Genomic DNA, 71500 nt, shown 5'->3' with positions numbered 1-71500 from the left:
GTCTTCATAGTCTAAGTCTTTATCAATAATTATCAACGGCTCGCATTTGCATTCTTCGGATATTAGAACAAAAGACAAGTCTGCACACTGCAAGATGCTCCCAAGGTGTATGAATTTATTAACACCTATGATGTTTTGACGCTCTTCATCAGAGTGATGAAGAGCACTGGGGGCAGGTGGGTGTCTGATGAAGAACTCAGAACGCTGCATGTGTACAGTAGGTGTTAATAAATTCAAACACGTTGGGAGCAACTTGTAGTGTGCAGACTCTACTTTTGGTCTAAGGTTTGTATGGTTAAAATTGGGACGTCTGCTGCATTCTTAGGGTATTTCCCATCTAACTGAAAGCAAAAAATGATGTAGATGGTCCCCATATTAAGGCATCTGGGGACAATCAAGGACAATAAGGGGCACAGGCCAACCAGCTTCATTCATATACAATGTGCATTTGCAATTTCCTGTTTATGTTCCTGTCGTTGGTCCTATTGTATTCTCATTTGAAATGAAGCACACCATGCTTCACCTGGAGGCAGCCTGAGACCGTACTGTGGATCTGATTTAAATTGGGGTGTTTTCACTTCCTCAAACAAACAAAACCTAGGCGGTAAACACACCAGGGTTCGATTCCACTGTCCCAAACAAGCCAAGGTGAACGAGCTCTCAGATATCCCTGTGGTTGAGGAGTCGTGAATTCGGGGCCCAGCAGTGTTCAGCCAATGTGTAAACAGCATTTACACAGGGAGCTCTCAGTGGCCCCTATTGCCACACACACAAACAGATGGATCCATGCACACACGCAGCTACAGAGACTGTTTTCTCTATACAGTACACTACTCTAATATGTATGTGTCCCAACCTATGTCTATATCCAGTTGTTAACATAGTTAGCCCTTTCCCAGACAAGAAAAACCTTCACAGGGACTCAAAAATGAGTTGTAATGGAATGGTTCCAGCTTTGAGTGATAATATTTTACACCAGCAGTCTACCATGATTTAAATGTGCAACTGCCAATTTGTTTAGAAACATGGGAAGACCTATGTGTGAAATGTTAAGTGTAAAATGTAAATTAATTTGTGTGTGCATGTATGATATGACAATAAAATATTTGTGTTTATGTATTTTCTATAAGTGGTGTGAGTGTGAGTGTGTGAGAGAGAGAGAGAGAGAGAGAGAGAGAGAGAGAGAGAGAGAGAGAGAGAGAGAGAGAGAGAGAGAGAGAGAGATAACAGAGTGTGTGTGACTGCTTCGGTGAAAAAGAAAACCTCCTTACCTCACCCTCCCACATCCCCAGTTCTGATTACTGCATTTTTGGCAGAATTTCCAACTAAGTAATGGATGCCTGGGCTATCAGGGAAATTTGTAGCTGTCTCCTTTACAAGGGCTTCTCATTCCAATCAGCAAGTGTCAGCTCAGCTTGCCTCGTAATTAATGACTACTGACTGGCCGCGAACGGTCCGGTAAGTCCGCCTTATAGGTCAGGGCGGCTGAAACCAGCAGAAAAAGGGAAGGCTTGAAATGTTGGCTAGGCCAACAACTAATTGCCAACAATAACTTTTGCTGCTATTTAGTCTTTTTATTAGTTTGGCTTTTAGAGGAGATCATTAAATAGCCTACTGCAAAGGGGCGAGAGGGAGAGAGAGAGAGAGAGAGAGAGAGAGAGAGAATATTTTGGCTCAGACATGGTGCCGCAGCTGCCCTATAAATCACTCTCCTCTGTGCATCAGGAAGAGCCAAAATGTCTGTCATGATATGCTGAGGCCCGCTGCACCTGCCACTCCATAACAAGCAGCCTCCTTGTCAATTTTCAACAAGTGTCATTCACTTGAAGCATTCATACAAATTACAAATTCAAACAATTAAGCACAATCAATAATACATGATTTGGCATTACTCCATTTTCTAACCATGATACCAGTTTGGTAGACTGGGCAATCAGAGCTTTGAGGTTCATATAAAGAGGGTTTTACTGTAATTCTATTGTGGGTTCACTGTTAAATGTTATCTAAATGTTTGACACGCAACGTGAAGAGTCATAACAACAATATAATAAAACAAGCCGGGATTCTTTCAACAGGGTTATCAGAGAGGACACTCCAGTTATACACCAGCAGCCAAAGTTCATACTACAAAAATGTACAGTGTGTAAGTTGTACCTATTTAAACACACGCCTGCAGCGGTGATGTAACATGAAGATAGAGAGGGTGGTATACATTCCCTCCGCAGCTTGTGGCAGATCATTATCCATCTCAGTGTTATTTTGAGTGATTATCTTCAAGGTATTGGAGATAACATACCTCTGAACTTTGCATTAACCCCGGTGACATTTGCCCATAGCGAGCTGTCAGTCATCCTTAGCGTTCATTTACTCTGGAAGCTCAGCCAGATTTAGCAGCAATAACTTCTTGCTTGTTCTTGTTGTTGTTTAGCCATGAAATGAGACTTACAGGTGTATATTTCTTGTTTTGCTCATTTATAAGGTATTAAGTTGCAGATACAGGGTTTTGTCTGTTTGGTAGAAGTACTTGCATGTTGTATGTATGTTCCCATAGCACAATATGACCATAATATATCTGCAAGGGCTTGAACTATTACTTTGCCAGGTGCTGAGGTTTCTGACTTTCTGGCCTGTACTCTTATTTTATAACAAAAACATTTAGATAATGTTAACATTTTCACAGCATCTTCTTATCATTTCAAAATTCCATTCTAGCTTCCTTGTGTTTTGTTTTGTTTCCCTGACCTCATGTTTTCTACAGATTTTCAGTAGATTGTTGTCTGAGTGCGCCCACATCACTGCATGCCCTCAAAACATCAATAAGGGTGCTCTTATCTATGAAGGGTTAGGGACACTGCACACAAACACGCCTGTGCGGGTAGCGTGCTCTCAAGCATGCAGAAAGCAGAGCACAATGAGTGGTTGAGTCTTTGGCACAGATAATAGAAATACATTGGAGACCCACTGAAAAGACAGTGTGAACAATGAGATGAGTGAAATGGATTCAAATCAGGTTAAAGGATCATTCCAGCATTCCAGCATGTTTCCATCTTTCATCTTGTTTGTTTGTCTCTAACCTGCATTATTTAATAGTGACAGTATGTTGTTGTCTATACTGAAGAGCATGATGGCTCTTTTTGTGTTGGGTAAATTTCTCGCCTCAGGAGAGTTAAGTTACCAGAAGTTAAGTTTGGCTAAGCATCACAAAGATGGAAATTGCAAAACAGAGTCCACACCAGTGGGCAATCCAGTGCGGGTCCTGGATGCAAGCCCATATCAGTATTTCAGTGGCATATTTGCCCACCTAGTGGCATGGAAATGGAACAGCATTCCCTTCAAACCCCAATTACAATTTCACACACACCTGTGGGGTGCCCAGTGCGAGGTGTCAAACAAATTACAAACTGAAAAAAAAATTAAAAAACAGACAGACAGCAGAAAAACTAGTCTAAACAGAACTGAAACTTAAAGGTTTGAATAAACTGTCCAAGTATGAATAGCACATGCCATTGAATCTTACAATCTTATTTTACTTAAAACAAGTGAAAAATCTATCATCTGAATGAGATCATTTCAGTTGTTTACAATGCAAATTGACTTGTTTCCTATCTTATTCTGTCTTGTTTCCACATATTGACACTTTTTTGCTGAAACAAGTGAAACTGCTGGCAGTTTTTTGTCCTGTCGAAGTGTCCTTGAGCAAAATATTAACAATGTGTTAAGATGTAAATTTTTTACAGCACACCACGCCTTATTAGAAAGGGAAAGGTTACCTATTGTACTTCTGAAATAAGTACAATAGGTGTGTATATCAATGTCAGTATACCATATTTGTGTGTAAATGTATGTTTACCTGTGGTGGCAATCATGAAGGAGAGTGTGTGGTCTGCTTCTTTCAGGGTCAAGTAATCAGCCATCAGATAAAGGCAGCCGCTATTTTGGCATCATCCGCCTACAAGTGGCAAAACAAACCCTCATTTAATAATAGCAAACAAGGCATAAGGGGAAGGGAGTGACTACTGATCATTATCTGTGTGTGTGAGGCACAAACCCAAAGCCCTCTGCAAGGGCAACAGTTCATTGAGATCTAAGCCTGGCATTAGTCAACAATGAGATGCATTCCAGCAGTCTTTCTCCCATTTCTGTTTAGTACTGGTTTAGGGTGTGTGTGTGTGTGTGTGTGCCTGTGTTTGTGTGAGCAGCAATAGCGTGATGTTTGTGTGTTAGTGTGTGTGTGCGCCAGAGCTGAGCGATGTTCGTCGAGGGCGGTGACCTCGTCTGACTTGAAGTGTGAAGCGGTGTGTGACCATCGCTCATTAGCTGCAAGAGGCCAGGAAGCGTGTGTGTATAGTTTTTTTTTACAGTTTTGATTTTCTGTGCACATATCAAAAATAATAAGACACAGAACAACAGAAAATAACACATTATGCAGATGAGGTTAAGAAAATCCTATGGGCTTAGAAAAAAAAACCCCACAAAAACACAAAATCAAGATTACCAACAAATACAGAGCTGAATTTGGAAAACAGAAACTAAATGACAACTATTGTTCAGCCAATGCTGAACAATTCTCCAAACTGCTGTTAAACCCAAAGACATCAACATCATTTCTAAGTTAAATTGATTTCTTGACCCAACAAACATATTTCAGGATTTGGAATCAAGTCTATGTATTTTAGTTTCACTGCCAAGCTGGAATCAATTGTTTCGAGGCTCAAGGCCGATATGTCCAAACAAATTTAATGGAAATCTGATCATATGTTTTGGAGAAATCCTGCTGACAGACAAACTAACCAACAGGGTGACATAAAACATAATAACAATAACAATACACAACAGAGAGAAAACAGTATAACAACAAGTACAGATTCTGTCCAGCCTCAATGTGGTGATCAGGTCATGTGATCTCAGCTCTTTCTCCCTCAGCTGATCAGCTGCCTTCATCTCTTCTATAGAGTAACATTACTTGGCTTATTAGTTAATGTTGGCAACTGAACCATTAGCAAACATAGCTTTTAACATATTAAATACATACATAGAGGCACTGCTTACAACAATATGCTTTATTACAAATGTGCTGCTTTATGCATGTGTATCTTGGGGGTGCATTTACACCGGGGTTTATGCATTTACGCTCTATTTGATCTGATCACCAAGGACGCATGTTAATGCCAGGTGTACAGGGCGTCTCAGAATACAAAAAGTTCTCATTACTCCAAGGAATCAGGTTGAATGAATGAATGAATGAATGAATGAAGACTTTTTCAGTGAAAATGCTGAGGCTAGATTGTTCTTACATTCAGGGATAGTTTAGTTGGAACAATTTGGAGATTTGTTTTCTAAATCAGTATTTGCTTTTGCAACTTTGAGGTCCTCTGAGATGAATCTGGTTTCCAGTGATACTGTGAGTGCATTTCGTGAGCGCTCTGTAACTGAACACATTTTAGATACCAGAGATGAACCGATCTCATAAACTGCTGCTGAAAATCACATCTTGCCAGTTGTGCGTGTCTTCCTTGTCAGGAGGCAGGCTTGATCAAACTTCAGTTAAGAATATAATCTGAGGAACAGAAAGGCCGGAAGGAAAATTCACAACATGCGTACAAAAAATGTAAGGGTTCATATAAGTTCTACTTTCATCACCAAACTCTGAGGGAAGAGGTGAGGATGATGATGTTTTTATATTCTTAGAGGCTTCACCGAACTTGTTACTGAACTCACTATTTTCAGAAAATATGTGAAATTATTTCTGTAATTCTCATAATTGGCTGCATTATAAAGGGGAGGCATTGTTAATCAATTGTCTGCATCATTTATTCTTTTTATTGTCAGATTTCTGGAGACCTGGGGTGTGTGTGTGTGTATGTGTGTGTGTGTGTGTGTGTGTTTGTATGTAAGTAAGCAAATCTTTATGTAGCACTTTTCAAACAGAAGTTACAAAATGCCTCAGAGAACAATAATAATAATAATGTGTGTGTGTGGCCTAACCTCTCTGGCTTTTGATTCTTTCAAAAAAAAAAAAAAAAAAAAAAAAAAAAATGTTTTCATTTCATTCTTTTCAACCATGCAACCACAATCATAACAATTCAATCGTTCCCCTGCCATGTCAGTTTCTCTCCATGTCAAAAACAGTTTCAACTGTCATTTAAACAAAAGCCTTTCTAGATCCATCCATACACACACACACACACACACACACACACCCTCACCCCAAAACACAAAATCTCCCTTTCAGGCCTTCTGGGCCTCAAAGAGGTCAAGAGGAATATTAGGCAAGAGCATCAGTAGAGTCACAGAAAGACATGAGAGAAAGCTGAAGGATTTCTAGACTGAAACTGGGCTGACAAGTCTAGGCTCGTGTTCCTGAAGGCAAAACTAGCGTGGGTGAGGCAGACAGGAGAGGTGGGAAGAGGAGTTTAAAGACCACAATGGGAGGAGAGTGGAGACCAATTTATTTAAGGACTGTACAATCTGTCTCTCATCAACTTGCTTGCTAATCTTAAAAACATTCTCAAAATGTTGGGCGCAATCCAGGGCAATTATGAAATCATACCAAGTTGTTTAGAAGAAACTATTACTCATATTCACGGCAGGTACATCAGTGCATTACAGTTGTTGGTTTGAAATGTGTTGCTGTGGCATCCTATAATTACTAGTTGTACCGTAAGAGCTTCCACAAGATCTTAAACGCACTAATTTACATCCATGCCTAATCAATCAATGTAAGTCTCAAATGTATGCCAAAGGTACAAGCCAAAGTTCTGACTGATTTGTTTGAGTGAAGTTGCCCACTGCCAACTTTGCTAAATGGAAAAGGAAGAATGACTGACCATCTTAACCATTTTAAGGTGTGTGTTTTCACTGTGTAGGATGATAGTTGCATGACAAACACTGGTTTGTTGTTTGCTGTGACTACAGCAGGTACAATCATTTTTATTCACAACACTACCCATGATACAAGTCTTTAGTGTCTGTTTCAGCGTGCTGTTGTTGCACAACTGAGACAACATTAGTGCCAAACACTGAGAAAGTCCCCAAGGTTGTTTCCTCCTGGGTGGAGAGAGGGAAGATAAAGAAGGCAAGAGGAGGGGGATGAGACAGGGGGGAGTGTGGGGCCTTCCCAGGTTTGTGTAACTTGTGGTTACAGCCGCACTGACATGACAGGACTGAACATACAGCTGGAACAAACCACATAATTAGCTAGGTATGAGCCCTTGCATTTCATCAGACTAACCCTACCTGCTTTATGCTTCTCTCTCTCTCTCTCTCTCTCTCACACACACACACATAAACACACCTGCAGCAAAATGTTATCTGCTAGTAATAAGTACTGCTGCCCAAACTTGTTACCAATCCACCATTCCCACGTAAAAGGATGACTACTACTACTACTATTTCTAATGTTTAGGTTTTCCTGTTTTGTCTGTCTCTGGTTGGAGAGGCTGTGTGGACACATTTTTAACTGTCATGAAGAAATTCAATCAGTCACTCTACGTTACACACACACACACACACACACACACACACACACAGATCAACAGACATTAACTCACAGGCCCAGTTTGTTTAACTGGTTTACAGTTACATCTGACAATGCATCTCCATTGTCAACATTCAATTCAGATTGCTCTTTCCCTTGCGAAACGGAGATTATGGCACACATCACTTCCTCTTGTAATATTTACATCCTTTAGAAACATGGTGAGCAAAAACTGCATTGTCATATGTACTTTTTAAAAAATTGTTTTTCAAATCAGAGGAAAAAGTTCTTTACAACGACTTAGCATGTTTCTGCCAATTTGCATACACTGCTTTTCAGTGGTGATTCTGGATGCTTTGGGTGCACTTCCTTGTTTGACCACGCAAGGATGTTTATTTCCATTTAGGTTTAGTTGTCGTATGTGGATTGGAAATGCAGTTGCATTTATAAATTGGTATTCATTTGGGAAAATACATCTCTGATCATCTCTGTAGTTGTTTTGGATGATTGGATCTTCAAAGAGTCTTTGGTGCATTTACACCTGGATTTATAGGCTGTTCAGCTCTATCCCAATACAATCCTACCACACAAGGTGCATGTTAATGTCAGGTATAAAAGAGACTGTATTCCTTTGATTCACACACAAACAAAAGAAATAACCCTATTTACTCATCACTTTCAAGGGGGTTTCCACTTTTTTTCCCCGACCTATAAGTTACCCACTGATGACTTTAATTGTAAAAAGTATGCGTGGTTGCCTCTGCGTTGGAACAGAAAGACGCTGATAATAAGGTCAATATATATTCACTGTAGCATTACTTTGTGCACTATTTAGCAGAAGAATGCGTCGGCAGCCAGCAGCAGCGATGGTGGTAATCAAGTGGGTTGGAAAAAGAGGATGGGGGGGATCGGGGGAATGAATGGAGGGATGGATGACCCCCTTCATCAGGGATAAGGTGGGTCTAGTCCCTCATCTCTTATGCATGGTCTGGATTCTTCCATGATTTAACTAATCATCATCCGTCTTTCATCCAGCGCTTGTCAAGGGACTTGGCTGCGGCAAACCACTTTCATAGCGTGCCAGCGCTACATAATTAATGGGCCCTGTGTCATCCAACTTGTTTTATCTTTCTCTCTCCATCTTTCTCAACCTCTAACTCCCCTCAATACAGCTGGATGTGATGGTGTGGATTTGGGAACCGCAGTGTTTTTGTTTTGACATGGGTGCAATAAATAGACTGATATGGTTGATTTCATATGCAGTTGAAGTTGTTTGTTTTTGCTGGCTGGTGGAATGTGTGCGGTGGTGGCAGACTGTCATGTGCCCTGTGAATTACCATGCAGTCCCTCCCAACACATACTGGGTGGTGGACCAGATTCTTCTAAAAGTCTGAGTTTCAAGATGTGATAGGTCACATTGGTCTAGGAACCTGGAAAAATCCCATGATATATTCTGTTTTTATTGGTTTGAGATGAGGTTCTGATGCCCTATGCAGCTGAAGTGTGTAACATTTTCTGACTCACGGGTTAAAACAGATAAGTATCATGTGAATAGACCAAACAGAATTAGAACAAAGCCTGTGGAAGCTTTGTGAGGCATTGTATGAGAGAGGAAGATTAGATTTAGACTATAATATATGGATGAAATAATGACTAATAGTCTTAAATGAGCTACCCTACCTTGTATTCTTTTTATGTCACTCGATGTATTAGCATTTAACCCAAAAGTGAGAGCAGTGCCAAACCATTACCGTGTCCAAATCTGTGTCTGATTTACCTGCCAAGAAAACAAGGTTGGTGCAAGTTCAGTGCTCTCTGGATCTTGGGTTGTGGGTGAAACACATGAGGTGGAAAAAAGGGACTTTTATGCAGGTGTTTAATAGTAATTCAATAGCATGTCTAATCTGACAATAAACCAAACATAGTCTCCCTCTTCTTACATTTGTTTTAAGATATCTTTGTCAGGTCTATTATTTTTTTGATGAATGATGACCAAGACCTTCACCTTGACTGAGCTGAATATACTGTAAGTAGTGGGACAGGCACCTGTATGGTTTCACATGTTCCTGAGAGGCCTGCGGGCTTGGTGAGAGGACCATGTCATGTCAAAGCACTCTGTGGGGTGGGACAAAATGAATGACCAATCATGTTCTGGGAGGTTTCATGCAAGGGGGCTGCAGGCAAACCTGAATGCCAGGTTGGATCAAAATACACACATATATACACATGCACACAAACCATACACAACACATATCACATAGACACAGACACAGTCACACACACAGACTAAAATCCATTCTCTCTGCCTCAGTATCCCTCCCTCGCTGCTTTCACACCCTCAAATGAAGGCTTGGATGCACTTTGGCCTCCACATTAACCTAGCCTCTCCACCACTAGCAGCAATACACACTGCTTCACCCAAGGAAGGGATAACTTTACAGTGACAAATCAATTTCTTCCACTCACCATCAGCTCTCTCCTCCAAACAGGCCCTGTCACTGGTTTTATGACAGGGATTACCCATAATCCTCAGTTATCTGGATGCTTGCACTCTCCCCATATACCACTCAGTCCTCCAAGCTCCCTGGGTGCTGAATGGTGACCGAAGGGCACATCCACTTCCTGCTGGCCAATTAACTTGCCTAATCGTGATTAGCAGGACTAACACAGTAATCAGTGCCAAGCTCATTTTGGATTGTATGCATATATTGCTATCTGTATGCCATTGCTGTCCAGATGTAGCTATCTGTACGTGAAAGCTTGTTCAAAAGAGACAGAAGATGGCCTAATGGCTAAGTAAGACATAGTGTACAGCGAGATGATCATTATTGGAAAATAAGGCCTAACAGAGTGAGACTTCATACCATGAAGGGGCTTATTTTGTAATAATGACCGGCTCCCTGTATATTATACTGTGTACTAAATGGCTACTTAAAAAAGTACAATTTGATGCAAAATATTGAAGCTTCCGCAAAAAACAGTTCAGCAGGACTGCAACCACGGAAACCTCTGTAGCTAGCATCCATGGGCTACACTGTAGCAGAACTGTAACCATAGAAACATATGTAGCTAGCATCCATGAGTTACACTGTAGCAGAACTATAACCATAGCAATATAAATAAATCTGGTAAGATTGTCGTTCAGCCATCAATCAAAAGATCTGTGCTCTAAGAATAAATTAAAGTAATACTGTAAAAATCAATGTTTCTAGCCAGCCGAGTGTTTGTCTGCAGTAACCAAGGCGTCTTTTTGGCGCATGGTGTTGCTAATTAATTTGATTAGAAATCAACAAAATAGACTGGATCTCTTGACTGCAGTGATATGATTCCATGTGAAACAGCAGTCTGGTATATATGTATATTTCATATATATGTATATATATATATATATATATGAAACAGAGGTCTTATTCAGAAGTAATGATAATAGAATAACAATAAAAAATCAGAAACAATAGACATCAGAATGCATTCATTAGCCAATGAATATATACATATTCAACAAATCTGTGTAGTGACATAACATAAGGTAGTGCATCTCTACTAACTATATCAGAGTCTGAGGCTAACTTTGTCAAGAGTGTACATAGCAGATTCAGGATAGACAGTACTGTGTACTGCTGACATCAAGCTGCTCTTTGGCTACAGTGTTGTGGTTTTGATGGCAGTGGGTGTTCAGAGTGTGGGCTAAAGCAAGGCTTAGGAGGCCTGTCAGCTCAGGGACAATAGAACTGTAAAACTCCAGCCATTCTCTCGGCAAGAGAACAAATCTTTCCCTGTCAGAGAGGTGCAGGGCAGAAAACTTCATCCACCTGACAGCCAGAGCGCTCCTTAATGGCTCCGTCCTGGCTGAAGAGGGCAGAAGAAAAATACAAGGGCTGTTCCATTGTTCAAGGTTCCTGCTCAGATTGACATGAGTGCTTGCTTTTAAGACACTGAGCCTAGAGTGTGCACCTGGGCCCATAGAGTTAAATTACAAAGCCCCCCCAGAGTAGTGGTCCCAGTGACCTGAGGAACTGTTGAAACTGGAACTGTCATATCCTATTTATTCTGAAATATAAATGCTCCTGGATGGTGCATCTGTAGTATTACTACCTTGAGATAGTGATTCAAAGTCAACTCCTGGTTAAGGTCTAATGTTGAACAAATCTGATGACATTTTGTTATGTATATATGAAAATAATTATTCTCAGTTGGGTTGGTGGTTGGAATATATGAGGAAACATAATGTGACAAGGGAACAAATCTGATAATGTCAAATAACCCTCTGTGAGGGAAAACTAATGCTCACACACACTCAATTTTAAATGGTTATGTCGCAGCACAAGCAAGGGCCAAATGGAATTAAGGGAAGACGGAAACATTTATGGAGAGGTTAGTTTTGGCTGAGAATGTCTATGGACCAAAAGCTATTAGGACCCGACAAGAACTAATTTGCTAACTTCCGCTTCAAATTCGTGCATGATTAATGAGTGGGTAATTTCATGGTCAGAGTCTCAATTTTCGCCCCACATTGTCTTTCTTCCATGATACAGCTGCAGCAGCAGTGAAATATATCCAATTCTGCCAATGTTTTCAAATATTCAACATGATTTCCACCACACCTTGCTTTCACTGACACCTGAGGGAGAGTGAGGCAAAGGGTTGAGAAAAGTTCAGGATTGGATTGAGTCCAGACAAAACTGCAAGTTCATGGTGGATGGAAAACAAAATGTTTTAACAAAAAAGGACAGATGGGGTTAGAGTATGTCAAAACAAGAGGACAGTGTCAGAGTATGTCAAAACAGCCTAAAAGGAAAACAATACACCGTTAATCAAGTGGAACCACTGACATTTTCATGACTTCCCCTAGTTTGCAAGGGGAGGAAACTGTGTTGTTTTACCCTAAATTTCAGACGAACAGTCCAAAGAAAACAAAAAGATAAGTGTCCAGTCCCAGAGAGAGTAACACCATGTATGCAAACCGCCTGTCCGGGGAAGAATAAGTTCATTGAGAGCCAGCTAGACGCACTTAATCACTCTCTTCCTGTTTAAACCGCTAATAAGATCTAAGACACTCACCCCATATGAAATCCACTCCACCCTCCACAAAGAAGGAAGGAAACACTACACCCTAAGTGTAATTGCCTAGCTATTTATGAATCTACTTCAAGCAGAAATACAGTAATACTATTTCCATTAGCACACTTTCATCCTCATGAGAATATGAATACTTACAGTGGATTCTTTATGGAAGCCATAGGAGAGAGGAAAATGATCATGGGATCTCTACAGAAACATCATAGTCCAATCAAACCAAGTAGCACTTTTAGATGTTTTTTCATTATCTACTCCCTTGCCTTCTCAAAGTTAGGATTCCTGCTCCTTCATGACTACCCCAGGTAAGCAAACACTTGTAGCATTGTCACCCCAACATTGACAGCCAAAGAAACAAGTGAAAAGTAGCTAAGCGTTAGTTACATGTCAGCTGTAAGCGTCTTGGCAAATAATGTAACAAGTCTAAGTGCTTTTTCTATCAACAATCATGGACACAGACAACACTTTTAATCTTTAGCAACACCACTTATTGAGAGGATTTGGGTTTGGAGTGGAAATATATTACAAATCATTTGTTTGTCTTGGATAACATTATGACTACTGACGAGATCAGTGACAAGACTGATGGCATCCACCACGCCTATATGGCCCAGATATGCAAATTGGAGAAGGTCCAGGGCAGTGGTTTAACGTAATAGTGAAAGGCCCCGGTACAAACAATTTTGTTGGCTGCCTCTCTTCCCCCACTTAAACACTTGTCCACTACCCAGTTCTTCATCACATAAATGAGCAGGTAAATCTATCAGAGTAGAGAAAAAATGACACACGGAGAGGATGCTGTGCCAACTCACAAACCACAAAAAGTAACGCTTGGTCAGCACCACAGACAGCAGTGGCTTCAAATGATGACAGACTGATCTCTAAATCATACAAACTTACGCACTATACAGTTATGACAGGTAAACCACATCATAACACATGGCAATATGAAGCTTGGTCAAAGACATGGCCCGTTGCTCAACAGACCCTGGCAATTACAAATGAAAAAGAACACATCTCATAAGACCTATAGACCTACAGGCACTATAGACTCTTTAGAAACTTTATTGCACCTGTTCACACAGTCATTTGCATTCATCAAACTTAGCATGGTGACCTAATACATCAGTTATTTAATACTGATATAGCCTAGTGATCATTATATTGCACATGCAAGTCCCAAAACATGGGGAAAACTGTACTTGCTCACTAGAAGTCCACACTACGTTCTTTACGCTGGGCAAAATCTGGACAAATCTCTTTAAGTCCAAACTCCGGGCTTTGTTGATGCTGATGCTCCCTCCACTTCTGTGCACCTAATCCCAATTTGTGTTTTTTATTATACATGGTTAATTAGCTAGCTAGTGATTGACAATGAAGCCTCTAACTTCTACTACTACAATTTCTGTGGACGCCAAAGAGCCCATTGCTGGGCCGCCACCTGCACCGGTTGCACAGGCAATAGTTACATGCCTGGTCCAGGCAGTCTCTGATTTGTATTTTTATTCTTGTTCCAGTGCTTTTCTGCCTGATGAATTAAGTTTACTGTGGTTTTCACTCAACTGCAATCAATTCTACTCCCTCTGACAGCAGTGATTAAAGAACAGTTAAGAGCACATATGTCAAACTCAATGCTTGCAGGATATATCTGGCCTGCCACACATTTTGATTCAGCCCACGGATGAGCCTGGGTTGTCAATTCATTTTTGTGTGCCTAGTTGCAGGCATGGTTAATGAGAATATAAAGAATAGAAGTCCCAGTTGCTAGACACAGCACAGTATTCATGGTGCATTCTAAACGGATGCAGCCCCACCCCCCAGCACACTTTCAATATATGTGGTACTCCACAAATGATGAAGTCCCCTTCTATGGCAGTCAGTATCACTTTGGTTTGACCTGTAATTGTAGCGTATCTTTGTGGCAATCAGGCTACTTTTGAAAATGCAGTGATGCATCTGAGATATTGTTTGTGCAACGGACGGACGAACACACCAATGAATTAACGAACCAGTGACACACACCAATCCATAGTCCTCACCCCGATTTCATAGTGGAAAACAAAAATAAAGGTTGATGCTGAAGGCAGACAATTTCAAGAGAGTACTGAAAAGCCCATGTGCACAGGCCCAAGCCTGTGTACATTCTTCGTTATGGGCAACTGCATTTGTGGGAGAACCAAATACAACGGGACAACTTCGGTCACTTTTGGACTTGGGAGTCAGTGGCAAATACACTCACCACAGCTACTTTCCTGAGAAAGGGATACGTGCACAGACTGAACACACTCAAAGTAGAATTTAGCAGGGGATTTGCTGACCTTGAGGCCCAGAAATTTCGTTTTGAAATTTTTATAAATCCCTTTGCAGTTGATTTAAAGAGCATGCCAGAGTGCAAACAGATAGAACTACATGAATTATAGTGCAACAATGCACCGAGGGCTAGAGTTTGAATCTCTTGAGGTGAAAGAGTTTTCAACTTTCACCCCGGACATGGTGTCACAGCTGTTTTCAGGCCACCAGTTTGCTGAGCATGGTCAGAAGCACCAATTTGTGAGAACAAATACTCTCAGTAAGAAAGATCAACAAATCATCCCACAGGTCCCACGAAACACCTTTGCTCCTTTCTGACAGTGAACACAGCTCAGGGCTTTACTCCTAGGATGAACTTGCACCTGGTGTCCATTGGGAGCAATTAGGTGAGAGAACAATATACAGGCCTATGGCTAAATAACATGTATACAATAATGTGTAATATTTAGGCATGTGAGGCAGGTTATATGTTAGACTAGTGGTCAAGAGTTCATTATTTGCCACCATTATTCATTATTTTGCTTGCCTAAATGCCACATACAACCACTGATGTGTCATATCTAGGCCATTTAGGCAGGACATACTGTATGCATATGGGTGGTCAAGAAACTAATTGATATATTATTTTACTTGACTAAATGCCACATACACCCATTGTGGTGTCATATTTAGGCCTATGAAGGCTGTATATCAGTTGGTTATATGGTACATGTAAGAAATTACACATAACCAAAATCCATTATTTTACTTTGTGAAATGCAATGCAGGCTATACAGCCATTCATTTGCTTTTTTTGTTTAAGGCTTTATGTTAATCAGCATACATGTTAGCATTTAAAAACATGGTTAAAGATCATTAGTTTGCTTTGTTCAGTTAAAAGATAATATATGGATACATTTCAGGCCATCAACTTGATTCTAATTTCTCAATATGGCCCTCAGTGAGGCTGAGTGTGACACCCCTGGTTCTTAAGCATAGACTTAATTGCTATGGAGCAGGGGCAAGCTGACACGTGACAACCCTCCAGTAGCTAAGCCTGCTTTCTCAGTGTAAGAACGGTTACTATATGTCAAGAAATACCATCCATCTATACCAACAGTAAAATGACGTCAAACGGACACACAGCGATTCTGTGTATGTTGCTTTCAGAGAAGTGTCTCACTCCCTGTGACCATGCCCCGCCCTCACACACACACAAACATACACACACACACACACACACAGCCATGTTGGGAGGGTCATAAGTCCCCATGCGAAACAGTCCCTCTAGAGAGTGCCTATATTTATATCCGTTGTCACTGCAGAGCTGGAGAGACTTGCTGGCTCATAAATCTGGCCATGCTTAGCAAGCACAAATTTCCCCCTCATTAGAGCTCCACACCCTGTGGAGGGACCTGAAATACACACCAGTGTCTAAGTCATGCCAATCAGCCAGGGGTAGGAGGACTGTGGAGGAGACACACATCACACATGCCTAGTATCAGGTGGAGATGTCATTAGGATACACATGATTGGCCACAACTATTTCAAAACTGAAGATTTCATGACCTCATGTAAACACAACTGGATAGCTGTGACTACCTTTGATACGATAAAATTCCCAACAGACTAGTAAATTCCAATCATCATTCAACAATGGGCAACCATCTGTGCATCCAACTGCTTCCTAATACTGCGTCTATACAAGTATTTGAACACATTGAGGGATTGTGACAAATTCACAGCAGTGTGATGTCCACTTTCATCACCGTACCCCCTTTTCGGTTTTTATTCTGCACCGATGTTGCCCTGTGGGTGGATACACCCCATCTTTGAAGGCATAACCAGAGCTATAGGGAGGTCTGGTATAAAATAGGCTCAATCTGTCTCCCCCTCTCCACCTCCCACACTAAGCCTTAGCCCTTCACTCAAGCTTCACTCTCTTCTCTCAGGGGGATCATGTCGTATGTCAGAGACAGCAGGTGTGAAGTGAGATTAGAAAGCACAGCAAGAGGGGGAGGGGAAAGAGGACGATAATGGGTAGAGAGGGAAAGAAAAACACTGGGATAGTGTTGACGGTGTGTGTGTGTGTATGTCTGTGTGTCACTTTGCATGCAAGTAAGTTGTGTGTAAGTTAATTGTGTATGCTTGTGCTTCAGCTGTGCACATACACTGCTAATAGCCTTTGTTTCTCCTCAGAGAATGTCAGTAGTCAGTAGTCAGTCCCGTATGATGGACAGCTTGGTGGCTGGCACCGGTAGATGAAGAAAGCTCCCAGGCCATCCACTCCTCAGAGCAGCAATTATCTCCCAGCCTCAGCCCTGCACCGTGGGCCTGCATGAGAATGAGCCCAGGGCCATGCCTCAACGTCTGGCGTTCTCCCTTTTGAAACACAGACCACACACACACACACGTACACACGCACATACAACACACATGCCATGCACAGACTGATGTACGCCCACGCTCACACATACAGAAAGGCAGACAGACGGTTGGGAAGACACACACACACACACACACGCACAAATGGTGAGCAGTGATACTGTTACTGTCCTCCAATACTGCAGTTCCTTGAAACTGACTTCCTGGATAAGCTAACTGTATGGGAAAAGCGGCTTGTCAGCACAGGTTGAAGGCAGGAAGCCCGGGGCTAGAGTTGGAGCTGTCCGACACTCGAGACAATTTGACTGGGTACAGAATGACAGGTGAGGCCCTGAGGCCAAGGACAGGAACAAGTAGGTATTTCTGCAGCAGCCGGAGGGTAATGCAAATGCAAAGTAGCTGGATATGGCAAGCGTCAACGTACAGATTTACAGTAGGATAATAAACATTGTCGGCTTGTTGAACTTGTCTTACGGCTATTGAACTGGCCGACTGATGACTGGATGTGATTAGTATGAAAATCAGTATTAACTGCTGTTCAGTAAGAATGCATAATAACACATCAGAGAAAGAAATACTTGAGAGGAAAAAATTATAGTGTAATGAAATGAGATCATATTGGCCTGTATAAATAATATTATTAACCGATTGTGCCATTTGGTAATTGAATTGCAGACATTTAAAAAATATATAAATATATGCACAAAGAGTGAGATAAATTTTGTTTGACTTGTTTGGCATGAACAGCAGGCACATATGGCACATATAAACAAACAAAAAACTTCAGTCAATATTAGCCTGTTTGTTTGTTTGCTTGCCTAGCCCATCACTTACACTGGTGTTTTGTGTCTGTGCCCAGAACAGTAATTCAACATAATGCTTCTCAACCAGCTGAAGTTGCTTGTATTTCCCACCCATTCCCCCGGAGGTAAAACTGCAAACATTTTCACAGCTGCTCTTTTTAGTTCTTCCATTTGTACGCAACTGACGGTGAATGTCCACTGAATAATGAAGTTCGCAAACGTAGTGATGCTCCCATTTATATGAATGAGAGCAAGCGTGGAAAGGTGCGTGCTGAAAATTTTGTTTGTGCTGAAAGTGTGGCGGCGAGAGGGTGGCGCCAAAAGTAGAGCTCAAGTCTATATGCAAATTTCAGGTGTCTGGAGCAAGTGTTAACAAACAGAATGGCAGGTGTTCATTTGATTGATGTTCCTGAAACATCCTCGTCCAAGTTCCACCTGTTCTACTATAGACAGCATGGAGAAAAAAACGAATTATTGCTGTTGCTAGCCATCCAACATTGTATGATGTGTCTCTTCAATATGATTGGACATTGTTAAAGACAGAATCAATGACAATTCTCTCGACCTTTTTTTTTTTACATTAAAAAACATTCAGAAAAACAACTTTCAATCGAGAATTAGGAATAGGCTCTTTATAACCAGATTTGTCTACACCCATTTCCACACCCACAAAGCGTCCAAAATAAGCGGAAGGGGGCATTGTCACTGATCATTCACGATGACGCTTCCAGCTAAGCCATTTCTTTGAGCACCTGTTATTTGACTCTGCCACTAAACTAACTTCTCCCTACAGGGATGTGCAAACAAAAGTATTTCCACTTTTGTCATGGCACATTACCAGAGGACAGAGGTATGTGGAATCAGAGAGAGGGAGTCCTTGACTTTGTCGACAAACTGATGGTCACTGAACTTGTTGCACAAAAACTTTGACAAATGCATGGAAGCTAGACTGAGAGCTTTTGTTTACAAAGTGGCAGTCCAGGACTTGTTTATTTAGTCTACCTGGTCACTTCTAGGAACAGCCATTTATCAGAATAGATTGACATTTCTAAATAAGACAGACAGGTTACCTCTTTTCTTCTTAAGCCAGTTAGTATGGCATTGCACCTAGCACTGGGAAGACTTAAATGCTCGACAGCTGGGTTGATTTGCCACAACAAGCAGGGCACTATAGAATAACAGACAGATAGTGGCAAGAATTTGTGGCTAACAATAACTGCAACATGAAAAAGAGCTTATAATAGAAAAATGGTATGTCTTTCTTTGTCAAACAAGGAAGCGCCTCAGGCCAGAATGAGACTGAATTCCTTTCTCTTTGTTTTTCCTCCCCTCTCTTTTTGTCCCCACCAACTTTATTGTTGTTGCTGTATGCTGTGTAGACGGAGTTGACAGAGAGAGGACACTTAGCACACAGTTACACACATAGCAACTCCTGCTTCTCTGTGTGCTCTGCTAATATTTACACTGCCAGGCTGAACACTGCCACTATTGAGTTTGGCCATTCAAAATAATGTTTGACTAGTATTAGAACAACAGTGAGGAAACAGTCTGGGCTATAAGGCCAGTACCCCTCAGGTTACGGCCCGAATGGAAAGAGGAAGACTGAGGGTGTGGGGTTGATGGCATCTTTTGACACAAAGTTAAACATTTAGCAGGTATCAGGTGGGTCAGTTTGTTTTTCTTTATTTCTCCCTTTTATGTATATGGCAGTGTGTACATTAACTGGGCAGTTAAACGAGTAATGTTTTCAGTTTTCCCACGTCAGCAGGCGATGTTGTGTATGCCCGTATAGTAGCTGACATTTGCTTTGTTGCCTGCTGCCCCTATGCAAAATAAAGTTATGAAGGCTAAGAAATAATAGGCCCAATAAATAATAACTATCAAAACGACATGTTCTCTTAAGCCGTATTCACAAAGTTGGTCTAAAAATGTTAAGACAGCAACAAGTTTGTGAGGACACCAGCTTTATAATTGAAAACAAAACACCTCAGATCAATCATTTAGTTTAGCGCTCCATCTAACTGGTGAGGCTTTGTGGAACATCCTGATCTACGGGAAACAGCTTTGACTTTGTGAAACATTAGCCCGAATTTGTGTTTGTTCTGATAAGTGTTTACAATCTTTGATAGCCAGCAGGCGGGGTTCACTGTCCATAGGTCTGTCATCATCACGACTGAAGCAGGCCATATAAGCTTACAAACAGGTTAATCAGTGTCTAGTGATAGAGAATTGGCCGAGACAGTATGTACTCTGCAGCTTTCTTTCTCTTAAACAAGCAACCTGTTCATTTGTCAATAGCCTCCATATGCAATGAAAGCTCTGTATGTGTGTGAGAGGGAGAAAGAAACATTGAGTGAGAAATGTGTCTGATAAGATCAAAGTAATAGGGCAATATGTTTGTAATATAGATGTGAGAGCGACTGGTGGGGGTATATAAAGGTGGGGGTGGGGTGGGATGGGTACACAACAGAAGCAGCCCAAGTGAGCATCTTTCATGGTTAGTACTGCCATCTTCTGGTGATAAATATTCTATCCTGATAGCTGTTCATGTCAAGAATGTTTTTTTTTTCCAGCTTTACTGAAATGGAATATTGAAATGGAAATCCAGTGGCTTATAGCGTCCGAATTATCAGCTCTCAATGAGGTCAATATGTTTTTGTTGGATATATATGATGAGTTTCATTCCAAAATGAGATATGCATGAATCAGAAACACTGATGTCTACTCTTACAAAATGATTGCTGGCATGAAAGTAAAGCACATATGTTACTGCTGAAGTTCTGAATCATCATATGACTTCAGCTTACAAAATAGTCATGTTTCTGAAGATACTGTCATGGCTGAAAATATTGGCACTTTTTCCCAATAACTGAAATTGACTGAAGCACATCAGTCAGTAAAACAGAATCTTTGGTTTTGAATCAGACCTTAATATATCCTTTTTAATCAGAAAATCAAAAGAAACAGCTTAATATTTGGTAACACTGCCTCTGCCTATAGCCATGAATGAGCTTCCTGTACCTCTCTACTAGCAGTTTGGCCCATTCGTCTTGTGCAAACTGCTCCAGTTCTCACAGATTTAAAGGATTCCTTTGCCAAACTGCTGCTTTCAGATCTCCCCACAGGTTTTCAATGGAATTTAAGGAGTTGAAACCAACTTACCTTGTGTCGAAAGGTCAGCTTGAATTTGTTTGGCAGGTGATCGAGATGCTTTCTCCACTATTCGAGCAATATGTGGCTACGGTCTTTGATCAAGTTTTCTCTTGCAGCCATGTCCTGAGAGGGTGGCTACAGTGTTATGGGCCTTAAACTTCCTGATGACACTGTGTATTTCAGAAAAAGGAATTCCAAGGTCTTTGGAGATGGACTGGTAGCCGTGAGATTGTCCCTACTTGGGCACAATCTTGTGTGTGACCTCCTTAGACAGTCTTCTGGTATTCTTTCTTTTCTGCATAATCATTGTGTGTCTCATCTTTCTCTAATGCCATGCTGGTTTCATCACCTTTTTCTGTCACAATGACACTAATTAGGGTTTCTCATTATCGAGGTGAGACATCCGTCATTGGGAGACCGCTCCGGTGTCCCCTTGGCCCTGCCAGTGGCACTGACACTGTTGATGCGCAGCAGTATGCTTCTTGGCGTCAATCTGGTTGGTGAATAGTTTCAGCGCTGGGCATGATGTCAGTGGCCAATGCCAGAGATCAACTCATCCTCAATGATGGCATCGATACGGTCATCGGTTTGGGAGAGCGCACTAGCAGTTGTTCCCTGGCCTCCTCCTGTGGCCTTCATGTTCCTTTGGTTGGCTGCAATGCACTTTTAAGTGAGCAGTTTTTAATCAAATGTCTCCTTTTTCATTTTCTTCAATGCCATTTTGGTCCGTAAGATGATGTTTGTGGGTGTTCTCTTTTGTCTAATATGGTATTTCTGAGGCGGTGCCATTATGTTAATTGATGATTGATAACTAAGGTCCTGTGAACACGCTTCCCATTTACGAGTGATTGGAATTCATCAACACGAATACGATTGAAAACAGAGAATCCCAAACACAAAAATACATTTGAAAACAAATTTACGACTGCATTGATAAATGAGACCCTGTTTGGGAATTTGGGATTTGACTCATAAAGCACAGACACTCAGGATGCAAAACAACACTTTCCTTTTCTCACATGAACCAAAGAGAGTAAGGTAGGATAACTCGATACATCTCCATGATTTACACATTTGAACAGTTTATTGAAATGTGCAGACCTTAAAACATTTATTTATGGTAATGAGCAACAGCTAGCTTCCCATCTACGTACTGTATGTCCTTGTTAGTCTTGCGCTCTGACTTTGCCTTTTCCTACACAAAGAGAATGGAATGACAAGCACATTTACACATTTACACGCAACACATTTACATGCATATCAATATTCATGAAGGGCCTTTCATTAACCATTTATGACTAATTGTGGGAGTTAACGGGGTGGGACATGAGGCTCGCTCACGAGTGCAAAATGACAAGTTGATTGGGATTTATAAAAGGTAACTTGCGTGACGGAAAGCATACGCACGTTTTATAAATCAGATTATTTCTTGCCTACGTACCTTTCCACGCTAAGCTTTTAGTGTGGAATCTACAGTTTTATAAATGAGGCCTCCGCTTCAGATTCTCTGCATCAACTAAAAGGTCTTTGTGAATGTTTCTGCTATATAAGACCTTGTAAGTAACAATATCTATATTATTCAATATCAGTCCCCCACATCCGCTGTTGCAAATATCCTATTATTTTGGCACACACTTTGACAGTCAACATTTTATTGTTACCGTTGTCCTTTTTTTTTTTAAGACAATGCCACCTCACCTCCTTACTGTTTCCAACCAGCCACTGCCAATAAAGTGTTAGACAAATATTAGCTTTGGCAGGACACACGAGCCTATCAGATCAGTGAAAGTCATTGGCCACATTAAATGGTTTATAGATTCAACTACTAAAGAGAAAAAAATGGAGAAGTACAAAGGGCACAGCAGGGAAGGAGAGGTACTAGGGAGGGTGGGGGTGGATGGAGGACTGTTCGCTGTTAGAATCTACTAGGTGTTTCAGCAAACAAGGTAATGCGGGGCAAACATGGGTATTGACGAAGATTCCTCAATGGTGTTAGCTTAGCAAACGCTGGTTCTGTAAAAATTTAAATAGTCTGGGGTGACGGGTTTCTTCCACAACATGCAGGTATCTATTGCCACACAGTCATAGCTGGAACTAGTCGAGACTGTGAAGGAGGCATGTGAGGGCAGAGTTGCAGCGAGGATGTTACTGGAAAGAACCACAACTTCTTGTGCCATGGCAGCTGACTGCTTGTATTCAAAGTTGCAGCCTTCTCCTCCCTGCCCATCTGAAAACATGACTGCAGACAAGTGGGTGTGTGCACGTCTACAAGCAAGAACACACACTCACACACCTGCTTGCATGCACACACAGCCTCTGATGTGGCCTACGTTTCTCTGATGTAGCTTCCTGTAGCTGAGGTTAAAATGTCTCTTTTCATTTTGGAACTAATAAGAGCCGTGAAAAAAAGCCCCTTACATTCAGGTCTGACGGAACAGAAAGCCTCCTGCTCAAAAGCCTCCTGTCTTAAGAGCTCACCACTAGAAAACAGTGCTAATGGGAATTTTTTAATATATCAAATACAACGGAGGACATTTATTTCAGTGGACTAAGCACTCTCGTCACTTGTCATCTCTAGTAAAACAATTTTCAAATTCAATAGCAAATGTGTATTAAAAAGAGTAGCATCTGACATGAAGGCCATGCCAGTGTCAATGTCTGAATGTTCTATTGTGTGATTTCTGCTGATCACATCACAAAACAATGTAGGCTTCTCAAAAGACAGGCTTCTCTAAAATATACGGTACATAAAATGGCCCAGTATGCTATTGTCATGTAACAAGTGTGAGCTCAGTTGAGAGAAAACCAATTATGTCTCTTTTGAAAAGCCACTTGGACAGCTCTTATGGTAGCCTGCGAGTAGCCCCACTCATACATGACTCATTTCTACTCTTCATTTTCACCCCTCCACTGAAAAAACGCTACACTCTACTGCTCCTGCCAGCTCTTGGGGCAATTATACACTAGTCCCAGGCTCTTCCACACACTTATCTTCTCGATCTGAAGTCAACCCAGTTCCTAATAACCCCATGTGTTAACAGCCGGGGTCTTGAAATAGTCCATTCCAATGGGAAAACAAAAGAACGTTTTCACAGAAAGATGGCATGAGGTGCGCAAGACAAAGAACACCTCTTGGGAGAAGGTCATTAACTTTCAATCTTGACCTCACAGATGCATGTCATGCCTGCATCCTTGCCTACTGGTGAGAAAGGCAGCCTGGTTTTATGTATCATGCAACAAGCTGCCCTGTCCTCTTGCTTTCATGCATTCACTAATTAAAGAACAAAACAACCAAAATGTATACTGAAATTGAATAGGGTCTAACAGAAAAACTAGAGGATCCTGATCTTGCACTATTGTCTCATGCCTACCCACAGAAGCAAGAAAAATGTTATTAGATTATGTTCCAAAAACCAAAACCATGATTAACATTAATAACCAAACCATAATAACTATGGAGAATAACACAATTGACAAAATCATGAGCCTGTGAGCGTGTGATGCCTGGGAGTGAGAGCGTCGCTAGTCAAGTGATAGATGAAGATGGGTACACAGTTGAGCAGTGGAAGGCTGTTGAATGGGTAATTTTATTTGGAAAATGTATTTGTTGTTGAGTGCAACACATGCATCTGAATCTATATGGGAAAATCTGTAGTTTTAGTAATTAAAAAACCCCATAGTACAAACACTGTGAAAATACAACCTTTATGCTATAAATTTGCTTGTTCGTTTTAGGTCCATTTCGAAACACAAATGAAATGACTGAAATCCACAATCACCATTCTAACTACATAATAAATTAGCTTTTAATGTAACAGCTGTAAATTTGTATGTGTTCTTTTGAATTTATTTGCGCATGGATTACTGAGAACTTGAGAGTCGACTCGGACGTGACCTTGGTGACTCGGATTCGAACATTGAGGACTCGGGACTCGACTTGGACTCGTGGTTTGGTGACTCGACTACAACATTGGTGGGTAGTGACACTAAGCCAGGCCTGCAGCCATCTTTGTGTACCTTGTACATTGGTACACTAATATTGTAAGATTACACCAGGTAAATAACTACTGGAATCTCACCTGTGAAAACCAGGGAGAGTCAGCGAATCCCAGGACTGCAGATTATATGGATTTGCCAGTAGAAGTATTTGCACAGCTGTAGTTTGCTTGGGTGATCAAATATTGACACATATTTTTCAAGGAAATGCACTGTACATGTGCACACACACACACACACACTCTCCTTCACCTTCTCCCACAGTAAATGATATTGACAGTTAATAAGGGCAAAGGTGAAGGCCTTTATTTGCAGCTGCTCCCAAGAGGTGAGTTAAAGATTAATATCAACCATATAAACCTAGCTGTCATTTACTCAGTCCTGATGGCTATGCCAGTGTTATCTTGGCCAACTGACTTATGATCCTGCCCCATGCTGTGAGACAGAGCGGCCTCAAAGACAGATAGGGGGTGAAAGTGACATGGAGGAATTTAATAGAGATGTTAAAGCAATATTGAGGAGAGGAAAGCAAACTAATAACAGTGGTACATAAAATACCAAACCGGCACAGTCTCAGATGACTGCTGTCATATGGCGATGACATTAATTAAATTGTGTGTGTATGTGTATGTGGCAGTTGTGGTTGTGGTGGGGGGTGGTGATGCTGCATCTACCCAAGCAAGCTATAGTCTTATAATCATCTTATTATAATATGAAACCCCTTGGTTATCATCATGGCTGATGGGCCAAATATACTGTTAAAAAAAAGGTTTATTTTTCAACTCTGAATCTGTTTGACTTGCTCAGTTACAAACATGTAATCAGCTGTTATGACATCAAAACATCTGAAAAACATCTGAACAACACTGCTGAGGTTAGCCATCTAGCTTTAGTAGCTTAGGTTTCATTAAGTACAAGTTTAGAAATGGCTTGCAATGCCTCTTGGTTTCAATGAGGAATACTTAAAAATGTTGAAGGTCTTTAAGGTAAAAGCGAGGTGTTTGGCCCAACTTACATTGGGACCTTTGGTTACACAGGCAAAATGTATACCATCTACCATCCTTGGCCTCCAAATCTGATGATGTTTTGACCCGTGAAACAGTGAAAAACTATGAGTGAATTTCATTTGTTCTCAGCTTTCTGGTGACTATTTCAGTTTGGGACAGTTTTGACTCATGGCTGATAAAGAACAAAGCTTTTTCCAATGTAAACAGTAATAAATGATTTAAAAAAAAAGATTATTCATTAAACAAATGACATACATGTCAGATAGCTATGGGGGAAACTTGCCATGAACTATTTGTGTATTATTTCCTAGTAACTGTCTCAATCGGTGACAAACCAAAGTACTGCTGACAGGAGCACTGAAGCAAAGCAATCAAAAAGCCACTGCCAGTGTCACTTCTACTGTCATATTTATGCTGCACCAAGGTTTGCTTAGATAAATCCTGTTTCTCCTAAATGCTGGATTATCTAGCCTTCCCACATTTCTTCTTCCCCCCTCCCTTTATTTTTTCCTCTATCTTCTTTTCTGAACCACAACCAAAATAGTCATGAAGTAGTTTACCTCTGACCTTGCATATATCACCTAAGCTTTTATCAGCTACACTAAAACTAATAACAGGGAACATGATGATTTTCCTTTTTGAAGTGATAAATAAGTGACTTATTCCATGATTAAACTAATGTTGGCTCCCTGGCACATTTTATTAGTTTCTTTTTTGGCACAGACATGAATCCACATCAAAGGCTCCAGAAGCCAAACATGGAGTACATTAGGGTGAGTTTTTTTTTTCGGTCTGTTTTTTCCAGTTGCTACAGCTATGCTTTTTGCAGATAAGAAAATGGTTGAAAGGTCAGTCTGGCTTGATGAAGGTAAACTGCTTACCACAACCTAGTACTGGTTTCACCTTTTAGGACAGTTTGCAAGATGCCAGTCAAATCCGGTTATTAGGCAAGTTCTCTACTTGTCTGAACATTTAGCACAAGGCCTTTGAAACCACATTTGGCCTTTTTCTCACAGGATTCCTTTTGCCTGGACATGTCTCTCAGTTCTATTTCAAAACAGAAGACTGCAATGGTGAAGGGCAGCAGAGTTTTGCATAGTTTAGGGCCCCAAGTAGTCCCATTGTTAGTGCTGAATGATATTACAGTAGCATTGGAAGAAGCACTAGCATAAGGAGTGAGTGTAGTGATGCAGAAAGGCTCCTCTGCATGAATAATGGCAGTAGATGCAAAAGCAATTCGCCAAAACGATATTCTTGACAGGACCCCTAAAATATTTTCTAGTGGTATAAGAGCTCTACAACAGCTTAGTTAAAACCATGCACTCTTTTCAAGTAAAGGCAGACAGGGAGTTTAAAACCAAGATGATAAAGAGAGCGAGAGAGAGAGAGAAATACATGCATGCGAGACCTTAATGAGTGTGGGTGGATGGAGATCAGTCTCAACACACTGTCATCACAAAGACAACCACAGCCAGTAAAAAGTCAGCCTGGGATTCACAGCGCCTTAGCAAAACCACACCACTGACAGCTGCAGATACTGAAGGCCGTGCCAGGAACACGAGGAAAACATCCAACCCACTTTGGCTGAGAGCGTTTATCCCTCAACAATGCCTTCCAATATTTTCTGTGGAAGCAAAACCCAGCGCTTTCATTGTTCTTGGCAGGGACCGTCATGTCCTGGTTGGTGTTGACGAGGAACCGGCTTAACGGCAATCACTTGCAAATGTATTTATCTTTTATAGCTCATGATTGCCACTGTTTTCCGCCAAGGTTGAAGCCAGGGTCTGTGAGCTAAGGCCATTATTTGGGACTCCCACAGCACAATAACTTTTACTCCCATCTCATCTGTTTATCCTCTATTATGGTTGGAGGAGGAGAGCTTGCCAGGTGACCTAGTGCGTTATAATGAGCCATTTTACCGGTTGGTGTGCTTTCGAGCCAGGCAAGCATTACTCCAAGACAGGGCAATGGGATGACGAATGGGGCCTTCTAGTGAAACAAAGCCAGATTAACACATTTCTTTACTCTGTATGAACATACATGCAGAGCACCTTTTTTATATGGATCAGAGCTAAGGATTCCTGTAATCTATTTATAGTATTTGCAATGTTTGTGCTGTGGCAGATGGTGTAGCCCTGCTCTGTGGTAGCATTCCTGAATGGGATTTTGCACAGTAGAATTCAAAGTTATGGATATGGTATTAGGACTGTGCCACAAGCCAAAGCATTATAAAACAGCTTCTATTTCATAATGTCACCAATATGGTAGTGTATAAACCACAGCACATTGGGTAATGTGAGGATTATGGCTACAGTAGGGTTATGCATAAATTGAAGGATGGAAAATATTGTTTCAGTTTACATTTCTCCTGTTCTCTCTCAGCTGCAGCTGCCAGTCTCCATGCGAGTAGAAAAAGGTGGAAGGGAAAAAGGGGAAATACCAAAGAAGAATTAAAAAAATATTTTTAGGTAACTGGAAACTAATAAGGTGTGTTGAAAAGGGGTATTGTGCACTATGAGACAATGTTCACAAAGATTATTCTACTATCTTCCACCCCATAAAAGCAAAGTACATGTATATTTTTTTGCTGTAATGCCTGTATTCTCATATCAATATGCAATAATATAACAGGTGAGTTCAGGGCCATAAGGGATTAAGTCCAGCAATAGACAAGCAAAATATATCCAGGCCAACAAGAGTCTCCTCTACCCATGCTAAATGACAACGCTCTAATTGCCAGAGCTCATCTGCATCTCAATGTCCTCCGTTCCGACACATTAGCTCCCAGACAGTTGTAGCCCTGACATATTGAGATGTAGTGCAAGAACTGTGCTCTGGGCACCGGGCGATGTGCAGCTAATGCACTTTGCTAATGTATTATTTAGAAAGTGGCCCCGCTAATTGAGTTTTAATGTCAGTGGCCGCTCTCCCGTGTGTGTTTGACCGAGCACAGGGGAAAGTTTAGATGTTGATAGATGATAGCTGGCCGCTTGCGGCGGCTCCAAAGGTCACGGGCGATGCTGGGGCAACCACCATGACCTCAGCTGGCTTTAAAGGAAACTTGCCTGCTTTTTTCACACCTATGAGCCTTTCCTCATGTTGTATATGCAGACATTATTCAACTAGCTATCCACTGGATCAAATAAAATGCAGTATATCTTTAGAGCTTTAACAGTCCTTATTTATATCTATAATGTTTAACTCACCAAGCACAGTTACTTCAGAGATATAGTAGGCTTCAAATAAGATAACCCACATACATACAAACCTGCCAAGAATCACAAAAGAGCTACTACAATCATTCAACACATATCTGAAGAATACCAGAAGAGATTATTAAGGGAAATGCAGTCATAACAATGTCACTGATGGATACAACAAAGAACATGACCTTGTTTGTTTGCAAATGAAAACAACAAAAACATGGGGCATCCAGGTGGCTCATCAGTCTAAGACGCATACCATGTAAACATGACATACTGGGTTCAAATCCAGCCTGGGATCTCCGTCGCAGGTCATCCCCCTCTCTCTCCCAATCTTTCCTGTCTCTCTCTACTTGACAAATCGCAAAAATGACAAAAAATAATCTTTAAAAAACAAAAAAAGAAAATGGCAAAAATGTTTACTGCTTCTCTTGCAGAGCTAAAAGGACAACGATACCACTGAAGGGATGAGAGTTGAACTGAATACAAGTTGAGGAATACTACAAGGTTTGTAAGTTTGGAATTTGAATATGCTCCCTGTATAAACATGGAGCAATTTGCATTTTAAACGGCAACACACTATGTGCTGCAGCTCTCTGGAAATCATTAGTTACACACTTCCTTGCAATTATTTTGCAAGTCCACCCCACACGTTGCCTATGATAGGAAGGCACAGAGAAAGGCTCAAGTCTTTATGAGAATCACTCACCCAGAGCACAAGATAAAGCAGAGCAATAATTTATTTCAAAAAATCCCAACCGGCTAATTAACATTGTGAATTCAACCAGAAAGTCAGTATTCCTCTGACAAGTTTAATTGCATTGATGTGTGAGCCACAATTTAACGGCTCAAATAGAGAGCTGCTTTGACTCCCATAAACGATGGTATTTCCTCACCTCAAAGACTCTAAACGGGTTCTTTTTTTGAGCATAATCAAGTTTGGCTTTACCTGAGCTCATTTGATGTTTTAATAGACTTAAATGAGTTTTCCTCCCAAGGTTAATTATGAAGCACTGAATTAAATTTGCCACTGTGCTGATTGCTTATTTATAAAAATGTCTTCAGCTCAGCTCGGAGGTAATGTGATTATTGGATTGGACTGAATACCAGCCAAATCGTGTTGTGTGCTTAAGCTGGCTGTTGAGTTCAAAGGGTCACTGAAAATGAACATCCTCCTAGTCTACAACAACCAAAGAGACCGACAATACTCCTGCTCCTGCCTATAAATGATTTTGTCTTTAATGACATCTATAAATGATGTCTTTACAATCTTCACAAAAATATATAAAGAAGTTCACCAGAAAAGATCTGATCTATGTTTACATTGTCTGTCCCTCCTCAGTAGAATTAGATGCATTAAAAACACTGAACCAAACAATTTCATGTGCAACAACATTATCTATATGATGCAAAAGCCCCAGTGCTCTCTGTTTTTGTATGACAGCCTACCTAAAATTAAATTTCCTAGCCTGACTTTCACTCATCCTCCCCATCACTCTTACCCACACCCTCTTTCACAGCCAAATAGAGCTCCATCCATCTCTCTTTGACAAGCTTTTTTAAATCTTGGAGTTTTATAACACCTCTAATGTTGTGAAGCCCCGCTCACAAAGGCCACCATGGTGCCAAGAACAAGTGATTATATTATGGTGTGGCTCATCAAACACTACATGGTCAAAAAGCAGAGCACTCGATATCTCAGACAAGTGAGTTTAATGGCTGCCAGTGCTTGACCTTCTCCACAGGGCCTCCATGTTAGTCACTCTCCAGCAATTTCAAATTGAAACAGAGCCACAGCAGCTACAGAATATGTGCGGAGAGATGGAGGCAACAGGGATGAGAGAAAGAGAGAAAGCAAGTATAAGAGAGAGGAAACACAATGGCAAGAGATTTCATCCCCTCCCTTAGCGTCCCTTTCTCTACTCTATCCCTAGTATGGTTGACTGACTTGGGACTGGGTGTCCCACTGGGGTGATGGTGTGACAACGTGTCTCGGCGAGTGTTTCACAGTGCAGTGTTTGTGGGTACAAGGGGGGACTGCGGACCACCCCACTCAGGGCTTGTCTGAAGGCTCCGTCAACCGTAGCGAGCCCCTGTGCCGAGGCTTTTCCCTATCAGGGGGCACGGGTGTTGCTGGAGATTGGGCTTTGATGTTCACACAGTGACAGCGCATCAGAGCAGAGCAGCAGGTGAAAATAATCTATCTTCCACTCTGTGATTTATGGATGTAATTCCTCTAGTTCGACACCAGCAGAAGTAGTATCCTTGGAGCAATGTGTGAGGGATAATAGACTTTGGAGGAAGACCAGACAAATGAAAATGTTAAAGTGTATACCTTACAGCTTATTTGGCAGTTGAGCATGAAGCTTTAGTCCAGCACAGCAAAGCAAATGATATACCATTTACCCTTATAGAATATCAATCCTCTCACCATAGGTTTAGATCAATTATAATTGAACCCACATCCGCATCTCATCATCCCAACAACTTCCCCACCATGAATGACCTGCGATTACCCTCATCCTCCTTTATGGCCGCCCTGTCGTTCGTAAGTGAATCTATCGACAATTATAATTATGGGGAGTGATTGAGCTCATCCCTCAAGTTCCAGCACCTGCTCCTGAAACATGCAGCAGGTTCTGTAAATGGAACAATTAAGATAATTGACTGTACAAGCCCCATTAACAAAGCCTGCTTGCTCGCAGCTGCGATTAGATTAATTCTCATAATGGAGAAGCCCTTGTTCCTCTATTGTTCTCTATTTGCCATTTTCATTGCCTCCTCCTTCCAGGTGCCGGTCATTTCAGGTGCTTAGAGTGACACAGTGGACTGGGACGTTGGTGTGTTATTGGACACTGAGGGTGAAGGACAGCAGAGTGACAGTAAAGGTGATGGGGAGAGGGGCAGACGGTATGAGATGGTAAGAGAAAACACGCCCTTCTTGGCATTCTAGACATGTCTTCACTCAAAAGTAGACATTTCTCCCAAACTATACCAAAAATTGTTTTGACTCTAACTTATATATGGGCTTTTTTTGTCACAACTCCAATAGTGACATGAATTTTAGACTTGAATCAAATAGTTGAAATGAACACTTTTTATATACACTCAACGGCCACTTCATTAGGTACATCTGTTCAACTGCTTGTTAACACAAATATCTAATCAGCCAATCACGTGGCAGCAACTCAATGCATTTAGGCATGTAGACATGGTCAAGACGATCTGCTGAAGTTCAAACCAAGCATCAGAATGGGGAAGAAAGGTGATTTAAGTGACTTTGAACGTGGCATGGTTGTTGGTGCCAGACGGGCTGGTTTGAGTAATTCAGAAACTGCTGATCTACTGGGATTTTCACGCACAACAGTCTCTAGGGTTTACAGAGAATGGTCCGAAAAAGAGAAAATATCCAGTGAGCGGCGGTTCTCTGGGCGAAAATGCCTTGTTGATGGCAGAGGTCAGAGGAGAACAGCCAGACTGGTTCGAGCTGATAGAAAGGCAACAGTATCTCAGATAACCTCTTTACAACTGTGGTGAGCAGAAAAGCATCTCAGAATGCAACACGTCCAACCTTGAGGCAGATGTCACTTTGGTAGCCGGTTGACACTGAGCTGAAAGCTGATACCTACCCAGTATTAGTAAGGTGTACCTAATGAAGTGGCCGGTGAGTGTATAGTTACATCAATATCTTTCAAAATGAGCAAGTACCCCAATAGTGACACCTGTCACTAAAATGCATCCTGGGTGATTGGATTGTGATTGGATAGCACCTGTTGCAACTGATAATGTAATAACTGTAGGATAATGTCATAACTTGCCAAGATGTAATAAAATGTCCCTCTAAACAAGTCAAAAATGTCATAAAAACTTATCAATTACATGGATGTCATTTGCCCATATTTTCTGCTTCTTGTAACTTTCCCTATGTATGTTTTATTTCCTATTTGTGTGTATGTATGTGTTATTCTTTTAATTGTGAAGCACTTTGTACTGTGCATAAGAAAAGTGCTATAGAAATAAAGTTTATTATCAATATTGTTATTACTAGAGATTTGATTCCAAATCATAAGAGAATGTTTGCAGGGTCAAGTAATACATTTAACTTACATTTTAGGAATGATGTCTTTGGGAGTAACGACAAGCTCAGTTTTGGTGGAGGTTTGTGCGAGTGATTCTCTGATTCCAGTTCCTAGATTTTTCTTTTCTTTCAGTCTGAGACTGAGGAAAAGTGTGACGTTACACACACTCTCTCTCTATGGGTCACTGTACATCTGGCCACCCAGCACCTCTGCGCGGTGGTCCTATGGTTTTAAATAGCTCCTGTTGAAACCTATAGATCACTACACCTCTCTATAACACTGCCTCTCAAGGCCTGGCAGCAATCCCTCCTCAGCTTATTTGGACACAGCATCAGAGTAGAACTGAGGCTTTTGCTATTAAATTTTCCTTTTCCTCAGATGTTATTCTACAGAGTATTGGGCTCTCTCTTTTCTGCGGTCAGCGCCTGTCCAATTCATTCAAGAACGATATGCATTCCTCACCCGCTTACTACTAGCCGCACTCCTTAGGATCAGAGTGCCCTCCAACAACTCGGGGCCAAGCTGTACAGGTTGCACTGCCAAAGGGCAGAGCGCTAGCAAGGTGAGTGCACTCACTGGACCTGGTCGAGTAAAAACAATAAAAAAAAAAGCCATATAAGACAGAATACCACAGTAGCAAATTACAAAACATATTACTTGGCAGGGAGACAAGTACAGATTTTTTCTTTCTTTCTCAGGAAACAACAGTACACAGCTGCTTCAGGTTTGTCCTATTTCTGACCATCTGCAGCAAGAGCCCCTTCATGACGTCTGTAAGAAAAGATAAACCAAATACCTTCTGAGTCAACACAACCCTGATCCCTCCTGCAGTCGGAAAACAAATAAACACGGGCTCATGCTAAGCAGCCCTGGCGAATCCACTCAGGAATTTCAAATACTCCTGAATTTATTTTCCATGAGGTCTTTTAAGTAATCTTTTCAATCAAAGGGGTCAATTTTGCTTGGAAAGAGAAAAATATTGGGTAAATATTTTCAGGGAAGCTGGCCCTATTTGAAATGGAATGGTTTCCCTCTTCACCCCCTGCCCTCCGTTTTCCAAACACATATACACACGCAAAGACACTCCTCCTTTCTGAACACACACACACACACACACACATAAACACACACAGACAGACAGACACACAGACAGGCACACGTCTTTTCTCCAGATGCAGAGTATTTGGCCATTTTTTCGGACAGATCAGTGTCGCTCCCCTGCCGCCAGACCGGCTGACACGCTTGTTTATTTTTCCCATGCCCACTGCAAATTCCAACATTTCCCCTAACTGAAAGGGCCCGTCTGTGCCCGGCCTGCAGGACAAAAAAGGTAGGAAAATATCAACAAGTCGTCATTTACATCAGAACAAAAACAAACAAGCCCAGGAGAAAGGAGCTGCTAAGGAGTCAGAGGCTTTTTTTTGCACCAGGAATCCATCTCATGTGGCTTCAGGCAGCCCGCCAGCCAAATCTAATATGGATTTATATACAAAGAAAGTGCCTAGTTTAACATAATGAATATTTAATCATGCATGGACCCTGTAAAGCAATTTTGCCGAAGTAATTGAAAGCAGACTTTGTCTCGAGGCTTGGAAAAAAAAAGCAACAGCTAAACTGTTGACCCAAAGGAGCCCAAAAATCTCACGCTGGATTAAATGTTTACACTGCTGGCATACACTCTGATAAATGAGGTTAGGAATCTAGGGTGGAATCAGTGGGTGCTAAACCTGCTGATTCCGTCAGAGAGTATACACACATTTGCATATGCCTGCGTGTGCATACACACATACACTTGCACTTGTTGGGCCGGCCCCGTCCCACAGCCCCCTGCTGTCTTTCTCAGTCCAACACTTTGATGATTTTACCCTAGAACTGTCTGCATACACCCTCATTCACTGAGCCATGAGTTTGAGCTAGAGAAAGATTGCGAATGCTAAACCACCTGCACAACCCATTTAACCGTCTGTTGTGCACGACTCATTAAATTTGACTGAACACATTGTGTCTTCTTTCCTATTTATTTTATATTTTGTTACAGCTATTGTTTATTTGTCGTCTTGCCATTGAAAACATCCAACTATTATACTGATGATGTGAACAGCAAGATGTTGACAAGGGAATGCACAGTGACAAAGGGAGGCTAGTTTCAGATACCTCTTTTTCAAAACTGCCCATGCAGCCCTATTGTAATACAGCACACAAATCAATAAAAGCAATCATTCCCTGCCACTCAACTCAAGGTTCACCAAACAAGAGAAATAAGCATAATACTCAGTACGCAAAGCACAAAAGTACAGATGCACACTAGATACAGTAGGTAAAGTACAGGTCTACCGTATGGGCAGCATTACATCAAATATTAAAATAATACTTTCCTTCAGGCTGATTTGTGCCATTCACGCCTTTGTAAATTATAAGCTCTCATAATAGTATCACCAAAGAGACTGTGATGATGGTAAAGTTGTGCTGCCTCAGGTCACAGAGAAATACTCTATTACAGGAAATAGCTAAACTTATATAAAAAAGGGGGGTGGGGGTAGGACATAAGCGGATTTGAGGGAAAGTGTTCACTTGTGCAAAATAAAACAGGTTATCAGGTTTATTTGGTGATTCCCTGGCACCCTTAATAAATCTGCTTAGAGTGCGGCCTAACGGCTTCATTCGCCCCACAAATCTCTGCACTGCAATAACACGCGCCAGCGAGCACAGATTAATTTAATAACTCTTTAATATTCTCCATGAAAAAGAAGGGGGGACCGGCGAGTCCGGAGCATATGGGGTGGGTGGTGAAGGGGGCTATCCGTGGAATAGGATATTGCTGCAGCAACAGATTGAATATTACGTAATGATGTCATTTATATTCCATTCGAAGAGCTAGCTTCCCAGACTGGGGAGTCAAACAGAGCTGGGGATTTGTCTGTGATGGAGAGTAATGGGGGGAGAAAAAGTTTCTGGGTATAGAGGGTATGAACAAGGACAGAGGTGAGGGGAGAGTGTTACAGTGCAAAAATTGTCTGGCAAAATGTGAATGATGTGTCTGATTTGAGATGTAAAATCTTAATTCAAAGTTGTTTGAGTATATATTTTGGCAACCTATCATAAAATGTAACCCCATATAACCCCAATATAGGATACATCATCTTCATTCAATGAGATAAAATCATTTGTGGTCCAGAGAGTTTCTTTATCTGTGGTTCATTACTTTGCATGTTACTGGTGATCCTTTCTAAAATAACTTCATTTTGGTTAGATCCCCCAAAACCTCAAACAGTCTCCAGAAGAGATCCTCATTTGCTCCCAACCCACTCCACTAGTCATATACTCTAATAGAAACATACATGGCAAAGTAACTGATAACTGACAGCAAACCTAAAGAAAAATTCTGTCTGTTACCCATTACATGCTAAAGACGACAAATATCCTGCAATCAGCAAAACAAGGCATATCAAAATGACACGTCTGCATCGGAAACAAGTCTTCAACAAATCAGATGGCAGAGTGGTGGAGGGGGGTGGAGGTGAGGCTTGGAGAGAATAAACAGAGCTTGCAGACGTTGTAATGAGAATTTGCTCCATTTGGCAGTAGCCCGCAGCAAAGGTCCCCCATCTGTTTCCTATTGGAAAGAGAGTCAACAGTTTGGAGGGGGTAGGACGAGAAGGGAATCGCAAGGATCAACGGACCACACTGACATCTTATGGCAGCAGCTGAGATCACAGGGAAGGGTGGGGATGGATGGGTGTGCAGCCCTGAGTTCATGTTGAAATTAATCAACCAATCAATCAACCAGCCATATGGAAAAGCACACATTCACTGATTTGCAGTTTCGGTTTAGTTTTGGTTTCATGTTGTTTTAATTTAAGAGGCAATCAAAAATGTTCTGCAGTTCCATCTAAGGATCTTTGCCAGTCTTACAGTAGAGCCTGTAGCCTGTGCAGACAAACAAACAGAAGTGAATTAATGTAAGAGCTCAGGCTTGAAAACATGAGATCTTGGCAGAAAGATAGAGCCAGTGTGTATCAATACCAAAGAGGAAGTGGTAGAGATAGAATGCGTGTGTCTGAGTTAGAAAGACAGCATGAGAAAGAGAAGCAGAAAGAGAACCTTCTTCGTTTCTCTGAGAAACACACCACATTGAGGTAAATGGTGTTGACAGCATATTCCAACAAGCGGGGCAGCTTTGCCTCACACACTCTTCTTGCTCTTTCTCGTTGGCTCCCATCTCGTATGCACTTGTTCATTCTTTCTTTGTCTTCAGGCAGAGGGTGAGAGACAGCTCTCTCAGGGCCAAGCCCTCACACCTTCCAACTCTACCTTCTGCCCGACCCCGATCTCATAACTAATTCAGAATTAGGAGGGAATGCAAAGCCAAAAAAACAATTGTGTGCAATACCATGAGGCTGAAACTACAGAGGTAGAACTTTGAGATTTTTTAAGGCCCCACTGGATATAGAACATGTAATTAATTTTAAATGATCTTGGATCTTGTGACAAGTTTCAGAATTGACCCGTTTTTGGTTGAAAAGACAAATGGCCACTGAAGGACTGAGGGTTGAAAGTGTTTTGTTTTGGCTTTAGTTTTGATTTGGAAAGTTCTGGCTTGTCTTGTATCTCAGGACACAGAATAGTCTCAGCTTTGTCCTTGTGTGCGCCATCTCAAAGAACATGGGAGTTGGCCGACAGTGACAAAAGATTTGTTTGCGTATCAAGCAACGGTCATTTGTGCAGCAAGATTAAACACTAAGGTCAATGTTGAACCTGTAAAAGCACTCGACAAAGAGTGACATTACAGTTGTTATTAATGTGTGTGTTTAAACTGGGTACACACACTCTCATGTTTTGTGTGTGTGTGTATTAAGGGGGTGTGAGAGGCTTTTAGCTAGATCAACAGGCAAACCAGAGCCAGGTAAACAAGCTCAACAGTGGCCTTCTCCTGTGTAGGATGTTATAGCTTTACCTAGTACACAAGCCCCGCATTTTACTTTCAACTGTGAAAAGGAAGATTTTAGAGGTTTTTCACAGGTCACATAAAGCCTTATCTCAGTTACTGTACACATTTTTACACACACACACACACACACTCAGTGAAGTCATGTTTTGGTTCTTCACAGATAGCAATATCAAACCTGCGTGCGGGTCAGATCTGAGACTGAAAACTTCTGTTCACAGAAACCTTGGTGAAAGGTGTTTATTTTCACGTTCCAACTGAGTGTTAAAAAGCAACAGAGGAGCTGGCTGTAGTAAAACGGTGTTTATTGAACTTAGGAATTAAGCGGTTTGGGAACTGTGTTTTGCTGCGATAACAGTGACATGCACACATACAAACTAACGGTCACACGCTCTCATGTCCCACTGGTTCTGAATCATACAAACTGTCAGCGAATTGGAAATGTTTCTCAAGCCAGAAGCCCTAATCAAAACTAAGTGACGCTAAGCTGGATTTGCCGTTCCGTTTACCTACATCAGTAAATATTTCAGAAAAATATGACCAGATCTCACTCTTCTGATCACTGCCATGCAAATTCTCATAGCCTTTCAACAAAGCATATGATGGTTATTAGGGTCATGTGGAGTCAATGCAGACACACAACTTTGCTACCAACCATTACAAGCAGTATTTTGTCATTTTGCTATCATTCTTTAGAGCTCATTCATATCCACAATTAGTCCCATTTGTTAATCCCCATCCCTGCTAAGTGTAATATTACTTAGCTCTGTGTTTGTCTTACCATTACAAATGTGATAAAACTGTATGTACATTCACTCTAAATGTTAAGGTCTATGCCTATAGATTTTGGAGGTGTAAAGTGCAAATGAGGAAATGGGAAATGGGGGAACCCAGTACAGCATCAAACCCCCACTGTGTGCTCTGAACACAAACACAAACGTACGTGCACACACACACACACACACACACACACACACAAACGGCTGTACAAACACCGCTTGTTGAATTGGGAGGAGACACAGGAGGTAAGTGGAGAGTGGGGGGGGGGGGGGGGGGGGGAGGAGGTTGTCGTATATTTTCCATGACAATAGTGTTAGAGAGAGTGTGTTTTAGAAAAAGACTAGGGGGTTAGGTCAATACGTTTAACTGTGACACCAATTGTCTATCACTCTGGTGCAAAAATGCCTCTTCTTAAAAATACATACACAATGGCAACTGATACTACTATCTAAACACACTGGACATATCTACATACATTATGTATTAAGCCAGAGATAAAAAGAAAAATGCCCTGGTCTGAAAGTCCCTTATCAATGCAATACAATAGAGTCGCTATCAGCCAGAGCTAGCCAGTTCAACCACAGGCACAACCTCACCTTTGTGTTCATGTAAAGCTAAAGTACAATACAGGATGTCTGAAAAGTCAGGAATCATAGGAAAATCTTTCACTCCTTGACAGAATGTGCTCATCGCCAACTAAACAAGTATAAAATCTTCTTGTCAGAGGTGGGATTCGAACCCACGCCTCAATCTGGAGATGAGAAACCCTGAACCCTGGTGCCTTAGACCACTGGTGCTACTTATCCTCATGATTCCTGACTCTCTGTACTTCAAGGACTCAGAGAATAAACATGTAGGTTTAGGGTATAAAGAAAAGGGTTATAAATAAGAGAGAAGGGGGTCTTCATATTCTATTGTGGATCAATTTGTTCTTACTCAGCACTTTTGGCAGCAGGGTTAGAGAAATTGCTTAGTAGTCAAAAGTTTGCTGGTTCGTCCCCCAGTCCCAACAGTGCCTAATACTGCTGAACTGCCCCTGAGCACGGCCTGTGTAACCCACATGTACATGTAACAACCTGGTCCAATGAAAGGCACTGAAAACTGGCTAATAATAGCTAAACATATCCCATTGTGGTTGTGTCTGTCCTTAAAAATAAAGGCAAACATATTCTTAATCTTTGTAGTTTGAGGTTAACCAGAGGAGTTTCCGTAGAACCTGACCAACTCAAGATGTTTCTGAACTTCAACCTGCTTATGGCTTGACTTAGCAACTATAATTCTTTGAAATAGGCTTATGCAATATATTTATTTTATTTATTAACTGCAATGGAAGGCTGACTTACAGGAAGGCTTAAAGTGGATAATTGATCCTAATGAAGTCTACTGGTCACAGATATTTCCAATGGAGTGACAGAAAATCTGTGTCACACCAAGAATTACTAATACGTTTTGGTGTTATTTTTCATCAAATAATGCATATTTAGGCCACGTCACAAAGTTTACTAAATAATGTATAAACAACCTGAAAAGTATTATTTATTTCTCTACTCTTTTTGTTTACCTGTACACCAACTACAGATATCTGTGTGTACAACAAAGTAGGCTGACGACTCTCAGTAGCTACCTATATCCTCACCATATTTGCACCACACAATAAAGGAAAATAGCCTAAAAACAAAAGCCCCAAACATCAAATAGTGTTTTGTAATCTCGCACTTTCACACTCAACTGTACACAAAAAGGTGACCTATCCAATACAATGTACTAAAGCAAACAAGGTACACAACGGATAAGAGGAGCCATGTTTAAGAAGCCATTAGCAAGTGTTTGAGTAAAAAGAGCCATTTAGAAAAGCAGTGCTGTCATGTGGTATTTGCTCCGACAGTGCTTAAAGGCTGGCTAGTTAAATAGGCAGGGAAGGAAGGGTCAATATTTTCACAGGCAAGCCTGGAGACACAGAGCTTGAGATTGGCTGATAGCCGTTTCCCAGATTTAGCTTGCCGCTTTCAACCAGTGTCCACAAACTGGTTGGGACACTGACAGGATGGACATCCTGTCTACAAGACAAATCACAACAGGAAGGGCAATAAAAAGGAAACAATATGGATAAGAACTAATACAAGTTCAAACTGTGTTCAAACAAAATACAAATCTGATCTGTGTAGAGACGATGCACATAGCTTACAATGTTAATAAAAGGCAGTGGATAGTCTCCCTCACCGATTTTCACTGCACCATTACCATAGTTATTGGTAGTGAGGCAAGGATCAATAAGTGCAGTGAAGCAGAGACTTGGCTGAACCGAGCTTCCTGTCCATGCCGAGTGGATTTGCAATCAGCAACTGTTAAGCCATTTTAACATGTGGTGCATTAGTTCATGTTGATGCAAGGATGAGCAATCATCAAGTTTTGAAGGATGGCCAAAACTGATACTGGCAATTGAAGCTATTGGAATTAATAATTATTAGATATTAATTGTTATTAATTTTGGCATTAAGATTCAACTTTATTTCCATTTAAAAGTGGGTCTACAATGAATTATGATATCTTTACATCATAATATAAACTAAAAATATGATAATATTATAAAATATAGCCAACTGGCTATCACGGTGCAAAGGCGAGTAGAGTCTATACTGATTTTATGAAAGTAACTTGTAGACACATACATACACATTTCTGCACTATATTCACATCCAACAATTACTAGACTAGAAGCTAGAATAAAGAAATAAAGAAAGCCTATGACCCATGCCAATCAAATTTATAATTTTTTTTGGATACTAAAACAAGAAAAGAACTTAATATTCTAAAATGAAAAATAATAGGCCATGTAAACAAATGAATGGATTATCTACAATTACAACAAACTTGCCAGAGAACAGGCACCTATATGACCAAATCATGCTCATCAAACCTGAAATATTTTTGCTGCCTCCTTTTGTCATTGTTAAATAAAATATGTAAACCAGTGACTTACCAGCAATCACAACATTCAAACTACCAAACCAACTTTTTTCCCTCACTACCCTCCAATATTGTCAGTCTACTTTTTTTTTTATTTTTGTAAAGCTACAACAAGAAGCCAGTAGGACTCCTCCAAATTTCTTTCAAACCGAAGGTAGTGGGTTTATTTAAAAAAAAAATTTGAACACTTAACTAGTGATGAGTAAAAAAGATAACATATTTTTGCTCACGAAAAAAGTACTATATGGACTTTTGATTAGAGAAGCCACGTATTGAAATCATTTGCTGAAGTGCCACCTTCCGAAATGTAAAGTGCTGCTGTTGCTCAAGGGCATCGTCTCAAAGAGCAAAGATTGAAGTAAAATCCGTGACATTGCTTGACCCTGCACAATAGAGTATTCAACAACTACTTCAAAGCCTCTGGTCAAATGCTTAAAAGGGCTGAAAATCACAGTATAGTCTGAAAACCGTGCAGAAAACCCTCCAACACCTCCCAAACACAGAGAGGCCCTTGTTAAGGCTGAATAGGAAAAAAGAAGAGCGTATGTGTTTGATGAGCCAACTCTAGTAGTCAAATCACATTCCAGGTCGATTTGCCAAGTGCGTGTCGCCTATTACCGCCCATATTCTTCAGCTTCATTTGCTGTGAAATGATAATGCAGCACTTTCAGGTTTAGGGAGCCATCAATGGCGGCTCATCGTCCGGGCAGAAAAGCAGTTCAGCAAATCGATGACCTCGCCATCATGGCTGCCCAGGCGTTCACTGTGAAATGATTCCAGTGAGGCAGCAGGGCGACCTGGGAAGTCAGGGCAGCCTGTCTGAAGTCACTGACAGTACAGACCACTACACTTCATTGAATAGGTGACTGACATCTGATTTAGCTTGAGAAAATGCAAAAAAACCAACTCCATCAAACTTGTCTGAGCCACTCTCCCATGTACAGCCAGAAATACTCACTTTGTGAAGGTATTTAGTTCCACCTGCTGTTCAGATTGTGCACTGCAGGTTTTCCATCCCATTTGCTGTATGTGTGCATGATGATCTCTCCACTATTTCCCTACTGGACTCTCATTTTATTTTATCAAACGTACTGCATAGTCAGCTCTTTACAGTACAATAATATTGATCACTTGTAAATAAAATCTATCAGTACACGGCTTATCAGGTTGTCCGTGCAATGTGAAGTTTCCACTTAGGAATCCCATCAGTATCAAGGAATGTTTAACATTTTATCTAACATGAAAGTCTGACTGAATTCTGTGCATTGTTGTTATGTCCGCATGAGTATTCATAGAAGATAGTGCAGAAAATTGGCACAAATAAGCCTTAGTGAAACAAAGGTATTGTTCAATAACAAAGAAATATTACCAATGATTAGGCAAGCTTAGAAGAATGGGCTCTGCCCTCAAAAGATGCAGAAAAGATTCTGGCTTTCATCCATTCAGAATCTATGCCTAGAATTAGATGGAAAATAACACACTCCTCACAGATGCTCTTCCCAGAAGAAGCTGATGTTTCAACAATCTGTCATCAAAAATTTGTCCGCAACACAGGCATCGTCCAAACATTTGCAACATGCTGGTGGAATTTAACATGACCAGGATGCAAGCAGCGAGGCCCAGTCCACAGGATTTTAGCGATGACTTGACAAAATATACAGACTTGCTAGTGTGTGCTTCTGTTTGGCTGCGTGGTTTGCGTTGACATTTCTCATCAACTGTTGACAGGCCAAGAATGTTGCACAAACAGGCAATCACCCACATAAAATGTCTATTTGTTAGCTGGGCAAACTGTGTGCTTAGCAAAGCCTTAAAGTGAGCCTTTCAGTTTGGGCTGAGAGGGTCGCTGTGGTTTGGCCAAATAGTAGGAAGAAATGTGTGTGCTTGACCTCCAGGTTGCAAGGACATCAGTCTCACAGACACTAAAACTTTGTTAGTTTCTCTTATGAGTTTCCTTGCCACTTGGGTTGATAATTGGCTCCCAGTACAATATTATCATACTAATATTGCTCATTTTAATGTTGTACAATATCTTCAGCATTGGTATTCAATAATGCAATACACTGCTTTTTATCACTCTTTTTTTAAATATCCCTTCGGGCAATATCTAAATCCATTCCAAGTACGAAAAAAAGCCACAAACCAAAGACAAAACTCAAGGCCTTCCAATCCACACTGTCTTTCAATGACCATTTTTTCCATTTCCAAAAAATATTATTAGCAGCAGATCTTTCATTAAAAGCCTGTAAATGTGAATAGAAATATCACCATACCGGGCTTCAATAAAGTGGACACAGAGCAACTTAGAATCAGTGCAACAGTAGAATATGTATTCAATTCCGAGATCACAAGAAATTACAACAAGCCAAAAGTGTGTTTCAAGTGTTTCAGAAAGCCAAATTTAAAACCTTTTAATGCTACCTGGAATCACATTTAAGACCAATTTAACAACCAAAATGCTGGTAAAAACAGACTATTTACGACTCAGCTACAACTACTTCCTGAATGAAAGTTCTGAAACTAAAATTGAGCAGTATAAGCAAAAGGACACCCCAAAAAATTAAATGTTTAGGGATATGATGTCCAACTGTGGTTATTACAGCAAATGCGATGAAACCAAAACATGTTTAGCATTATATATTGGCCCTGATCTCTGCTGGACATGGATGCGGGTCAGATGGAACGTGACCAACCTGGAAGTGCCAAGTAAAGTAATACAACATAAGAAAACAAAACTGACATTACTGGCAATCCCATTCACATCATTTGCCTTTACTTTTGAATTCTACCTTGACTAAATAGTCAATATCACTAATTTTATAGCTACATCAAAATTAAACTTAAATAAATTAAGACCTTTAATTACTGTATTAAGACCTTAAATTTGTATAATTTTAGACCTTTTAGAGGACCTGCAGATTAAGGAATTAAGGAAAACAAGAGATTTATTGGTGTTTGAATGAATTTACTGCCACCAAAAAGAATAGTGTGCTACACATCTTAAGCGTTGTTTCAATATACAAAAATCAAAAGCTCCTTCATAATACTTATTTACAGTTAGAAACAGACTTCAGCAAAACCTAATTAACAGCTCTACATTAACAGTTGAGGTTCTGAACAATGTAATATCTATTAAAGGAATACACTGGCATTTTGGTAAATCAGTTTAAATTGATCAGCTTACCTTTATGGTATGTGAAGACAGGTGGCAGTTTCACCTTTGTGTCAAGTAGATAGTGAATCACAGTGCATATGCCAACACTTTTGCTGAGCTAGATTAGCCTACAAAACACATACAGTGTACTAAAGTATTAGCATGCAACAGCAAACTACCAGACACACAAACTGCCACCAATTTTCTCATTTTGCAAGTTGATCAGAAAGCTTATTTGCCAAAAGGCCAGTGTGTCCCTTAACAATACCATAACCCTCAGAGCAAAAAAGCAAGTGCATAAAAATATTACATTTTTATTTTCTAAATAATCTTTGGGTGGAGGTAAAAAGCAGTGAAAAGTTGAAGCAATAACAAAACATTTACATGTTCATGTTTCCATATCTGGGCCCTAAATATCAGCATGTCTTTAAAAAAGTCCTGGTATTAAAAAAAACTAATTCCATCAAAGTACAATTGAAATATTCTAGTTTCTGTTTTAATCAATGTCTTTATGATTATGATTAAATGATATTCACACTCTAATCACCCATCTAAAAAAATAGACATAGTAGAAAAAAATTCTGACTCAACAATATGCATAGTTTAAAGTGAAGTTTGCTTCACTGGTCCAATACACAAGAGTAATCCAGCATGTTTTCAAGGGGAAAAAATCTTCCTAATATGTCCGATGACTTAAGGCTTTCTGCGTCTGGAAGAAAAGCATACAAAACATTAATGTGCCTGATTTTCAATCCAAATCATCAGCTGGAATGTGTGTCATCTATACATACATTTGCACACAGTCCATATGTAAACACAAACACACAGTTTAATTTGCTTACTTTTGATAGCCAGTGCCTGAACTTGTGCTCGCCATTGGAACCTATTGGGAGAAAAAGGTTAAAGATTGTTGTTGTATCTTTTATTCTGGCTGAAAAGTTCTCCAGCTGGGGAATCTACCTTATTACTAAAAAATGTTTTAATTCTTAATATAATTTCATAGCTATGGTAGCAGAATTGCATAATCATATACCACCCAGAGATCTTTTTACATTGTCAATTGTATTTTTTGCTGATACAATGCTGTTGCTGAACTACTGAGATAACTGATCACTCCCAATGAATATACCCGCTTTCACCCAACCCTTTCATTTGCCATCCATGTCCAGTGTATCCATAGGTGCTCGCCCAAGTTCAATGCAAGGGGCAGTTACATCAAATCCTGAAGTATATGTTCCTGTGCCCATTTTTTAGCTCAACTGTGTTAGCACCTGTTGCTCATTTGACACACTATACCTATACATACAAACAGTGTAGCCCATTCCTGTTGCGCGGTTTATGTCTGTTCTTTGATGTCTTCAATTTTATCTTTGTTAAATGTCTGTAAAAGTCTGACTCAATGCTCTTACATACAAGGAAATTCCTGTAAAAGGCTAAAATAAATGAAATCTGAAATTATTGGCACAAAAATACCCAATGCACCTGCAAAGGACTGGTAAACTAAAAACAATTAAATCTGCCAATACGGTAATTACTTTTACCAGACCAAAAAAAAAAAAAACAATCAACCAAAGACAAATTTTATCAGCATTTGACAGGTGGTAATTTCAGATACACATCAAATAATAAAATTCATACCAAATTATTGTCAAGGATTTGCTGTGACAGGTAATTGGTTTAAGGGCCTAATTATTTAGACAATTGATACTGGAAGACAGATGCGGATGAATGTGATGAATGATGTGGGGGAAAGAAAAACACTCCACATTGACCAGAAAATTTAGGCATGATAAGCAGATTATTTGTAACAGCAACACAGTTTTGTCAGTTATTTTGGTAGTTAGCAATGCATCATCACAGCAATCAACAGACTTGCCAAGAGGCAAAGATAAATGAGTAATGTTTATCACAAATCAGCTTTGCTTGTTTGGCAATTTAAAACAAGTAAAGCTCATCGTGTAATAAGTGTCTACAATCACAGGGATGCCAGACTTCTTTCCATTATTTACTAAATAGCTTACCCTGTTTTCTATGTCATCCATTTGAGTTGGTCCTTCTCCAGACCCTGATCTCCTCTTGCGACTAAAAAAACAGAAAAAAGTCTTTGTCAATTCTCTGGACAACACTTATGAAAAGCATCATAAACATGTGAGAAGTCACAACATGTGAGAAGTCACAGCAAATGTTCGTAATAGTTTCAGGGCATTGGATAGCCACAAAAAAACAACACATTGCTCCAAGTTGGCTCAAGTGGGCAAATAGTAAATCTAGAGAATCACTCTAGTATTTCCTTTATTCTAAACACAACTGCCAAATCATTTTTGCTAATGGAACACTCCCCAAACTACTTAGATGGTAAATTTATCACATGACCAACTCATAATTAAAAATGATTAACAATCCTTTTGATTTGCCATTGTGATTCATGACCTATAGTCGTAACTAGAGCAAGTAGGCAGATGATGTTTATCCTGCTAACTTTCATCATCAACTTCCATGCATTTCGATTACAGCAGTTTTATAGCTAGTTTCTAAATAATGTTGGCTTGATTAACAAAATGCCAAGTGTTTATTGCATTGCCATTGTAACAAACATTGTTCTAGCCAGCGAGGCTGTAGTGCTTGGGCACATACCTTGACGCAGTAGGACACTCTTGTTTTAGCGTCTCAATGTCTGTAAACTGTACAGCTTGTCCCCCGCCTCTTGTTCTGAAAACATCGCCCTGAGGAAGTAAACAAACTGATAAAAATGTCCTAAGGAGAACAGAGAAACAAACGCATATACACAAAGAACCATATCATGACCGTATTCACTTTAACATAACAGCAAAATAAATAGCAATGTCACTCCATTGTTGGAAACCTTGCTCAGCTACAATGACAAATTGTTTTGCAACAGGCCCCCCATGTGAAACCGATTAAAACGTGATTAAGTCAAAAGCATGCAAGAAAGAAAATAATCAAACAGAGGTCTCAAATTGAGGAATCATGTCATTTTACCTTGATCAGCTTGGTCTCGATCTCCCCATCGGAGGCAAGCTCCTGATGCCTAAGCACATATTTGTGGCATTTGGACAGAGCTTTCTCGTTGGGGGTCGACACCTTGATTGCATTGGGTATGATTGGCTGCATGACAGTGTCTAGGTCCAAATTAGAAGATGGTTTGTGGTCTACCCATTTCTCCCCACCCGCAGAATGTGAGCGCCTGTGCCGTGGATGAACCGGTGGGGCCATCTGATGATCCCAATGTGAGGAAAAGACAAACCAGGAAGTTATTCACATGTGATAGTGGCTGGGACCACAAAAGGGTTGGTGGGGTTAGTAGTCGGTGTTGATGATTAGTCGGTGTTAGTGTTAGCGGGTACTGAAAATATAGGTATTACTGGAAGACATGGGGGGCGGGGTGTGACCCACTGGATAAATGGGATTTTAAAAATATACATTTTCTACATTTCAGGTAAAAAAAATATTGTAGCACTATAGTTGTAGACTCAAATCACAAGTCACAAAACAAAAAGTTAAAAACAGAATATTCTGGTCTTCCAGCAACACATACATTTTCATAGAGCACCTGAACCACCCACTGCATTGAAAAGCCCACTACAGTTAGAGTTACTAATGAGAAATCTCATGCAAAAAAATCATTTGATCATGTGAAAGATGCATTCCAAACCAAAGACGATTGATAAAAGTTTTCACCTCTAACTCTTTTAAAATGATGATTGATGCAGTGAAGCATTATGCTTAACAGTGATTTAAACAGAAAAAAAGTAATACCAAGTAATGTATCCCTTTAATGAAGGAGAGGTTTCAGAGGGGAAAACTGCTTGAAGAACTTAATTTTCCATTGTAGGTCTTGTGTTAAAGTATTTCTGTTAATTTGTATTGCCATGACTTGGGGCATGCCATCAATCCAAGAGCACAGTATGGCAGTCCTAGTTCTAAATGAAGATTATTATTTGAATTTGACTGTTTTTTGAAAACATACAAATATTGCAAACTTTAAATCTTTTATACCATTTGAGATATTTGATACCGCGGAAAATATCACAATACATACACAGAGTATTGGCACAAGCCTAATGCAGACTTGAGGCGTATTATAGACACTTAGAGCTCTCCAACACCATGCGTCTAAAGGGGGTTGGTGCGGTTGTACTGGCACTATAAATCAACTTAACTCATGTGCACACTTTCTATAGATTTGCAGCCTTGAGCACAGGTTTCACATAACATACGCAGAGGACAGCATGTTGTACACGTTAACTAATACTTTGTTATCCCAAAATACATTTTTCCCCTACAGGGCAGCAACTCCTGGGCTCCACAGCATTTAAAAGGCAATGCCTCAGCAGAAAGACATGAAATGGCGACGAGTCCATGGCCAGATTTTATACCATACTAATCAGAAGGCCAAAAAATCCCAGGATTTACATAGACCTGTGTGCAAGCAAAGGATAGTCGAAGTTGTCAAAGTCTGAACAAGAATACCTGGGTAACTTTCCACAGTCTGAACTGAGCCCTCAGTTTGTAGTCATATATTATATAGTGCATTTAGTTATTAGCTTTTCCTTATTCATGATTTGGCTTCCCGTAGCCTAGTTATCAAGAACACCCTGACTAAAAACCATGCCTGTCTTTTGGCTTCAAAGTAGGTCAATGGTCACTGTGGTAAGCTTAAAATAAACAATACTACGACGACGACGACGACGACGACTACTACTAGAAGTGCCAGTGCTCTTCACATAAATAGGCACTTGTGTGAGTTTTTATGACCGATGATGACACTTGGATGAAAATATTAAATTTCATAGTAATCCATTCAGGCTATACAGTGGGGGTTCCTACTGAGTGTGTGGTTTAAAATTTGAAGTGGTGCTGTTGACCTCAGGAAAGCTACAAAGAAAAAGCAGTTCTAAGAGTCTAGAAAGCAGTTGGGCAGCAGGCAACTACAGGACTACAAGCATGGTAAAACTACTCATAATGGCACATATTTAACAGCTTAAAATGCATGTCTAGTGGTTTTACAAGCATGGCAGATCAGTCTGCCCTATAGTCTGGATAAAAGAAACACATGTCTGTAGTGCAGCGACTGAAAGGTGCATTTCCACAAGCAGAGACATCTACTCACAACACTATGGATGCATTTCTATAAGGCACAGCAGACTAAACTACAGCGTGTCAGAGAACACACCTAGATAGATCCGACTCTAGAGACTCTAAAGGGCATCTAGGGATTCTAACGTACACTAACCCTTGTGCTTGACTCTAGGTCTAGCCCATAGACAAGAGTCGTAGCAGGGGCTTCAGTGTCTGGGGCCCACCGCTGGCCTCTCCTGCGGCCCACGCTGTTGCTGTTGTGATATGGGCCGGGGGTCCGGCTCTCATACTGGGGGGTCCCAGGGTGCCTGCCCTGCCTTGTGTCTACAGGGAACCTCTGCTCCCACTCAGAGATGCAGGAGGCTACTGAGAGACAAGCTGAAGAGGAGGAGGAGGAAGAGGAGGAGGAGGTGGTGGGGTATGGGTCTTGAACTGCCCTAAGGTTGGCTGGGTTTTGGCGGGAAGGAGTTTGGCTGAAGTCCTGAAAAGTGATGAGGGAATGGAGCCAAGTATTGAGGCTGTGTAGGGTGTCTCCGGATAGACACAAATACACAACAGTGGAATATAGAAAAGAAGGTCCTGTATGCGGTAAGCGCATGCAACATATAAATCACCAAGACTTCCATAATATCAAGTAGTTTGCAACATTTGTTTAGTGAACACAGTTTCATCACTCCATGCAAAAAAAGCAGACTTGATGGAATAAGTGGTACAGAGTAAATAACTCACAGGGAGTGCCGATGGCGAGGCAGACCTCTTCTTGGGGGTGGGGCGATCTCTCTCCCTTGAGGGCCTCTCAGGCTTCTCTGGGCGCTCAGTGGGACAGCCGCTGCTGGTTTCCGTCACTATAGCCTTGAGCTGCTTCAACTTTTCATCCTTCACCCACAGCTTGTTCTGCATCTCCAGTTGCTTGGCATTCACTCGCCTATCCTAATGGGAAAACACCAGCAGGAAATGCTTGACAACATAGGATTGATAGTGTAATAATGATACTCTTTAGCTAAAATAACTCATTCCTCTACATCCTGTAGCATAATGCAGATAAACAATAATTCTTATTCAATTTTGCAACCAAAATTATACAGTATGACAATGAATGTCTGTTGATTGTGAAGAGCCCCAAGTTTGAACGTGGAACAGATATAACCAGAAAAGTCAAGCTTACCATTATCCCATAAGATACCCGGGTATAGCAGCAACCTAGTTATTACTGAACACTAAACTGATTGAAAGGCTAATTTGTTTTTGTTTTTTTCATTTCAGGTTTCGTGACCATAGCACACAATTTATAAAAATCCAACACATAATTGGGTGACTATATCAACAATCCCACTTACACACTCCTTCTCCCACTTGAGTCTGGTGTCGGTGACCATGCCCTGCATGCGCTGCTCCATGCGCCTCCTCTCCGACAGCTCCCTTTGCAGCCTTTGTTCCCGGGTCTCCAGCTCCTGCTGAAGTGAGCGCTTGTCCTCCTCATAGATGTTGGTGGTCTTCTGCAGGATATCAATCTGAAGGGAGGGAAGTATTTCGTTATATGGCTTTCATGTAAATTGAGGTAATTGAAATTATGAGGCCATTACTAAAAAAGCATTTGAAATAAAATGATTCTTTACATATATTTTTACTTTCTTGTTAAGGATGTTTGAAAAGTTGTTATGCAGACCAAATGCTAAGAAGAGAGTGGCGCAAGTGAAAGAGACTGAGGTAGGAGACCTTGTACTCCAGCATTTTGGATTTCTTCTCTAATCGTTCCACCTCCATCTTCTGGTTGGCGATGACTTTGTCTTTCTCGCCCAGCTTGCCTCTCTGATCATGGATGTAGTTCTCCTTAGAGGTGAGTTGACTGTCAAACTGCTGCAGCATGGACTTCAGTGTGTTGGCTGCAAAAGAAAATAGATCATCTTAGCAGCTATTTAACCTTTTGACCTCACATCTCAATATCCAGAGGGGCTTGAAAAATTAACCAGAAATAGTTTTCCCAACTCTACTTCAAAATGTCAAATTGCTCTCAGAAAAAAAAATCTTTTTCAAAATACATGGACATGGACAAAGCTGAGGCTAATGTTCAGTGCCTGATTTTCAAGGGAAATATCTTTTGTATGAAATTACTCTTTGATAGTATATCCACATAATCTACAACGCAAAAACACAAAAACGTCCTGAAATGATGTGAATGCATGTAATGTGAATGTGATAGGGAATATCTAATACATATTCTTAAAGCAACTTTTCCCAAAATATTTACCTACTATAGGGGAAAAATACATAACAAAATAATGTAATATCAGAGTTTTTCTTCTTACTTTCTCTAGCACCATATTTTATATACATCAATATTCAAAAATATTCAAACTCAAAGCCCCTGGACATCCATCCTGAAGGTGCTCCTCCACTTGATTGTGGCCTTCATTGTGTTCCAAAGTATATTTTAAGGTCTTTGAAATCATTTTATATTCCACTTCTAATCTGAACCTTTTAGCAATGACGAACTGAACTGATTGTCCATAATCAGTAATATTAGGCAGCTTGGTATATGCTTTCTATATACCAGACTCTGGCTACCCAGCTCTCCTGTTATTTCCTGTGTAGAAAACGGGTCCTTACAAGTTTTGGTGAACTGCTCAGTCATCATCTGACGGATGCGATGCCTCTTTTCCAGAATCTCAATGAGGCGAGGAAGAGTCTGATCATCTGCTGGGTCGACCAGCTCACAAGGAGGCAGTGCTGGAAGGCTGTCAATGAGCTGATTCAGCAGTGCTGGGTCGTCTGTGGGTCAGAATGTGTCATGGAAAAGTTTGTTTAGAATTAGTCACACAAATAAAATGACAGCTGCATCTCTGAAATGCATCTCTGCCAAGTATGAATACAGCATGAGATCAGCACGATGACTGCTAATATTACAGACTCCACAGGTCATTACCAGCATTACTGGGGCCTCCTCGCTCCTCCAGGCGACGTGACAGCTCATCTCTGAAAGCCTGGTTTCTGTGTCTGCGTCCTGCTGCAAGGGCACAGATGGGCCGGTCGACCGGCCGGGCCACCTCCACCTCCTGGGTCATCTCCGCAAAGCGCATCACCAGCTACAACACATACCATGAAACGCTATGTAATACTTAACAAATCATATCAATGACTTATTTTGATATGATGGAAAATTAATCAGCAGTGGTGTAACTGTTAAGATTTGCAAGGGATATGGGACTTTGCAATTATTTTTCTTAGAAGAATACAAGTGCTAGATCTTTTGGGCATGATTATGACATTTAAAACACAAGATTTTACATACACAGCATTCTACAATAGAAAACACATTTCTTACCATAGTTTCTTCATAGTCATCAGCTTTGGGGTTGACACACACAATCATCTTGACTTTTCCTTCCCCATCAAAGTAGTTTTTGAACAGATGTGTCACTTTCGAGTCCCTGTACGGCACCATCTGGATGAAAACAAAGACTCAGTGTGACTACACCTACTAAGAAAGTAACCACTGATGGGAATATAATGGTTATGACGAGTAGTATTATTGCTCTCTGGAGAAATATGGGAAACAGTTGCAACAGTTGTTTTTACAGTTGAAAAAAAACGACAACCTTGTTTGTTCCACACATCTGATTCTCTCGTAGGACTTCTATACACGTGCGCAGTGTCATCAAAGACTGGTTAATGTTGCCTGTAAATAAGATGCAAATGAGACATTACTAGAGGCATGCGTTTAAAATAATAATCTACAGAAACACAGTAAATGCAAATGGTCGGCTGTAGAAAAGAAGCACCCAGTGAAGGCTGAGCTGACCTGCTTCACGGAGACGGCTACCCTCCGCTCTGGTTCTGCTGGTGCGCTCACTGCCTGCCAGGTCAACCAGACACAGCTGGCTAACATTCACCTGGTTTTTATCCTGCAATTCAGCAACAGGCTATTAGCATCATCAAGCACTAGCTGGAACCATTCACACATGATATGAACACATCTGGCCTGCTTTTTGTCACAGCCTGATACACTTAAATTGATAAGTCGTTATGAACATTTCTTGAAAAATATCAGGCTAGGTTAATTTAGTAAAAGAATTTGCTCTTGATTGGCCTGTCTGTTTAAATTAAGATTAAATATATAACACACCGATAACAAATAATGTATTTAAAAACTTCAAGTATATGAGTATATACAAAAATCAAGAAAAGTTAATTCATCAATGTGAATTTCTGAAGCTGCATGTCACCTGTAGAATGTAGTCCCCATCTGCATCAAGCGGTGCCTGGGCCAGCTTCACTATGAACACACTGTGGGAGCGACTGGACTCACGGTTGAGCTGAGTATTGGCTATCCTTCTTTTCTTTTGACCTGGAGACAGCCCATAATTAAAATGCAATCATAATAACAAGAACACTAGCAATTACAATAACAACAGTAGAATGGGGACAAACCATTAACTTCTTTGAAAGTAATACCAGGCTGACCGATTTAGTGTTTTGGCCAATTAATTCATGCTGATTAGAGCGGTAATGTGTGGATATGAGCGTTGATTACAGCCAATTATACTCTATGATGCCATTTGTGGGAGCTGTATCGCATCATGTCAGCTCTGCATGGACGTTTTGACTGGGATAAGTCAAGTTCACCACCTTACAAACACGTAAGTCCTGTAATTCTACATGTACATTTCTGCAATCCATTAAGACATCCCACAAAACTGCAGTTTATTCTACCATGATTCTGGTAGATCTATAATTGCTATTCAATCATAATTTGTATTATATCAGGCATATTTCAAACTTTGGTTAGCGTAGAGTCTTTGTTAGTACTCAGTCCTTCGTAATAAAATCCAAGGTAATACCTCTCTGTGAAAATTAATTGTTAGGGGCGAGGAGGGGGCTAACAGCAGGTCAACAGCTGTGGTGCACAGTCTACAGTCGAGGTTCTCTTGGAGGGTGAAAAAAAAAACTGCATGCTAACTGTAAGCCGTATTTAGCAATTATTACCACTCACCCTTCCAAAAGACTTCAAAAGCCTCCTCTGTAGATTTCACTTCAACCTCTGTACACCCAGCCACATACATGTTGTGATTCTGATCTTCGCGTAAAATCTTGGACTGTGGTGGTCTGAAACAGGTTAATGAAAACAATCAACATACACCAACAATGTAAAACAATCATGTGTGGCTTTAGTAAGACAAGCGGGAAAAGTTAACGTGATATCAATGTTTGCTGTTAGTTAACTTCAATGTTACAAATAAAAACTAGAGTAGACGTACACACACAATCAGGGGTACAGACACTTGCCTACTGGTTACGCACACAAGCATGAGCCATTCATGGAAATCTTAACATGGCTCTAAACTAAACTGCACAGAGCCAATCCAAAAAGCCACAACAACCAGCAGCAACAGCCAGCCTTTGTCTACAAAGCAAAAAAATGTCACAAAAAAAGGGGGGGAAAAGCTAATTAGCTACTCCATATATGCTACAGGGTTTTAGATTAATGGGGATGAAAATGCACTGATGACCTATGCAACATGTCAGCTATAGCCAAGTTACAACTAAAGGGAAACAGAGTATTATGTAATGTATACACTGGCCACATACATGAACTCAGTGTTCCGCACAGGTGTGCCTCCACCAAGCCACCTAATAAAAACATGGGATTTTTAAAAGTGTATCCTGTCAACACAGAACCACAAAATACGTAACAAATGTCTCTAAAAGTTTTTAATCAACGCACTCATTCAGCACATCAACACATACTGTACATTGTAGGCAGTCACTCTAACTGGTTGCAGACGGTTTCAAAAACACTGGTTGCACCACGACCAGAAATCAAATCAAGTGCACATCTCACAGCTGGTGCACTAACATTGACTGTAAATAAATATATGGCAAAACAAATTCTGTGAAATAGAATCAAGGCACCCTCTCCAGCACATCTAGCCGTTGCACTGAGCATTGATGCAACATGTAGATGCACATAGATGTATCACAATGGTTTCACAGAACCTGTGCAAATGAGTCGAAACTCTGAAATGGTTTGGGCAGGTGTGCAATAATTGCTGTCACTTGTTGATAGTCATTGTTCAATCTCAGACATGAACACCACCACAAACAATGTCAATATAACAAAGCTTTGTACAGTCAAGCTTTCAACATAAGATTTTGTTTCAAGGAGTGAATTCAGAAGCGTGTCTCTTACTTTGGTCGGATGGGGTCAAAAGGAGCATCTTCCAGGAGATCGTAGATATAGTTGTTGTAGATCTCGATGTAGGACACGAAGACGCTGTAACAACAGTCCTCATCCACATTTTCAGATTTACATGCATCCTCTGGGCTGATCATGTCCGCAAACTCTGGGTCAGCCTTCTGTCTGAGAAACGGAACCAAAGCAAAAGCCACATGCTGAACGGCAAACAAGAGCTACTGCACATTCGGCTACCTCCAATTTTAACACAATACTTGTGAATGGTGAAAGTATTTTATAAAATAAATAATGATATTTCCAAAGACATAAATGACCCATATTTACCTTGAGGAGGAGGTTTTGGGCACAGACTGTTGACTCTCTCTCTTTTGTCTCTCCAGCAGGGCATCAACTTGACTCTGGATCTCCATCCCATTTTTGTCGTCAGTTTTGAACACCTGACAGAGATCAAAAACGTTTCAAGTGAACTCTCTATCTTCTTCCAGAATCTTTAGCCTTTTACTAGACATCAGCTACACCGATCTCAATTAAACTCTTACAAATCTCTTGGCCTGAAGGGGTCCGATGCTGTTAAAGAGCATGTCAAGGGAACGAGGGAGTAGTCCACCTTCCCCAGGCGAGCCGGTCATGGTGAAGGTCTTACCACTTCCCGTAACACCATATGTAAACAGCAGACCTATGAACACGGAATATCACAATTTTGTTAAGTATTCCAAAAAACTGAATCCAAGAGACATGCACAAGTACTTAAGAATAATTATGCTGCCTGGGTCTTGTTTTGCTCACTTACCATTCTTACAATGAATGAGGTCCTCAACTAGCGGCTTGGCAACATCCTCAAACAGCTCCCTTTGATTGGTTTTAATTCCAAATACGTTTTTGAAAGAGTACTGTGTCTGGTGGATTAACAAATGAAGAACATAAATGGGAATGGTATTATAAAGAAAATGGACAGCAAAGCCATGTGCACGTCACACCCATTTTCATGTCTTTAGCCCTCTTAGAACATTATATCAAAGCAGGACTCAGGAGGTCTCTACTGAATACAACTATAGCTATTCTAGACAGAATTTAATTCTGACTAGAATGGCTATGTCAATCATTTTTTTAAATCCATCCCAAATCGCTGCCATAGAAATCTTTAGGGTCATCTGACTGCATAAACTCAGTACAAAGCAGATATATGTTGAGGTCACTTGTACCACATAACTGGCTGCTGGCAATTTTTTTCCTGTTTAAATGATAATTCTTCAGAAAGCTGAGACTCTTCATGATGTCAAAGAGACAAAACATGGAGATGCTTCTTTGACAGGTAGTAGGGGTCCAAATTGCCTTACATGACCAGAAAACTACCACTTTCCAAGTGAAACCTGTACCATCCATAGAGGCCTCCAACTCCCTTACCTCTTTGTATTCCCCATTGCGGTTGGCTTTAAGACCATCAGGGGCATGCAGCTGAATAGTAGTGTTGCTGATCATCTCAACACAGCATTCCTCATATTCTGTTCCAAGCGGACGTATACGGCAGTACACCTACACAGAAAATTCAAAACACATTTGAATGCAGTTTTAGGTCACTTTTATTTCTCCTGTTGGCTCAAATTAGGAAGCCAACTGCCAGTGTTGTGTGGCTGTGAAGTGATACTGTTTCAGCATGAGTTCTGTTCACTTACTCCAACTGGATCTTTCTCTGTGTTGGATGTTTTCTTCGGGCCATGCCTCCGAGGAGTTTTACCTTTCCTATGAGTAATGAAGCAATGAAGATGGTTTTGTTAGGCAACACTGACTGATCCTATAACTACTGCCTTGCTTAACATTCTACGGTGTGTTTTAGGTCATTATGCTACGGTAAACTTGCCTGTAGCTTGCACATTACCGCTCGCTGGTTAACGTTAGCTACTTGAACGTTAGGTGTCTAGGACTCATACCTATTCACCGGTGATGGTGAAAAGCGTACGTTAACAACCCAGCGTTAGTTAATTTGTGGCCCCTACCCCTGCCGCTTCAGCTACGTTTTAACAAAGAAATGAACACGAATCGGATTTACTGTAGCTGTGGTTGGTAAGCTAACGCTGACTGCATACGCCAATTTACAGTAGTTTCTAATGGATCACTTGGCAGCTAGCTAGCTGGGTAAGTTAGCCAGCGAGCTAAGTTAGTCTGCGACGTTAGCTAACATTATCTTAACTATTCTTCGCCTACAGAACAAATACTACCCAATTTAGTGTGCTTAGTTTTAGTTAATACATCGTCTAGTCGTATACTGTTATCTATCCAAATGAAATACATAGTTTTATTTACCCTGGTCTCTGCATTGCTTCTATTGTTTATCTTTCCACACACCACTTCACACAGAGCGCCTCTTCTCGATTTGAAAAATTCCCTCTTGTGAAACATTGGTTTCGGTAGTCTGGTATTTGGACCAATCACAATGCAGACAGAGCGATCAGATGCGGAAGTCCCGCCTCCTCCATCTAATCCTGGTCACTGTTCCAGGATCAGTAGAATCAGTCATAGATAGCCTATAAAAACGTTTTTATATCTATGGAATCAGCAGCAAGACGAGGCAAAACGGAAATATCTTTACTTGCCTATTTAATCATTAGACATATTTATAGTTGAGAAAAGTAATAATACTGCGATTATATATATATGAATCAGTTAGACAATTCCGTATGCACATAATGGTTTCTGTTTTATGGAAAGTCGCTGTTCTACATAGAATGACACACAGGCACCTTTGCTTTAGTGTTTATTGAAAAAAATCATAATAAATAACATTTTACTTAAATACTCTCCTGTTTTACAAGACAGGCACAATGTGACAATGTCATATATGTCTACTGGGAAAAATTATAATCCTTAGTAGTATTATCCTTTTTAAAATGCTCTGAAAACGTTTATTCTGTAGGATATCTTATATCAACAGTAACTGACCTTACAACACATATTAAATTAAAATCAGTGCATTGACTTGAAGTTATAAAAATGTACTGCAAGGAGCTGAGAGACCTTGTTTTATATGGCTGCTAGCTTGCAGGCAGCACCAACCCAAGAGCAAAGCATGTCATATTTTATTTCTGTTGTTTTTACAATTATTATGTGAGGAACTTGAAACAGCATCTTGTGTGTTCACATGCTTCATGTGTGAGTGTTGTGCAATCACACTGCTTTTACTTCTTTCTTATTCCCATGACAGTACAAAAATCCATATACAAATTATGCCATATACAAATATTATAAATATGAGAATGCATCAAAACGCAGTATTACGGTTTGCAATTGAACTTGAAAGCAACATTTTGCATTTCATATAGTTTCTGTTCCCTCCAGGCTACAAAATCTCTTCATACTCCACAAGTGGTAAGGGAATCAGAGAAACAAGAGCCAAGTATATCCACAGTTATAAATATGTACAACACTACATCATAATGTAGGTAAGCTGCTATCTTTGTAGCTTTTTCTCGGCACAAGTTTCCAAAGAAACATTTAGATTCATCACTCATTAGTGGCAACAAATATGTCCATAAATCTTCATTGTAAGTCTCCTCAATTTATGCCCTTATTTTGAGTTTATCCACACATCTAAAAACACTCACTACAGAGTTAAATAGCTGACCTGGCTCCAGAAAGGATGATGTCATATGGTTTGTCAAAGATAACATGATTCTAGCAAGTTAGATAGTGATTCAATTGGAGAACCAGGCAGACAATCCTGAGTATTTTTCTAGTCAGATTTAGAATAGTAGCAGTGTCCCATTTGTGATGTCCCAAGGCCAAATACAACTGTGCTTTTAGAGTGCAGACCTATAATTCACTAAAGAATTACTTGAGTGCACCTCTTCTGAGTGGTCTCGAGATTTAAAAAAAAAAAATTCACATCCCCTATAATGCCCCTTGTCTCCATGTCTCATAGCCACTGGGGTTCCTCAGCCGTGATTCATGGAGACATTAGAGATTTAGTAGCAGGCACAGGCCTTGGCGACGGCTGTCTTTGGGCCTTTTTTACCATGTTTTGTTTCTCGGCAGACTGAGGGCAAGAGGAGAGGTAGACTGAAGAGGACAATGATACTGAGATTCAGCACCACACACAGCAGTGCTGCGCCCAGTGAGTTAGTGAAGCTGATGGGTAAGGAGTGCGTCAGGAGCCAGTGGCGTCGTGTCACCATGTCCTGCTCGATGGCCTTCATCTGGAAGTGGGTGCCCAGGATGCCGCACACATGGAACAGTTGGTGGCTGTGACCTGCAGAGGGAGCAATAGGGCTGCGGTTGAGCATAAACGGCAGAGTGATGTGTTGCAGTAGTAGTGAAAGGTAAATTTAAGTCTAAACCACTCAGCAAATGATTTACATCGCCAACTTGAGTTCAACAGAATGCAAAGTAGCATCCAGGAGAATCTAGAAGTGGTTATGCATTAGTCTTATTTCCCAATGTTTTGCACAGATATGAATACATTTTATGTTATTTATTGTAGGCCAACGGTGAGGAACAGTGAGGGGGCTGGTGGAGTATTCTTAAACAAAACGACCTGTTTCCAGCTTGAAAAGGTGCGTGAACTGAGTTTGGGTGGATTCACCCTCCACTACATCCCTGGTGAGGCCTTCCAGAGACTGTTGATACACCATTGATACTATGGATATTAATACTAATACTACTACTACTACTACTACTAATAATAATAATAATATTAATAACATACTTTATTTATATAGTAGTTATCTAAAAGCAGAGGTTCTAAAGTGCTTTCAAAAGGTATAAAAACAAATAATACTTAAATCTACAAAAAGCATATCAAAAAGGGGGGAATGGTTAAAAATAAATAATGAATAAAAACATGAGAGACAACATAAGATTAAAAGTGTATGTCTATAAAGGTGTTTTCAGAAGTGATTTAAAAGATAACACTGAATAAGCTTGCCTAAATTCCACAATGGCAAAAGCACAATGGCCTTCAGCCCAGAGCCTTAATTGTGGCACAGTCAAACAAAGCCATGCTTTAAATGATAATGACAATAATAAACAAGAGTTCTCCCCAGATCAGTCTTACCGATGTAGTCGAAGCTGCCGGGGGCCAGGCGCTCAGGTAAGTGTGTGGCGAAGAGGAAGCCAGTGAGGAAGGCCAGGGCAATGTGGTTGTAGTGGAGAATGTTGGTGTCGTTGTCTGTGCAGCCTTCACCCACACACAGGAACACCTGGCAACACAGCACACACAGTATAGACTTAATACACTACACTGCTGTCATCAGTATTCACAGAAAAGGAAATCACTTGCCTCACTTTTCAAACTTCTTAATGAAACTTAACTTCCTTTATTATCTATTCGTCAGTGATAGACAGGTGCTGGGTGGCCTGCAGTAGAACACTGTGTTTTTACTGTGGAGCCTCCAGATGGGAATTTATGTAATTTTATGAATATGAAGCAGCGCATTGCCAAAAAAGAACATCCACGCTTAGCAAACCCTCTCTGAATATCTGAAATACAGGTCAACAAACACATTTCTCCACAGTAATCATTAAAGTTTCATCTCATTTTAAAAAGGGCAAAGGCCCAGACCATCATCTAAATGTAACCAATAGGGTCGCCCTGGGACAGACGCTCTAAATAATATATTAAGAGAGTTTTCCGATTTTCAAATTGATTGGCTGAACTCTTGGTAGATGGACTGACATTGCAATAACTAAAAAATTGTTCTAAATGTATTTTAATGTCCTAAGAGACTTATAGCCTAACTATTGCTTGAAAACTTTAACTTTAAACGTATCCTCCTGTTCCACTCATTGTAAATCACTCTGGATAAAGTCATTGTAAATTGGCTCAGTGCCTTGCAGGCACATGAGTGAAATGAATCTTTATTTTCTGAAAATGGAAGTTGTGATTAGCTGATTTTTCATCTGCAACTCTCACCTGGCCTGTTGGTCAACTCAACTGTTAAGTGATAAGAACACAGACATCAAAAACATCCATGTGTCCCCATTAGATTGTTGGCTCTGGTGCTCGATAACTCTTTAGCATACACATAACAAAAGATGTTAGTGTTTTTTTATCATTTGGCCTGTAGATTCTGAAAGTTGAAAAATGAACTATCATTATCTGATGCAACCACTGTTTTTTTTTTTTTTAACTATCTCAGGTGAACAGTCACGTATTCATCCGCTGAGCAGTGATTTTTAGCTGTAGTCTTCCATCACCCGCCACCTTCACTTCCTCTGGAAACAAAACAACTCACACTCCGACTCTCACGGGAAGAGAGAGCTTTCCACAGTGAAAGTCAAAACAGTATGTTATCCTTGTATCATATTTTCCAATATCCTATACAAAACTACCAGACTTAGCCACATATCATTTCAATTTCTTCATTGAATATAAGATAATGTTTGCTGCCTAATATCACTTAACAAAGTGTATGCTAAAGTGTTAGCATGGAGCACCAGAGCCAACAATCTGCCAGGGACACATGGATGATTTTGATGTCTAAATTCTCATCACTTAACAGATAAGTTTACCAACAGGCCAATCTCCCCAAAACGCAGTGTATTCCTTTTATGTTTTGATTCAGGGCGTAGATTTTTGTCATAAAATGATCTCCAACATAATGAATGCATCTGTGACTCTTACACAACACAGTGGTTTTTATAATTCTGTTGTCCTCTCGCGCCAATTAGGCTCAAAACTGAGGACCAATAAAACAACCAATGACAAAACCCTTGACCAGTAGCTGCTATACACACTTCTATGTCACTGCAGATCTCTGTTCACTAAGAATGTGTGAAGTGCACGGCCGTGGCCCTGTGGCCCTACCCTGTAGAACAGAGGAATGTTGTCAAACAGGTAGGGGTAGGCAAAGGCCACAACGCGGAGAGCTTTTCCAAACTTCGGACTCTGGCACTCTGGGAATCTGGAATAAAAGAAGAGACTGTTATCTTCAGTAGTGACAAACTATCTTTATGTAGATTGAATCTTTATAATAACTGAATTGCATGTGGTAACCAGTTACATGTCCAGCATCACCAGTGACAAGAACTCGTATTTCAGGAATATGATAATATACTAATTTAATTTGAATTATAAGGCAATATGTGTGTAGATAGGCATGTGGGACTGGTTAAATGTCTGTCATTTTGTAAAGTGGTCTTCTGTGGCAGACTAGTGTGCTGTGGAGTGAGCTCAATCGTGCCATAAAATTATATGACATACAAACAAATCCATTTTAAAAAATGACATTTACTTTTTAAATTTAATTCAGCGAAATTAAAAATCAAGTTTTTTCCAATATAATGTAATTTGTTCTGATTTCAGAACAATTTCACAAGCCTTTGTGTGACATTTTAAAGTTGATAATAATTTAAATTCATAATAACATCCCAATGAAACTAAAAAAAACAAATTGTGTGGATGTGTGCCTGGGAATGATTGACCTTACTAAATCCAAAGTTCAACATGGGTGAACTGAGGTTTGTGTTGCACAACATCAACTGCATTACAGAATGATATGAAATGTGCTGTTTATCACATTCCATTCACTAGTGATTGCATCTCGACTTTCAAGTGTCCTGTGACAGATTCAAGTTCCATTTTATCCAGTACAATGACTCTCATCTTCTCTCGTAACATGACGTCTCTTGTTTTGAAAAGCACACAAACAGTGTTGAGGATTTTTCATGCACACAACCTTTAAAACACAGTTGCATTCAGTCAGGCAAGAACAGATTAACCAAACCTGGTTTTCATGAAACCAAAGTTAGAATTAAAGTCAGTGAGTCAAGTTGCTACAGAACTCGTTTGTTGCCAGGAACATGTTTTGCCGCTCAGTCTCTGTAACTTGTCAACCTGAAACTACACTTAGAGTTAATCACTGTTTAGGGCTGTGTTTTTGGTCAGAGTTGGCTAACACCCACTCTATTGAAAAGAGAGTTGCTCAATTGTACTTTTGAAACGTCAAAAAGACTAAATCAGCATTGAAACCGCATTCAGCGCTTTCTGTGCTGAAATCTGTCCAAAGATAAGTGCTTCAAAATCAAAGTTTAATCACATATTTTGAGCAGGCTAAATATGTGAACAGACTATACTGTAACTATATTTACATTTACCTTACTGTACCACCACCTCTGGGCCAGTAAAAGAGATTTCAGATAAGATAGTGAAGAGATGTTGGAAGATGAATGCGGCATACAGAAAATGGAGAAAAGCAGCAGACAGAAAGGCACAGCAGACGAACGGTCAACACATTGTTTTTACCTTTTTACGATGTCATGATTATATTGTAGAAATGGTAAGCCAAGCCTTAGCAGAGAGAAGAGATGAGTGAAAGAACAACAGTTAGGTATAGCCATCAAGCAAAAATGTATTCTTCTCTATCTTATGAAAACCACACCACCCACCATGCTTTGCACCCAGCACTTGTGATCAGGCTATTTGGTAAAAAGGCAGGATTAATGTAACACATTTAGCTGAATATAGCCTGAACTACACCACTGCCAATCACAAAAACCGAAGACCAATTTCATTAAAATGTTGTCATGTAAAGGTATTACCAAACTCTATAGCAATACACCCAGATGCCCTTTATCTGCTTTCTTATTTTCAAGTTCAAGTTCAAGTTCTTATTTTCACAGGCAATTGGCAAATGTTACGAATAAAAGCAAATAAGGACATTGGAAGTTTCAACAAAGTTAAAAGCCAGCCATGAAAAAATTACAATATTGGATCAATAAAAGACACTAATTTCAAAACTCAAAATTAGTTTGCCAGCAAAATGCATAGATGGCTTGGTTCACATACTTGTTGTACAAATACTTCTAAAAGATCTGTGGAAATGGAAAAAATTGAAAATACCCTCTGACTCATTCAACCCATTTAATGATTGTTTCTCAATTAACCCAGTTCCTATTGGCTCATTCATCTCCATCTCAAGCCTTTTTCACACTGTAACAGCACAAATATTTATGTTCATGTAGAGTGATAAATGGGAAACGCTTTAAAGATTATATCAATGGATATGAAAATGGTGTGGAGAAAAATTACTGAATGTTAAGCCCATTGTTATGCAGTCAAAGCCTATTTGACACCAACATTTTATGTAAATAAAAATTGCTTTTCTCATAGACTACTGAGAAATATTGCCCCAGTTCTTGATTTTTATCCCCCTATTTATTCAGATTAAGTCTTAAGATTCTTAATCTTTGGTCAACATTTCAGTAATATAGAGAAGAATCCTAGTACAGAAGGAGGTTTTCTTATTAATTTCTCTGTTTTCTGGTCTATATACTCTTCGTTTGTCTGGTATTGTGGTTTGGATGGTTTCCCTTGAATAAAGAGAGCGTTCATGAGAAAACGTTGAGATTTCGGTGACAGCTGTGTGAAATGAACTTTCTCCCTGTACCTTGAGTAGCAGGCTAGCGCGGTGCAGATGACAGTGTTGAGAACAGCTATGGGGATGTAGCACTGGTGGAAGATGCTGTCCACCCACTTGTCAGGGAAAACGTAAGCTGAATAGGTAATTGCTGAACCTGCGGCAGAGGAAATAAGTTTTAGGAAAATGTCTGCATATTATAACTGTATCTGTACACGCACACACACAATCATATAATATAAACACATAATCACACAGTTTAAAGCTGCATACTAACATCAACAGTATGCAAACATGCAACACTTAAGCCTACATATGTAAAAGCAGTAGAGTCATCAGTCTGATCCTGATGCAGATAAATACAGGATCAAAATATTATAACCATTCATATGCAAATGTAATCACTGTTGAAGATGTGAAATTCATTCATGATGTGCAACATCTTTGCATCATATTTTTATTTGCTTATCATTTGACATGATGAACTTTGTGTCTTTGTAAACTCTAAAATGTTATGTAAAACGGTTTATATGCAATCCAGCCTGTGTGCAGAAATTCCTGCCTGTATTAGCATAACTTGAATAGCTCTCTTGCATATGTAATGTGGCTCTTTCTCATACCTGAACAGGTTAACTTACTGATTAACAAAGCTACAGTTCAGTGACAAAAATGTGAACGTGGCACTGAGCACAAAATACAACGCCTCATTATCATATTTCACTCTGTGATTGCTCATATCCATTATATCCTCATGAAACAACAGACTGGGTGGATGTCAAAAAGAAATGTACTGCATCTAACAATACACCATTTGAGAGCTACTTAAGTATGTGCAGAATATCAGGCAAGAATATCTTTTTTTACACTGCACCATGTAGACTCACCCAGGCTGTAGAAACTGAGGGCACCGTAGTCGAAGAAGAAGCAGATGTGGCGTGCGCGGGCCGACATGGTGCTGAAGGTGTGGGCACAGCTGGACGCCAGCGGATAAATGCAGCAGGAGAGGAGGAAGACCAGCAGAGGCCAGGTGAAGGAGTCCTGCCAGGCCGCCTGCATCAGCACCACTGTCAGGAGTTTCCATAGGAAGTACCTGCCAGGAGACACAGGTTTGCATTGGTGGGTGGGGTATTTCAAATTGGTAATACACATAGATTCACACACACTCATAGTTTGGATGTAGAAGAATAGAATTAAGTTGAGTCATATAATGAAGAGAGAAACAGTCTTCAGTCACATTTCTGTAATTTTAGATCACATAGTCTTGTAGCCTTGCAATCATGTCAATAGTCAAGCTACTGACAGCATTCAATAGAAGAGCAATGGTAGTACACATGAAAATCGCACAAAAACATAAGTATCTACACATATATTTATACAGTCAAAAGGGAAAGAATATAGACATTCATTTATTCACTGTCTTTACTTTATTCCTATTCAGGGTGAAAGGGGACTGGAGCCTATCCCAGCATGCATCGGGCGGAGCAAGGGAAACACCCTGAACAGATTGCCAGTGCATCACAGGACTAACACTATAGACAGACAATCACACTCACACCTACGCACAATTTAGAGTTTCCAATCCAGCTCATTTACATGTCTTTGGACTACAACCGGAGGAAACCGGAGCACTGAAAGACCATGCAAACACACAGAAAACCTTCCTTTATTCTCATGCCATGGACTAGGTTTTCTCTATCAGTGTATGTGTGTGTGCTTCGTGGAATGTTGTTGTTTATGTGTGTGTGTTGTAAGTGTGCATGCCTGGGTGGGTGGGTAATGGGTGGGGTTTCTCTGAATGCATTATTATAATTATTATTAATGTGTATTGTATTTTTATTCAATTTGTGTGATATATATTGTTATGTATTCATGAATCGTTTTTATTTACTTTAATGTGAAGCACATTGAATTTACCCTGTGTATGAAATATGCTATAAAAATAAAGTTTGACTTGAGTTCTTGCTGTGAACCAACCACTGAAGCATTCTGCCACTCAGGGAGAGACATAATGATAATAAATTACAAATCAAGAGGCTTCAAATCAATATAATTATTATAGCTGCAATGTTTCCATCGGCTGGTTCCAATACGCTGCTCTCTAACAGAAATGTATTGGTATTAGCAGTAACATCCTCTCCAAGGTTTTTTGAGTCGTGGCATTTAATGGACCCAGGACACACATATTGCACTTGTAATTCCCCTCAGAGACAGAAGCAGGCTGGCGCTGTGGGGAACGGCGCCCGAGAGAGCGCCGATCTGAACAAGACCAGGCGGTTTTACACATAGATTTAGGCTGGATCGACGGTATGTTATTGATCGTTGAAGCGTCGCTGAAACCATAATTTTCTGGCATGCACCTTTTCACAAGACTACCATATCAGACATGTCTATTTGTCAGCAGTGGTTATATAACAGCTAACAGTTCCATAGAAATGGCTATCTTATCAGGAGGCTATGCTTTGCCTTGTGTTTAGTAGGCATTGTTTCCACGCCTCAGTGCACCTCATTAACAAATCAACCTTATTTGTGCTTTTCCCCGTCACTGCGCTGAGTAGTTGACTAATTGTGGCAACTCATTTGAGAGCCTTAAACAGAGATCAGCTCATTAGTGGTTGGATCCACACTGGGCCCCATGACACCAACACCCATATGCACTTACCCATACCTCCCGCCACACACACACACACACACACACACACACACGCTCTCTCTCTCTCTCTCTCCCTGGACCATACAGTCAAAGCAGCTCTCGTCTCAGCGGGGAGGAAGTGCAGCATAGCGAGTGGGAGCAGTAACCACAGTAGTAACTCTAAATCCGAAACACGATCCGAACACGCTCCCCATGCCCACTAACAAAACAATGGCAGCATGCAGTCAGTTATATAATCTCCACAAACTATGGCTTGTTCCTTTACCCTGTGTGCAGTCATGCTATGTTTGGCAAACAAACAGAAAAGAGCCACTAAACTTTCATTTCCTGGAGAGCGGAAATATTGCTGTTAAGGAATTCCAGCTATGATGAGGATACGGAGTCGAGACATACTGTAGACACTTATTGATTGCATCTCTCTCTCTCTCCATGCTCTGTATCTATCTCTCTCTGCCTCCCTCTTTCTCCTCCTCTGTACCTAAATGTGCTGCTTTCTTGGCGAAGACAAAGAATCCTTGACCTCAGTAGGATGAGCTTGGGTAAATAAATAAAAGGCCAAATCAAGAGTAAATAAATGCAGGTGTACTGAGACTTGTTGCACATGAAGAGCCACTGAGACGGAAGCATTGTGAGACTGTATGGGGTCTGTGGAACCGGTAATCCTGGTTGCTGTGCTGTGTGACTTCCAAACAAACTTGTCTCTTTGTGTTCTCCTACAATGAAATTACTGGAATCCATCCAAACTGATGACTGAATGTCACAAACTGTTGAGTCAGTGGCTCATCATCAATGACACAGCGCTTATCAGTGAAGAGGACACTCCAAATCAAGTTCAAGTCTCCATTCCTGACGCTGTTGACTTGTAGGTCTTGTAAGTAATTGCGTTCAGCACATACATTTTCCTGCTACACTATTTCCAATTGGTTTATTAGGATGCAGAAGAAATCTGCCATAGGCCACTGCTCTCCTGGCATATATCTAACTGATTTGAAAGAGATGAGATGCAGCAGAGAGTGCACCTTTGGTAATGGCATAATAAATATGCATACAGAACATGGGTAGGTATTCACTGACAGGTAATATGAATACTAAGTAGACAGATGCTGCAACTTTTTACTAGGTATGTATATCATATGAAGAAGTATAGTGCCAAAGGGCCTCAGAGCTGATATTATAAATAAACCCTCTCTTTATGCATGGTAACGGACAGAGAGGTAAAACACGGTTGCTGCACAAGCCAAAGGTGTGACCTGCCAGTTTGAAGAAGTACCTAATGAAATGACAAAAGAAAGGTCTAGATCACTCGCGCACAAGCTTTTCAAGTTGAACAAGATTCCTTTTATATGAAGCGGGGCGAAGGAATGCTCCCCTGCAAATATGAAAACAAAACATAGCTGCTTTGTTTCTGTGAGAATTTAGAAAATCTGCTACCGGTGTGTAGACACACAGTATCGAGAGAGAATGGACTTTAAAGCCCAAACATCGCAGACTAGAACTAGCTCTTCCTGAATTCTGGTGGGTAAGGGAATAATCCACTTCCTCACCGAGTACAAGACTGTGCTGGGCAGCCAAGCTGTTACTATATAAACAACAGAGAGGTCACAGAAGCTAATGCAGTTACCAAAACCCCAACTGTGGTGGACTTGACAACAAGTTATCATATACATAACTCCAGGTATCCCCCTCCAAAACTATTACAATAAGTTTGACCTCTAATTCCGTCAGGAGTGATGAATGTTTTCAGATTTCTAAGCTCATTTTAAGCAGCAGCCATCAATCACAGCTAATGAATCTTAAATTGCGCTTCAGTTTTATGACAGCCTTGCAGCAGCTGTGATGTAAAAAGCAGGTATGGTATGTCAGCTGTACCAGGTAGGCAGGAAGTGCGTCCAGATGTTGAGCGTCTCGTTGGTCAGCTGGAAGAGGCTCAGGATGCAGTCGGTGGCCGAGCTGTGGGGGTGGCGGTAGCCCGAGATGATGCTGTCCTCATGGAACACCTGGAGGATAAAACACCGGGTCAGCCTTCAGTCTGTGTGACTACTGTACAAAACTTCTTTTTCCTCTAATGTGGAGGCGGAAAGGGTGGGAGGGGGGGAAGAATAGTCTCTCTAAACTTGTATTTTGTACAGTGTGTAGGAAGCAAAAAACTAAGACACTGTTTGAGTCCATTATAGACTAATTGTTTGTCTGTTTAAACGTTAAAAATCAAAATTCTGTAAAAAAAAACAACTATATGAAACATCTGTTTAGCATAGACAGTGGTCCAGACCAAGTTTGAATGTTTCAGTAATGCACTGACAGCTACAGTTACTTTTCAGATAATCAATTTTAGTGACTTATGTCACATATTAAAATTTGACAACAATGTGACTTACATGGGGTAAAGGTGTAAATACTGAGAACTGTGAGCCTTTAGTTTTCTTAGGAAGAACCAGGGGGATATTTTCATTTCCTAGCCAATATCCACAGTCCTGATTCACTCAACTCCATTCTAACTGTGTGAAAATCACTGCCAGCAAAGATGCAGTGAACCACAATCCAGTAAAGATACAGTGAAGACGGACTTACTTTGGGCACTTGGTTGATGGTGAAGACTCGTGGTAATTTGATGAGGCTGAGCATGGTGCTGCTGTTGACTTGACTGAGCAGAAGTGAGGCCACCAGCTGGGAATGCCTCTGTCTTTATAAGATTTGTGTTGCCATGCCGTTCAGTAGGTTCCTCCCTCCCTCTCCAAACCCAGCGAGAATATCCAGTATACCTGTGCCACTCCTCCTCCTCCTCCTGCCCTCTCTCTCTCTTTCTCTCTCTCTCTGGAGGTAGAGGACATGTGCATACACACACACCCAAGTGTACACTCAGCACACACACACACACACACACACACACATACAC

General features: G+C 40.5%; 2 protein-coding genes across 4 annotated transcripts; both read right to left on the bottom strand.

Moving 5' to 3' along the window:
- Positions 1 to 44559: 44559 nt before the first annotated feature.
- On the bottom strand, positions 44560 to 58987 carry LOC139924606 (kinesin-like protein KIF23). Of its 3 annotated transcripts, XM_071915694.2 has the most exons (23): positions 58909 to 58987; positions 58281 to 58347; positions 58012 to 58140; positions 57398 to 57503; positions 57147 to 57283; positions 56932 to 57044; positions 56602 to 56772; positions 55405 to 55517; positions 54638 to 54759; positions 54214 to 54316; positions 54011 to 54090; positions 53737 to 53856; positions 53338 to 53497; positions 53022 to 53183; positions 52131 to 52297; positions 51752 to 51925; positions 51144 to 51344; positions 50569 to 50895; positions 48315 to 48548; positions 47949 to 48037; positions 47336 to 47396; positions 46157 to 46197; positions 44560 to 46023 (listed from the first exon to the last, which is right to left on the bottom strand). In XM_071915694.2, exons 1-23 carry the CDS (start codon positions 58920 to 58922, stop codon positions 46008 to 46010), a joined length of 2907 nt encoding a protein of 968 aa, XP_071771795.1. In that variant the 5' UTR covers positions 58923 to 58987; the 3' UTR covers positions 44560 to 46007. The 3 variants fall into 3 exon arrangements, with proteins under 3 accessions (XP_071771795.1, XP_071771796.1, XP_078138941.1); XM_071915695.2 differs by lacking the exon at positions 50569 to 50895; XM_078282815.1 differs by lacking the exons at positions 48315 to 48548; positions 50569 to 50895.
- A 1493-nt stretch (positions 58988 to 60480) lies between these two features.
- On the bottom strand, positions 60481 to 71244 carry paqr5b (progestin and adipoQ receptor family member Vb). Its single transcript, XM_071915696.1, has 8 exons — positions 71176 to 71244; positions 70477 to 70604; positions 66842 to 67047; positions 65988 to 66114; positions 64844 to 64888; positions 63407 to 63503; positions 61655 to 61799; positions 60481 to 60850 (listed from the first exon to the last, which is right to left on the bottom strand). The coding sequence occupies exons 1-8, from the start codon at positions 71227 to 71229 to the stop codon at positions 60567 to 60569; spliced, it is 1086 nt and encodes a 361-aa protein (XP_071771797.1). The 5' UTR covers positions 71230 to 71244; the 3' UTR covers positions 60481 to 60566.
- Positions 71245 to 71500: the final 256 nt, after the last annotated feature.

Source organism: Centroberyx gerrardi, chromosome 1, assembly GCF_048128805.1.
Source record: "Centroberyx gerrardi isolate f3 chromosome 1, fCenGer3.hap1.cur.20231027, whole genome shotgun sequence".
NCBI lineage: Eukaryota > Metazoa > Chordata > Actinopteri > Beryciformes > Berycidae > Centroberyx > Centroberyx gerrardi.
This window is presented reverse-complemented; position numbering and strand designations above follow the sequence as displayed.

What these genes read in the sequence shown, in the direction of transcription:
- LOC139924606 (XM_071915694.2), bottom strand. An exon ending in AGGAGGCCCCAGTAATGCTG is followed by an intron (nt 53,184 to 53,337) that starts GTAATGACCTGT and finishes TCTGACCCACAG; the next exon opens with ACGACCCAGCACTGCTGAAT. An exon ending in GAGTGTCCTACTGCGTCAAG is followed by an intron (nt 47,397 to 47,948) that starts GTATGTGCCCAA and finishes CTGTTTTTTTAG; the next exon opens with TCGCAAGAGGAGATCAGGGT.
- paqr5b (XM_071915696.1), bottom strand. Translation starts at nt 71,229, where the DNA reads ATGCTCAGCCTCATCAAATTACCACGAGTCTTCACCATCAACCAAGTG. An exon ending in ACGCACTTCCTGCCTACCTG is followed by an intron (nt 67,048 to 70,476) that starts GTACAGCTGACA and finishes GTCTCCTGGCAG; the next exon opens with GTACTTCCTATGGAAACTCC. An exon ending in ACATTCCTCTGTTCTACAGG is followed by an intron (nt 61,800 to 63,406) that starts GTAGGGCCACAG and finishes CTGTGTTGCCAG; the next exon opens with GTGTTCCTGTGTGTGGGTGA.